General features: G+C 33.2%; 3 protein-coding genes across 3 annotated transcripts; all 3 read right to left on the bottom strand.

The window, feature by feature from the left end:
- Positions 1-17,546: 17,546 nt before the first annotated feature.
- On the bottom strand, positions 17,547-26,050 carry LOC140435547 (uncharacterized). Its single transcript, XM_072524295.1, has 2 exons — positions 25,914-26,050; positions 17,547-17,974 (listed from the first exon to the last, which is right to left on the bottom strand). Exons 1-2 carry the CDS (start codon positions 25,956-25,958, stop codon positions 17,636-17,638), a joined length of 384 nt encoding a protein of 127 aa, XP_072380396.1. The 5' UTR covers positions 25,959-26,050; the 3' UTR covers positions 17,547-17,635.
- Positions 26,051-30,976: 4,926 nt separating this feature from the next.
- On the bottom strand, positions 30,977-40,121 carry LOC140435548 (uncharacterized). Its single transcript, XM_072524296.1, has 2 exons — positions 40,054-40,121; positions 30,977-31,400 (listed from the first exon to the last, which is right to left on the bottom strand). Exons 1-2 carry the CDS (start codon positions 40,099-40,101, stop codon positions 31,050-31,052), a joined length of 399 nt encoding a protein of 132 aa, XP_072380397.1. The 5' UTR covers positions 40,102-40,121; the 3' UTR covers positions 30,977-31,049.
- Positions 40,122-47,456: 7,335 nt separating this feature from the next.
- On the bottom strand, positions 47,457-57,406 carry LOC140435549 (uncharacterized). The gene is made up of 2 exons (XM_072524297.1): positions 57,321-57,406; positions 47,457-47,853 (listed from the first exon to the last, which is right to left on the bottom strand). Exons 1-2 carry the CDS (start codon positions 57,366-57,368, stop codon positions 47,506-47,508), a joined length of 396 nt encoding a protein of 131 aa, XP_072380398.1. The 5' UTR covers positions 57,369-57,406; the 3' UTR covers positions 47,457-47,505.
- Between the last annotated feature and the right edge of the window lie 12,085 nt (positions 57,407-69,491).

Genomic DNA, 69,491 nt, shown 5'->3' on the forward strand with positions numbered 1-69,491 from the left:
GGACTATTCCTAACCGGTCTGTTTCTGATTAGAGTCTGCTTAGTATGACCCTTTCTACAATTTTGATGACTGCTGAAAGCTGTTTCGAGCCGCAGCGAGCAAGGTCATGATTGCCAATATGATTTCCAACATCCGAAACGGATAGGAACCAGAAGAAGAAGCTGAAAGCAAGCTTATCGGTCAGTAGTTTGGCGGAAACGTGTGGTTTTTCCTGGCTTTGGAATCATAATAACGTGGGCTTCCTTCCATCGGTTTGGAAAGAGTCTGTATCTGAGTATTGCATTTGTGATGTTTGTTAAAAATACAATTGCTTTCACTAGCAGATATATTAGAGCTTTATTTGAAATTTCATCTAGATCAGGTGCTTTTTTCGGTGAACTATTTTTTATTATTTCGTTATTTCTTGTGGAGATGTGGGTGTGATTATCTCGTCTGCTTCTTCGGGCATTTCTTATACACTTTCTCTCGAGAGTCCTCCTCATCACCTCGATTTTTTCTTCAATGGTTTAGATGATAACATTTTCTCAATATATTGGGGGGATGTATGGGCACCATGGTATCGTCATTGTTTGCTAGATAGTTGTTTAGTAGTCTTCCATTTCTATTCGTAGCTCTATCATTCCAGTTTGAGGATCTTGCGTTTAGGTCTCGTATTATTATGGACGCATCTTCTATATTCAGGATATTCATATTTAGCTTTTGACAGAGACTCTTGTCTTGTCATTAATTTTTATTACTGCCATAAGAGACGTCAATTTAATATCAGTTAAAAGCTTTAAATGTTATTTATTTTTGCAGGTAATGTAATTTTAATTTAATACTCTACAACTAATAATAAAGTTGTTCCTTTTGCAGAAAAATGCAATAAAGTTTTATTAATGAAACTTTGCTCATCAAAGAACGAAATATTAGGTATTTTTGCTTATAATTTGAGTAAAAGTGGTAACATTAAAATAGCATTACTATAACCTTAATCGAGAGCGAGAAAAATAAAATCGCTATATTGACAATTGATTTGCAAAATATTTCCAATCATACAAAAATACAGATCACAGCAGCTTTTCAAAAAGTAAAAAGAGCTCTAACAAAAAGGAGTACTGCAAGAAAAGTGTAGATCTCGTTAGATGAAGATACTTTAAAAGTTTATATGGATGAAGATGAAAATATGCATTTTAACGAATTTTTATTGGAACTGCAAAGTGCTCATACTGAAGAATCTCAAATGTCCACAACTAGGGTTTCAATGGAAGCTTTAGAATAAATCTTAGAGAGGGTAACTACATCAAATAGGAAACAAAGATCTAAAACCTGTAGTAAAAGATCAATATCAGAAACATTCGTAATAGAAAAATTCACACGTAAAAGTGTAAACGTTTTACAATGAATGGAAACGTTTGAATGTGAATGTACTATATTAACAATCGATAAAAACACCGATAAAATCGAAATTTTTTAGGAAGATTATTTTTAGAAGGATTATGTACCGATTGGTACACTTTAATGCTTGTAAAATATACAATAAATTCTGATTGGAAAGAATGGAAAAAAAAGTTTTGTCACACATATGCAGACAAAGGGTGGACTTCAGTAAGGTATGCCATTGAGTTGAGATACATAAATGGTTCTTTATTAGAATATACTCTTATTTACAAAAAACCCGCTTCAACCTAATAAGGTTATTAGCGGAACGGTAACAATTAATTAAAGTCGTTTAAAAACAAAAGCAGGTTATCTATAGTATTTTCTGAATTTAAAATGTCTATAAGATTGTTTTGTAAATGGTATTTAATTCTGTGACGATTGAACTTTTCGCACTTTTCCACTAGCACATATTTTACACTAAGGGGTGAACTGCACTCGTCACAAATTGGACATTCTTTTTTCTTGAACAAATGTTCATGAGAAAACTGGGTATGTCTAAGTCGTAAACGGGAAATAATTATTTGCTTTCGTCTGGATACGATTTGATGGTGTGGATTTCCATTTATTATTCCAGTTGTCGAACAGGTGATTTATGAAGTAGCTTTTTAGATCCATACTTACAGATTGGGGTGATATGGGGATACTGTTGTCGTTTATAGCTTCTTTGGCATTTGTGTCTGCTGCTTCATTACCTGCTATTCCAACATGTAAAACGATCCAGAGAAACTTGATGCTTGTATCTTTAGTATGTATTTATTTATTTCTTATTAGTAAAGCTAATGGATGATGCGTGTATATTTTCGTGATTATTTGTAGTGATGACTAGTATAGTAGAATCTGTCACGATTAATATTTTGTTTATTTTATTTGCATTTTCGTGTAGTATCGCTTGGAAAATTGCATAGAGTTCTCCTGTTAATATAGTTGCAGTATCTGGGATTCTATATTTAAGAATCTCTGTGATGTTAATTATTGCTACTCCGACTCCATTTTCAGTTTTAGATGCGTCCGTGTAATCGGAATGGGAGTTAATTAGATCTCTGAAGAGTTGTATCATCAGATTAGGGTTGGTGCAATTTTTTTGGAATTGTAATAGACTGCAATTGACTGTTGGAATTTTTATAACCCAAGGTGAAGATGAAGATATGTTTTTGTATTGATCATCATCATCATCATCATCATCATCCAGCCCCATTTTCACATCCATTGTTGGATATAGGCCTCCTCCAAACGTCTTCAGTTCTCTCTATCTCTAGCTGCTGCAATCCAGTTTGTTTCTATTCTCTTTAGGTCGTCGGTCCATCGGGTGGGTGGTCTGCCTCGACTTCGCTTATCGGCTCTTGGTCTCCACTCCAATAATCTCTTCGTCCATCTTCCGTCTTCCATTCTAGCAACATGTCCAGCCCACCTCCACTTGATTCGCAGTGTAATATCGTCTACGCCAGTTCGTCGGCGTATCTGCTCATTTCTCACGCGATCTTTCAAGGTCAGGCCCAGCATTGATCTCTCCATTCGCCTTTGTGTTACCCTCCGTTTTTCGGCAGTAGCTTTCGTTAAAGTTAGGGTCTCCGCTCCGTAGGTCACGACTGGTAAGATGCATTGGTTAAATGCCTTCCTTTTGAGGTGAATTGGGGTATTTGTTTTAAAAATGTCTCTCATCCTTCCATATGCCGCCCATCCCAACGTGATTCGTCTATTTAGCTCGCAGGTTTGGTTGTCTCTGGTTATTCTAATTTCATGACCCAAGTATGTGTATTTATCGATTAATTCTACCTTGTTGTTATTGATCTGTATCTCTTCGCTGGGAACCATATTGGTCATCATCATATTTTGTATTGATACAGGGGTGGAAATTGCTTTCAGTTAAGTAGGTTTATTGCATGATAAATTCTGCGGGAATATGGGTGATTGAACTTTAAAGAGTCGTTAGCCATGGATATGTCTAAAATGTTGTTTATTGGAATTATTTTATTTAGAGTTATGCTAGAAGTGTAATAGAGGGTTAATAGCTGCCTACGAGCTCTAGCGTGGGTTCACTTATTTCAGCTGGTATGCTATTTATCGGAGTTGTACTGTACGCTCTAAGTATAATCCTTAGGGAGGTGTTATGTAACATATCCAAACGTTTTAATGTTGTTGTGAAAGAGAGACTTTTGATACAAATAAACAAGTTGTTAGACACAAAAATTATTATTAATTTAATAGCTGTTAAACTTCTAAATTATATAGCTGGCAGAATTGAAAGAGACACTTTACAAGAAACTGAAGATATATTTAATGCAAAATTAGTAGTGTAGACATCGGTAGTATATACAAACCCGACACATTGCTGTATACGACTATAATAACTAAAGTATATTTAAAAATAAGTTTTAGTAAGTATTATTGATTTGCAAATAACTGCTATTATTTTAAATAAAAACGATCTTACGCAACAAATAAAATGTCAGAGCCATCCTGAGAAAAAGTACAGGAAATTGGCAGCACCCACTTAGTCTAAGACCCCCATGAAAATAGTGTTTTTTTAAATTCTATTGTGTTTTGTAAAAACATGATTTACTTATACATCATAAATCCAATGATAATGCATTTATGATTATGCTTTTATAAGAAGAATTGCATAAATTCTATAAAATAATTTGGTATCTACTGTATATTTTATCTAATAAATATAACACAAAAATACTTACAAATGATATACACGATAGAGCTATACCAAATACTAAAATAACGTTAACCGACATTTCTTTTTTATATAAATATAAATTTTGATGCTTTTAAAAAACAACATTAGGTTTATATAGCTATCACATATCATTGTCAATCTTATATTAGATGTAATTAATATGTCATTATCACCTATTTTATTTTGAAAGTATTATATCCGAATCATTTGCATAGATTTAAGTGATAGTTGTGACGTCAGTGTAAAAAAATTGTTAATTTAGAATAGTAGAGTCATAAATATTTTTTAATATGGTTTTGAAACTGTCGTCTTATGGCATTTTTATGTTATCTGTTGGGTATTTTTAATGAAAATCAACCACAATTTTAATTGAAAATATGTTTATTTTGACTTTTCGATTTTCACTTCGGAAATCGTTCTTAACCTGCGGGTAGTGGCGCTATAGTTTCTTACAAGTTTAGTTGCCCCGGTTTCGTAGACCAGGTGGCTCTAAAAAATAGAAATAGACGATTTTTCCTTTTTATTTTGTAGAAATTTTGAATAAATAAATATATTAAGAGGTTTAAATAAAAAAGATAATTTAAACTTTATTAAACTAAACAGAACAATGATTTGAATAATTATTAAAAAAATGTCATGTGTATTATTATATTGTTCTTATTTTAATTTATTAAAAAGCACGATAATTTATATAAGTTTATTAACCACTAATAATACATAATTTATTTTATACGAACGCTACAATTAAAATCGCGGGCGCGGGTATTCAGCTATTAACTAACTGTTCCCTTCCATGAAAGCTTCTGTTTTATATGCCATTACCGTTAAGCTAGAAACATCGACAGCCCTCTCGACTAGCGGTAAACTGGTATTTTCACATCGGCTCGTCCAGAAGATAAATCCGGGTCATCGTCTCGACTGGTTCAGGTAAATTTCTGCCAGCTAATCGAAGGGTCTCGTAAAATCTAAAACATACGTGAATAAACAAGATGTTTACATGTTTTTAATATGACTCATATTTTTACGTAACAGTATTAATTTTTTCTCATAAAATAAATATAAACAAACATAACACAAGAAATATACTTAAAAAATGTTAAACGAATATAAATGCAACAAATAGCTACAAAAAACAAAACGATATACTTATATTGTAGTTCCCTACAGTTCTGACATCATCATCAATCAGCCAATCGCGTCCACTGCTGAACATAGGCCTCCCTCAGTTATTTCCAGTGTTCTCTACACTGGGCCGCTTGTAGCCAGTTTCCCGCTACACGTTTTATATCATCGGTCCATCTAGTCGGTGGTCGTCATCGACTTCTTTTATAGTTTCTGGGCCTCCATTCCATTATAGGTCTTTATGTATCTCTACAGTTCTGACATACACCTGCGATATGCTCTAAACACATAAATGCATTGCATTTGTAGCAGGAAAAACGAGTTTTTCTATTCTTTCTCCAGCCGCAGTATATGCTCCTTTCAGCAGGTAGTGGCATTTCTTGATTTTCCAATGCATTACTTGGGGTTACTTCCTTAAGTCCAAGATTACTAAGAGCTTCTCTCCTTTTCAAATGTGGATGAATCAATGCGTTTGCTAAATTTCTTAACAAATGTCGTCGCCGTATATTTGGGTCTCCGTTGTTTGCCTTATATATCACCTGAGTATTGATTCTTGCAACATTTAATAATGTGTAGAATATCAACGTGGGCCATCTTCTGCAATTCAGGGAGCAACTTATCTACAACGTCGAGACCCACGTTAGTATTATTATAAGTAGTGACTATTACTGGTTTAGATTTATTACCACTGTTTATATCAATATCATCATGATGGTGCACGCTTCCTATTAAAATCATATTTTTGCGTTGCTTTGGGATATAAGAAACGATTGTGATATCCTCTGTAAAATCAAACATGCTTGTATGGATTGGATGTTTAGTGAGGTTTGAAAATTCGACTGGTAGTTCTGTTTTATTTTTTCTTAGCGTTCCAATTGTAGTTATTTTGTAATCCCGAAGCAACTTTTCTACAAGTGAAACTGATGTAAACCAGTTATCCATAGTCAAGTTAACGCGTGAACCAGAAATGTATTTGTACAATCTTAAAACTACATTACTAGGTTTGTTAGAAAATATATATGGGCCATCAAGTTAGGATCCCACGTAGACTTCCATTTTTTTTTTAAGTGTAAAATAATTTTGAATCACAAACTGCAAATATCTTCAGTCCTTATTTATTAGGTTTTGTGGGAATGTACTGACGGAACGAGCATTTTCCTCTAAAAGCAGGGAGCATCTCATCCATGGTAACAAATGATGAATGAATATAACCATTTTCACATTTTTTTACGAAATGGTCAATCACCACACGAATAAATGCCAGCTTGTCAATTTATGATCGCTCGACACGTGTTTCCTTATTATCAAACCTAATGCAATGAAGAAGAAATCGAAACCTTTGTAGAGTCATCGTAAGATACAAAAATTTCTATACCATAACTATCTCTCCTCCAAAAACTTCTGCGCTGCAAGATTACGGTGACCTAGTCCAGATAAATACAAGATTCCTATAAAAGCACGGATTTCCATTTCATTAGTGAGATTAACCTTTGGTTCTCGCGAATAGTTTTTTTGAATGTAAGCTATATATTTATTTGTACGTTCCACAATGATGCCAATTATTGAGCCATCCAAGAACTAGTTCCAAATCCCGACAGCGTCCTTTAAATTTTTAGTACTTTTTGTAGGCCCTGGTAAGTGAATTAATATATTATCCTATCTTGTTCTAATGGTTCTTGGCTTTGGAGGATGCTTCTTCCAGTGAGTTGTACGGTTCTTGTCTAAAACAATAAATATTTAGCATGACTTACTAATACATATTCTAGTTTTTAAATATACCTATATAGAAAAGACGGACAGACTGACGAACCGCCACTGTTTCATCTGCATCTGAAATCTTCTGTTCTTATTGACTGTCGTGATTTATAACTTCTTTAATTTCTCTTCCTCTTCCTCTGATTCACCTTCGCATGCCATTGATTCAATATCACTATTATCTAGTTATACTTCATCTAAAAGTTTCTGCAAGTAAGCTTGACCGTGCTCGTAATCCACCATTGCTAAAATCTAACAATTGTTTCAATTAGAATTAGAGAACTGTACAAATATCTAAGAGCTTACCTCGGAATATTTTTGTAACGGTATTAGTGACGCTGGTCTGAGACACCCGAAAGCTCGTTTACTATAAAAAGAGGTTTAATTCTTTGTAAGTAGGTATATTTAAAAAAAACCCTTAGAAGGGATACATTAAAATAACAAACGTTTTCGGAATAATAATTCCATCATCAGACTAAAAGCCTAAAATAAGTATGAACCATTTAATTAAAGCAAACGTTTACTATATCACACTATTACACTGTAATTGTCACACGACGACTAACCTTCAGTCACAACGGTACATAAAGGTACTGGTACTAAAACGTTCGATTCCTTACAATAACCTGTATAATACCAACATCAGAAAAACGCTCTACCCGGTCTCTCACTCAGTGACGCCACTACCCAAAGGTTAAAATACAAATTAAACAAATTAATTTGCTTTTTTTATACTACCAAGTATTTGCTTCGTTGTAGCAAATGTTGGTTTAGCTTCAGCTGTTGATTCATCTATTGTGTCTTTATTTTGCTGTTTTTGTGTATTAATGTCAAACACATTTGGATATAATGTCAGGTCATTGATTAATTTCGCTATTAAATACACTAACTCAGTTATTTTGACACTCAAGAGAATTCAATTTTTCTTTGAAACTTTGAATCTTGACAATTTCCTTTTGTTTTGTTTACTGTGTAATAAGTAACATTATTTGCGAGCAGAATTGTATTTGTAACAATATGATTCCTGTAATGCATGGCTCGATGTATAACATCTTCCAAATAACACGTTTTGTCATGTTTTTAGAAGACATTATGTACATACAAACCATACAAGCATCTGCTGTTAATAGAATTCTTTCTATTGAAAGACTAGATAATTGAATATTATTCTGAAATAAAAATAATATACTAATTTGAATATTTTACATCTTTAGGCATATAGTCGACTTCCGCTCATCCGCAAAGTGGACACATTATTAATGTGAATAAAAACTTATTACTTATTACGACACGTGATGTCGGCCACTTTTGATCACTTACTACGCGTGATTTTGGATGACTAATTTCATTTTTTGTTTGCTAGACTTGACTGAAATATTACCCCGTATAGTACAGAAACCACTTAAGAAGAATATGTCTACAGTTTTTTTACCTTCTAGCCTTAAAAATCGACCAAATGGAGCAGCAGTTCTGCTCTTCTCCGGGCGCTGCTATAATTTTGTGAGCGCAATAAGTCAAGCCAGGGTTTCTCAACAAATGAGTATAGTGATAGTGGAGCAGGAGCTGGACATCGAATCCCACTATTAAACATATAGATCCTTTTGATGGATTACTATAACTACCGCCAACTGTAAAAACATAGCGCAGAAACCGAAATTTGAACTTGTTTCGGAAGGTACGCCTTATCATGAAATAATTTCATTATTTAGTAGCCTTGTAATTGCGACTTGTGTCAATTTAAGTATTTTGCAATATGTTGAGTATCAATAACAACAACTTGTGTTAAAATATTTAAATAATTTACGCTTGAATAATAAACGTGTCAGGTAAACACGGTGAAGTGTGATTGTGGGGCAAGTGTGACTGTACTATATAAAATTTTCTACAATTTAGGGATGCCAGCGGCATCTTAAAACTACAATTTCCATTTGGATCGTCAACCTTCGAAAGGAGACTGCACCATAAGAAGAAGAACGGCATCTTGTGAGTAGAAATTTAAGTTCTTGAAACAGCGATCTATGCAAATACGCAGTTTGTAGAAAACAAGTAATTTGGTATTTGACGGTTGGTATGTTAGTATGAATTAACTTGTTAATGATAGTGTGCAGACTTTGTTTACAAATTTTAGGTAAGTAAATATTTTATGGTATGCAGGATTGTTAACAACTATATTACGTTGTATGTATTAAAAAAATTGCCAATTTTAATTTTTAACTGAATTATGACTTAGGTCACACTAACACACACTTAGGTCACACACTATTGCCTACTGGGGTAAATGTGACCACGTGTACTGGGGCAACTGTGAACTTGCAAAACTATCTTTTAATTTTTGAAGTTATACTTCTATACGCACGCTCCACGTTGGAAATTTGTATGGGAGTGAATCTGTGAAATCATTACATATGTAAGATAATGAGTAAGAGAGAGACAGAAGATATATTTTCTCTCTCTTCCTCTCTCGAATATAAAAATATTCCTTTTGTATATATAATTTAATATTATATATATTATATAAAGATATATATACATCTAATATTATACATATAATAAAATATTTATTAATATTATTAATGTGATATGTTTTGTATTATTTATTAAATGTTCATAATTATATTATATATATACAAGGATTTCCACAGTTTTCACTGTATTCCTTCACTCAACCGTTTTCCTGTTTAGCGAGTCCCCTTCCTGTAGGTTTCTTCTACTCATTGCTTCGTTCACTTCATCTCTGAAAGATCTTCGGGGTCTGCCTCTCTTTCTTTTTCCTATCGGGCTTCACTCTGTTATTCTATTTATCCACCGATTTTGGTCTGCTCTTCTGACATGTCCGTACCAGGTTAACCTCTTCTGTTCGATGTAGTCTATTATGTCGGAGTTTATTCCCATTCTCCTCTTAATCTCCATGTTATTTATTCTATCTCTTCTTGTTACTCTGCAGCTTCTCCTTAGGAATTCTATCTCTGTTGCTCTTATTTTGTTTTTGGTTTTCTTATTTATTGTCCAATTTTCACACCCATAAGTGAGGATACTTCTTGTCATGGTATTATATATTTTTTTCTTTGTTTTTATGCTGATGTTCTTATCCCATAGTACCGAGTTCAATTTTCGTATGCAGTCTCTTGTTTATCCTAGTCTATTTTTTATATTTTCCTCCGTTGTTCCTTTGTTTGATATTATGAAACCTAAATACTTATACTTGTCTGTTCCTTTGGTTTGTTTACCTTCGTCTATTTCCAGCTGTTTTATTTCTGTATTCTCCGTTAGGTATTCAGTTTTCTTTAGGTTTATTTCCATCCCATTCTTTGTATACTCCTGCTCCAGTTTTCTCATCATAAAACTAGTCGTAGTTCTCTTTCTTATCATAAAACTGAGGTCGTTCTCGTCTTGTGCGATCACTAATTGGTCGTCGGCAAAACTTAGCGTATATAGATATTCGTTCCTTACTGGTATACCCATTCCTTCGCACTTTCTTTTCCATGGTTTCAGGGTTTTTTCCAAGAATATTTTGAACAGGGTGGGGGATGTGGAGCAACCCTGTAGTGGTCCCTTTGTCGTCTTAAATGGACTGCATATTCTATTATTTTGTTTTGATAGCTACTTCGTTATTCTTGTAGAGTGCTTTTACTGCGTTTATTATTCTTCGTGGAACTTCGATGTCTTCCATTGCTTCCCATAGCTTGGTTCTAGGTATTGAGTCATATGCCTTCTTAAGATCAACCAAAGCCAGATGGACGGATCTTTTTTTGGCCATTCTTTTTTCTATTAGTTGTTCGACCGTGTAAATGTGATCTAAGCATGCTTTCCCCGTTGTGAAACCTGCCTGGTCTTCTCCGATTTTATCTTGTATATATATTTCTAATTTTTTCTTTGTGGTCTTTCCATACAGTCTGCCTATAGATGATATAATGCTGATTCCTCGATAGTTTTTGCAGTTTTTTCTATTTCCTTTCTTGTATATTGATGTCATATATGCTTGGGTCCATTCTGCCGGTAAGTCTTCTCCATTCAGTGCTCTCTCAAACATTTTATATATCATACGGAATAACTTTTCCGATCCGTTTTTTATCAATTCATTTGGTATTCCGCCGGGACCTTCTACTTTTTTGTTCTTTAGAGTTTTGATCGTTCTTTTTACCTCAGCTAGGCTTAATTCGATTTCGTCATGTGTGTAGATTTCTATTCCGTCTATTTCTGATTCATTGAATTCGGGGCGGTCTTCGGTTAGCAATTTTTTATAGTATTCTTGCCATTCGTTTTCTTTGATTTGACCGATCTTGATTTTCTCTGTCTTATTTCTTTGGAGCGACTTTAAGATGCGCCATGACTTTGAATTTCTCGTTCCTCCTATGTGCTGTTCTATCTCTGTGCATGTTTTTTCCCATATTTCATTTTTTTTATTTGCCACTTTTCTTTTCACTTCTTTATTTTTTTTCCTGTATAGTTCCAAGTCCTCATAGTTTTGTGTGTTCAGGTATTTTATATGGAGTTCTTTTTTCTCTTTTATGCATGTTAGTGTGTCTTCGGTTAATTTCGTAGTTTGGTGGGTGTATTTTTGGTCCACTTCGGACGTTTTCGGAACAACAGTTCCATCATCAGGTTGGAAACTGTTGTTCCGAAAACGTTCGTGTTATTTGATGTAGCCCTTTTAAGGGTTTTTTAAATATACCCATTTACAACGATTTAACCTTTTTTTTGTGATACGTGGTACACAGCCAACTGCAGGAATTATTTTCCTTGTGGATTTTTGCATTCAACTCCTTTCATACATATATGAAAATAAAAATATACATTTTCATCAAAATGTTGATTCAATCCTTCATTGTTAGTAAGTTGTTATTAATTCTGTTTCTCTTTCTGCTATGTCTTACCTATAGAATTACATATGTAATGATTGTGCAGATTGACTCCCAAATAAATTTGTAACGGCGAATGCGTGTATAGAAGTGTAACTTCCACCGGCAGTCCCACTGGACTGCCACACCCGTTTTTTAATTATAGATTGAACATGGTGAGAAACTATACCCTGAAGTCGGATCGAGCAACCAAATATACCCAATATGATTTAAATCACGCAATGTCAAAGATAAAAAGAGGGATTTGTTCGATATAACGGGCACATACCGAGCATATTCCTAAAACAACATTATTCTACCATCTGACTGGTACTCGAGGGGTCAAAAGCAAATCGCAAGGGAGGGCTCCAGCGATTCCACTCCGACTAGATTGGCCCAAGGACTAAAAACTATGGAGCAGTGGGAATTTGGAATATCCAGATTGGAACTACTAGAGATTGTTCGCTAATTTGTTACCAAAAATGACATAAAAACTCCATTTAAGGATAACACTTCTGATGACTGGTTCGGGAGTTTTAAAAGACGTCACCAACTTAGCATAAAAAAACCCAAGCTGTGGAGTAAAAAAATTACTGATCCTTTCGTCATCCAAGAATATTTTGATATTCTCAAAAAACTTTAGTTCAGCTAAAATTAGAGGAGAAGTCGCAACTCATATGGAATATGGACGAAACATCCATTTCTCGCGACCTCAAAAAAAAACCAAAGTCGTGGGAGCTAAAGGTAAACCAAGTTTCAGAACTACTAACGGTCCAGGAAGAGAAAACACCACGGTTCTTTCAGCTGTATCTAGATCAGGGTCGAAGGCACCACCAGTAATCGTATTCAAGGAAAAAAATATTTGGGATTCCTGGCTACCAGATAACAAGAACTCATTTCCGGAAACTGCTTATGCAGCCAGTCAAAATGGATAGATGGAGAGTGACGTATTTTTTAATTATTTAAAAAAAACGTTTATTCTCGCATTAGGAGAAAATAGGCCGGTACTGTTGATATATGATGGTCATAGTACCCACATTAGTATTGAACTAGTTGAATTAGCACGACAGAATGATATCACAATCATCAAACTTCCTCCTCATACCAGCCATCTTCTGTAGCCTTTGGATTTAGCCGTATTTAAGTCTCTAAAAGAAGCTTGGGACCAACAACTCGTAACCTGGCAGAGACATAATACTGACCTTAAAATTCCAAAAAAGAGTTTTCTCTGACGATAGGCATTACATGGAAAAACGTAAGCGTGGAAATTATCAAACACTGGTTTAGAAAAGCTGGTATATATCCACTTAGCCGTCATGTCATACCAGAGGAAAATACCACCTTGAAAGCCTCAAAAATGGAAAGAACAAAAGAGTTTAGAAGACCAAACAATAGTTGTAGCTGAAACCGCAAATACTAATATGGATGCTATTACCGCCGGCAATATTAATCAGTTGGTAAATAAAGATTGTAAAAAACCATACAACCAATATTTCTGATGCAACTTCAGGTAGTAGTTCTTCAAAAATAAGCTTTGAGGAGCTGCTATTAAACACTGTTAAACAAACAAGTAAGCAAAGTCCTTCGGGCTCAAAAAGAAAAAAGTAGCTGCAGGGACAGAAGTTGTAACTTCCGAAGAAGTTCTGAATAAACTTACAGAAGAAAATAGATTGAAGAACATAAAAGAAATATAAAAACAAACAAAAGAAGAAGAACGCAGAAAGAAAAAAAAGCAAAATTTCAAAAACTGACGAGGATTAAGAAACGAGAAGAAACTTTTAGTAGCTCAGAATCGGAAGAATATTTGGTAGAATATGTTGACTCTGAAGATATTTTAGATCCTGAAATATTTGAAGAAAACGAGAAAATAATTGAGAAAGAAGTGCCAACAGTTGGAGAGTTGGGAAAGACCCAAATCGCGCTGGGTATTTGGATTGTTGTAGAGTACACATCTAAAAAACATATTAAACATTTTATTGGAAGAATTGATAACAAGATTGAAAATGAATGGAAAATTTGCTTTTTAAGATATAAAAGGAGTAGTAACACCTTTTATTGGCCTGATATAGAAGACATGGATGTGATAGTTGAAGACGATATCGAATAAACTTTACGAGAACCCATTAAAGACAGAAGGGATCATTTTATTTTTGACCTAAATTTTGTCGGGTTGAACCTTTAAATCTTAAAGAGTTTGTAACTTGCTTAAAAATAAATTAATTAAAATTTCTCAAACACTAAAAAATTCGTTTTTTCTTGCAATTTTAATTTATTTACACTTGCCCCAAAAATAACACACGCTGTTGTAAGCTGAAGTCCATTGTCACACTTACCCCAAATTGACGGGAAAGTGAGAACCATGGATACTTAAAAAAATTAAGATAATTTACACATCTGATGTTACGAACGTGTCCAAATTTAAGTATATGTAGTAAAGTCCGTAAGCATTCTAGGAAAAAAATATCATGACTTAAAACATCTCCTAAATCATGCAAAATATGTCATAAAAATCATCTATAAGTTCACCTTATAATTATTTTAAAAATACGAAAAGTAAAACGTAAAATGAAAAATAAATCAGCTGAAGCCAAAGGTAAGAAGCTTTAATGAATTTAATATTAATTTGATATCATGGCCTATACAGATAAATTATAAGCGGGTGTGGGATAATACTAAACTTTGTTGCATTGGTGTTGGGCTAGTTAAAGCATGCAGAGCATGATGCTGCTAGAAAACGCATTGAGGCCGTCGACGTCCCAAAATATTTTCTAGCCATATGATAAAAAAAGAACTTTACCCTACTATTAAAAAAAGAAAATACTGAAAAATATTTAGAACGAATACTGGAATAGTAAAGATAAGCTTTAAGATAGGTAAAACTGAAAACTTAGTAGAATAAAAACAGGGTATTTGGAATGTTTATTTAAAGATAAAGCTACTAAAAATAAAATGATAACTTTTTGATGGTGAAATATATATTTTTCAGCTGTATCTTGTAAATAGTGCACGTCGCTGCAGTTTTACCATTATCTACTTCAAAGGTGCCTGAATGAAACAATATAGAGAAATCAAAATATCGGGAAAGAAATGAAGGGAAAAATTTACAAAAAAGTCATCAGACCAATAATTACATATGCGGCAGAAACACGACCTGACACAGAGAAGACAAAAAGGATGTTAGAAACAGCAGAGATGAAAACACTTTGAGAAACATGGATAGTAAAATACTATGAGACAGAGCTAGAAGTACAGATATACGAAGTAGATGCAAGGTGGAGAACATCAAGGACTGTGTAAGAAATGAAAGAGTAGAATCATATAAGCCGAATAACAACAAATAGAGTAGTAAAAACGGCGTGAGACGGTAAGAGAGAGTAAACAAGTACTCGACAACAATAATGAATGTAGAAGAATCTCTAGATAACTTGATCAAAATAATTATTAAGGCAGCCGAAAACTCAATCAGTAAACCAGCTCCAACGAAACATACCCCACCACTTCCATGGTGAAACTAGTCTTGTACAAAGTCTATAGAGAAAGTAAAACACTGCCTTTAATAAATACAAAAGAAATAGAGAACTTTTCTTCTAGAATATTAGAGAACTGGAGCCATAACTAGATTTACAATAAAGACAGATAAACGTCAATCCTGGATGGATTATGTTTATAACATAAACAGCTCCACTCCTGTAAGTAACATATAAAGGAAGATAAAACGAATATCGGGAAAAAATTTGAATTTTAAAATCAACTCAATAAATATTCAAGATAAGGTTATCTCCGACAAAGAAATCACAGAAGAAATGGCTAACACTTATAACCATAGATCTAATGATACCCAGTATAACCAGAGCTTTATTACACGTAAGCAACATGAAGAACATAATCTAATTGCCTACGATGAAATAGATAAAAGTCCTATAAACTCCCCTTTTTTGATAAAAGCATACAACAAAGCCCTTGACTTCTTTAAAAATTCGGCAGCGGGACCTGATGATATTCCGGTAAATTTTATAAAAACTTCGTACGCTCACCAGAGCTTACTAAAGTTTTTTAATTTAATATGGACACAAGACAAATTTTCATCAAAATGATCAGAGTCTATTAGTATACAAATTTTAAAACCAAACAATCCAAAAATAATCTAAATTCATATAGACCAATATCTTTAACATGTGCTATGGGTAAATGACTGGAAGAAATTGTAACTAAAAGGATTTTATGGACTCTTCTCCAAACTATTTTCTCTGTAGCAAGCAGCAATTACGGTATCCTAATCAACCTAGAGAAAGCACTTGGCGCAAATTGTTCCTTCACAAATATGCTAAATTACTTAAAGGCTATTAATTTTGTAAATATTTACTAGTTAATAATGTAAAGATTTGCTTTTCTCTAATATCCTTCGAGATCCCATGCAATCAAAGAGGCAGAACCAATAATCTTACAAGCAGAAGTAGAGAAGGCTCTCAACCAACTAAGAAACAAAAACTCCCCAGGTATTGATGGCATACCAGTAGAAACTCTAAAAGTAATGGGCGAGATTAGCGTGGATAATACTGGATATGTGCAACATAATATGGATCAGAGATGAATGGCCTGAATTCCTCATGCAAGCAAAGTCCTACTACATATAATCAACGAACGGGTAAAAAACTTTCTACTCCCAGATAGCCGAAGAACAATGCGGTACCAGAAAAAAAAAACGTGAGAGCATATACTGAACACCAGACGGATAATAGAAACAGCGAGAGAACACAACATACCAATGCTGATCTGTTTCATAAATTACACAAAGGCTTTCGATTCAGTAAAATGGGATCTCCTCTAGAGTATAATGGCAAATATGGAAATACTTAACAACCTAGTTAATCTTATAGGAATTCTGTATGATAAAAACTCAGCTAAAATTAAAATACACGGAATATATTCAGATGCGTTCAAATTAAAGAAAGGAACTAGACAGGGCTGCATATTATCAGCGTTATTGTACATATATTCTGAATATATAATGAGAAAAGTGCTAGACAAATGGGATGGAGGAATCACTATAGGAGGCCAAATACGCAGATGATACACTTATACTAGTTTGAGTCATTTTGCAATGGCCCAAACCGCAATAGCTAAACTGATTAAAATATGTACAGACCGAACAATAACAATAAATATTAAGCTCAGATTGGCCAATGTCATTATTTTACCCAATGCTACATACGTAGCTGAAACATGGAAACTCAAAAAAATCGATAGGAATAAGGTCAAAGCCTTCGAAATGTGGGTCTATAGAAGAATTCTATAGACGTGTCCTGGACAGAACATAGAACCAACCTGTCAATTCTGGAAGAGCTTCATATAAAAGACATGATATTAAAAAGTAAACCTAGTATATCTAATTTATTCGGCCACATAGCTAGAAGAGCGGCCACATAGCTAGAAGACCATGAAATTATTGATAGTAGAAGAAAACGTATAAGGCCGAAGACCAAGAGGAAGATCTTCAGCACGATGGGCCCACCACATGGAAACTATGGTGGGAAAATTCCTATATAAAGTCGTCCATATGTCACAGAATCGCAGCCAATGTAGGCAGCAAACCAATAATATTTAGAGTGTCACCACCCGCTGACAAGGGCTCAAGGAATAAGGAGAATGAATAACCTTTGGTTTGATTCGAATTTGTAAATTAAAAATTCAATAAAATAATATAAAACAGGAAGTGATGCTTTTTAAGAACAAAAAAATCTTTAATATATAACATATTCTACAACGAAATCCTATATTAATATACATAACAATCGGATATATTTTGTAGAAGCTAAATTTTCATTGGCATTATACATTTCGTAATTTTTTCAACATCTTCGCAGGCGCTGATCTTTCCTATCGCCTCGAGACAATCGGTAAACGTTTTTTGTTGATCAGCACTGAGCGAGATATGGTCCTTGGCTCCTTCTAATAATTTATCTACTACGACGTTTCCATCTGCATCAACCGATCCTTTTTTTTCATGTGCACATTTAAAGAAGCAAAACACGTTATGGTCCAAAGTAACGGGACGCTTCGATAATGCTTCGAGAGTAGTTCCTGACGATTTAAGACACTCTTCAAAACCAGGCATTTTCGTCGGATCCATAACAGCGGATAACTGGGAAACCTAAAATAACAGAACTAATTAAGTAAAATGCCCAACTAGTATGAGTTCAATGAGTCAATACTCATTTCCAATATAAATAAACAATACAATAATTTTTATTTTGATTTAGTTGTTCATTGTTTGTTTTACGTTATTTTTAGCTTGTAGCTTTTAATAAAAATAAGTGTAACGTACTGGGGCCTTATGATAGAGCATATATTGTAAGACTTGAAACCGGTAGCCGAAAATTTACTACCATTAAAAAAAAGTACTTAAGATTGTGAGTATTGACTTATTTCCCATATTATTATTATTTCCCAGCTACCAGTATTATGAACTCACATTGGCAACGTTTTCATTATTTTAAAATATATTTTTAAAATTGTCAATTTAACAAAAAATTGTGGTTACAAAGCACTGGCTTTAAGTAAATGAGCCTTTTATTGTAGAAAAATATACCATAATTGCTAGGTATGATCGTCCAAGTTCAGCTTATGGTGCTGCGTATACTCGTATCTTCAATTTTTTTTATTAATTAGTACTTTACCTTCCGGATAGGCCTGAACTGTAGGTACAAATGGAATTATATCACTTATTTTAAGCTTAAAGTTGTTAGTGATAAAACCATTAATATATTGCGATACTGTTACAGTCCCTGGTTGGTTTAAAGAATAAAAAAATGGTAGTAGTTTGAAATCTGGAAAGTAATTTTCTTATCCTGTTTTTTTTTCTGCCCATTGAGTCGATAGACAAACACGTTTTTTTTATAATGTTTAGGCCACCACTTTTTAAATTCAAAAATACTCGATGTTTCCACTATTTTAACAAGAAACTTTTTGTGTCGTGTAGAATTTATCATGATTTCTGTATATTCTTTTGGGTGGTGTAAACACGGTCAAAGTTTTATATGACTCTTTTTATTGCCGCAAAGTTTCTATAGTTTGGCAAAAAGAAACGGTTACGTTGTGGAAAGTACTGGTTTATGGTTTTAAAACTTCCAGTACCTGCTAACGAAGATGTTTGACAGCAATAGGCACTTCAGACTTGATATAATCCATAAGAAATGCAGCAGCTTCATTGGGACCCATTCTGGCGTGACCCTTGTGGTAGGTGTCAGCCTACACTTTTTTTTTGTTTATTGTGAATTCCAAAGACGTTGTAGGTTAGTTGACGTAAGTAAAAAGTCTCCTGTAGAGGAATAACTGGAAATTGAAGATTTTGCATATAATCAAACGTCATACAGACAGTGGCCATTGTCTTGCATATCTTTGCCATTTTTGCCATTTTATTGTAGAAGTTCTTTGCACGTCTTTTATGTACAGATAATTCCGCAACGACCACGCGCTTGGCTATCTCGTTTAAAGATGGACTCTTAATTTTTATTTCTAACTGATCACATTCACAGCAAGTGTCTACCTGTGGACGTCCAAAACATAGAGAAAAATGTTCCTGGAAAATCTTTAAATAAAATTTATACTTTACTGAATTATTATTATTATCAGGAACTTTGGCACAAAACAGCTCATACATAATTCGCAAATTCAATTTTTTGTAGAAGTGATGCTTCTCCTTCCCTGTGTAATGTAAAATATTAGTGGAAAAACTCCTAATATGGGTCTTAGTCTGTTCTATTAAATTTTAAGACTTAGCATTCCCTGAAATATTTTTCCCGTTTATCTAGTGGTGCTTTTCCTTGTACTAGAAGCTTAGAAATTCTTCGAATTCTTTCATAACTCACAGTGTGAATTCCCATGTGAACTCCTTTTTTTGCAAACAATAATTTTGCCACGCGAGCCTGTCACGGAGTATCTAATGTTATATCTTTTATTCTTTGGAATTTCATTTTGACTTCGTCTCTTTTTTACTTCACACTTTCCAATAAGCCCTTGTAATTATGAATCTTGTGCATTCTTGGTAAGCATGCTTCTGAATTTGAAGTATTTCAGCACTTACATACGCATTAACTTTTTCAAAACACTTTAAGTAACAACTATAAAAAATATATAATAATTTTACATTTTAAAAGTATCTTAACCTTAAAACTTACCGACAGTATCCTCCTGGTTTTCGTGCAGGTATCATATTACCTTTATAATTTTCATACTCTTACCCATACAGCCTCGCTTTCTTAATAATTTGTGACTTATAATTGTCTTTTTTACCTCTTTTTTTACTTTTTTTCTAAATTCAGATCATTATTCGTGCCATGTATTGCAGCCATCTTGATCGTTTTAATTACAAATAACAATTCCGCGCCGAAACGTCATCAGTCGATGACTCATGTGGTTTTCGAATGGAATGGGTATTTATATTAAGCTGTAGTTTATTACAGCAAGTCGAGACTGATATCATTTCTGCTTAGAACGGAGCTTTGACGTATAAAAAACGGATTTATAAAGAAATGTCAATATTGCCAAAAATTGACTAATGTTATTTCTGAAAAGACCGATTAAGTTGTTTTCTTATTTGTTTAAATTTAAATTTTAATTTTTTGTATTAGGTGCTCATTCTTTGTTCCATGTTGTTGTTTTTTGGCTTTTAGTTTTTGTTAAAATAAAGACCTAGGTACTGTGGCCTGATGATGAGGCATATATTGTGATCCTCGAAACCGGTAGCCTAGTGAGGTTGTAAGGATTGACTTATCTCCTATACACTAGTATTATGGACTCATATTGGCAACCTTTTCATCATTTAAAAAAATTACCATCAAACGTAGCATACATCGTGGCAAAGGAAATACAAAAAATAAAATATAAATATAACAAGAAACAGACCTTACCCAGACAACCACAAAGAATGCATCCAAAACCTGTAGAAAATCCAAAACAAGAAGAAAACAAAACAATAACTTATAGCACGGTAGCAGCTGGTAAAAGTAACGAACAAAAATATAGTAGTCAAAAAGATCTGAAAATAGAACAAACACTACAGAAAATATTAGAGAAATTAACTAACCTGGACGAGCGTATAACCAGAATAGAATATAGCACCAAAGGAGCTATACCTAAAAGACTTGGTAATGGCGAATAGTTTACAAGCAATAACTACAAGCGATACTAGATATAGAAAAAATAGATATATGCCTCATTTCTAAAACCCATTTTACGAATGAATCATATATTAGATTAAGGGGTTATAAAACTTATCATACTACTCACCCTGATAATGCAGCCAAAGGAGGTAGTGCAGTAATAATCAAAGAAAATATTATGCACTATCAGGAAATGGGATACAGAACTAAAGAATTTCAGGCCACATCAGTAAAAATATTAAATGTAAAAACTATGAGGTAATCGTCACAGCGGTATACAGTCCGCCAAGACATGCTATCAAGAAAAATCAATATGTAGATTTCCTGACCAGTCAAGGACATAGATTTATCCTTGAAGGAGACTTCAATGCAAAACACACGCATTATCATACACGATATCAACGGGAAAGCCAACATACTGGCCTACTGACACAAATTAAATCTCAGACCTTATCGACTTCATTGTAGTCAGAAATATTTCAACAAATTACATGGAGATAGAAGAGGCATTGGATATGAACTCGGACCATTCTCCAATTATTATTACACTCAGTGACACTGTTATCAAAAAAGAAAATCCCCCTAGACTTGTTAACAAAAATACTGACTGGAAAAGTTTCCAAATATACCTTGAAGAGAAGATTAACCTCTCAGTTCCATTAAGAACCGTTGATCAACTAGAGGCAGAAGTCTTCTTCTTAGAGTGCCGTCTCCTTACGGAGGTTGGCAATCATAATGGCTATTTTTATTTTTGAATTTTCTGTTCTAAACAAATCAATCGATCTGCGTTGATACCAATCACGTAGATTCTTCAACCATGAGTTCTGCCTTCGGCCAACAGATCTTCTTCCTTGAATGTTTCTCTGTATTATGAGTCTCAAAATTTTATATTTTGGTCTCCTCATCACGTGACCTAGGTATTCCAGTTTTCTGGTTTGTATAGTTGTGATTAGTTCTGTTTTTTTACCAACTCCCTCCAGTACTTCTTTATTTGTAATTCTATCAGTCGATGATATGTTTAATACTCTGCGGTATAACCAGAGTTCGAAAGTCTCGATTCTTTTTAAATTGTATTTTTTTAATGTCCAAGTCTCAGCTCCATATAATAATATTGAAAATATATAACAGCGTATGGTACGTAGTCTGATCTCCAAATTTATATTTTAGCACGTTAGGAGTGGCTTCATTCGTATAAATGCTGATCTGGCAATCTCTATTCGCCTGTTTATTTCTGCAGTATGATCATTGGTTTCATTGATCAAAGTTCCCAATTACTGATATTTTTCTACTTGTTCTTCTAGAGGCAGAAGTAGAATTATTCAATAAAAATGTACAACAAGCTGCTTTGAACAAAAGCACGAACAGTGTTGAAAGAATAAAAGGAACTAACTACCCGAAAGAAATCAGAGAAATGATAACCGAAAAAAGAAAACTGAGACGTAAGTGGCATCAGTCTAGAGCACCAGTTGATAAAACTAGATTAATGCCACACAAGAATTAAAAAGAGAAATTGAAAAAATTAAAAACAAATCGGATAGCATATACCTAAGTAAACTAAGAAATGATAGCGCTACTGATTACTCAGTGTGGAAGGCTACCAAACGATTAAAAAGGCCAATCTTACAGAATCCACAAATTTGAAATACTAATGGTAGCTGGGCAAGAAGCAATATACAAAATGCCAACAGGTTTGCTGACCACCTAGAAAATACTTTCCAACCAAATGAAGAACAAGAAATAATTAACTGGGAGCTCCCTGAACAAGATGAAATGTAGATTAGCCCTGTAACTCCAAAAGAAGTATATTTGGAAATAAAAGAAAATAAAATCCAAAGAAAGCTCCTGGATTTGATCTAATTACTGGGGAAGTGTTAAAGCAACTTCCAAGGAAAGCTATAATAAAATTAACACCTTTTATAAACGCTTCCTTTAGGTTGAGGTACGTACCAAAAATATGGAAGGTGGCAGAAATTATAATGACACTAAAACCAGGAAAACCTCCACAAGAAACTTCCTTATATAGGCCTATTTCACTGTTACTTGTCATGTCTAAATTATACGAAAAATTACTCTTGAAGAGACTAAAACCGATTATAGAGGAAAAGAATCTAATTCCTAATCATCAGTTTGGGTTTAGAGCAAGCCACTCAACGATAGATCAGGTGCATAGAATAACAGGTATAGTAGAAAAAGCTCTAGAAGAAGGAAAAGTCTGTTCCCCAATTTTCCTCGATGTAGCGCAGGCATTTGACAAAGTGTGGCATGACGGATTATATCATAAAATGAGATACTACTTACCAAAACAATATTTTGAACTACTAGAATCATATATATCCGACAGATACTTTCGAGTTAAATATGAGGAAGCATACTCAGAATTAAGAGAAGTTAAAGCTGAAGTTCTACAAGAAAGTGTCCTGGGGCCAGTGCTATACCTGCTCTATACCAGCGATATTCCATCATTAGAACCTAACACGATTGCGACATTTGCAGACGACACATGCATTCTAGCAGTCGGACAAAACCACGAGGATGCAGCAACCACACTACAGAACTCTGTTGAACAAATTAACATCTGAATCAGGTGATGGCGTATCAAATTAAATGCAACAAAATCTGTTCATGTCAATTTTTCTAACCAAAGAGATCAACATATCCCAGTTAGTATAAATAGAAACCAAATACAGACAGAAAAGATTAATTTTCACGTTGAGAACGCCTATGAATAACTGTTCTGATGAGCTTTATTAAAGCGAAATACGTTTCAACAGATACATAGACGATTTGTACGTAAAATGAAATCTTGACTGTCTTTTTAATTTTATTTTTATTCGGATCTACTCTGTATGAGTACAAGAAACCAATTCGCTAACGATTTCTGCTTAGTTGAGGAGACATGTCGTGGAATGCAAATTTTAGATTCCCCATGTCTCTTTTAACATCTTTATCAACGTCTGGCTATGTCTTGCAATTTTTAGAAGGCTCCAGATTAAGGCAGTTATCTGAATTGTGTTTCGAAACTATTTTACGGATTTAATATCAGATGTCGCTATTGAGTCCGTTTCGAAGCCATTTTATCGTTGCTTCCCAAAGACAGAAAAGAATAATGTTTACGTTGAGAACGCCTATGAATAACTGTTCTGATGAGCTTTATTAAAGCGAAATACGTATCAACAGATACATAGACGATTTGTACGTGAAATGAAATCTTGACTGTCTTTTTAATTTTATTTTTAGAAACCAAATACCTTATGCAAATACAGCAAAATATTTGGGTATGACATTGGATTCCAAGCTTTGTTGGAAAGCACATATTAAGAAAAAAAAGAGGAATTAGAAATTAAGTTCCGAAAGATGTACTGGTTGATGGGAAAAAAATTCACTCTGTCTACTTACAAATTATTGTATAAGCACGTCCTTAAACCGATATGGACGTATGGGATACAGCTATGGGGCTGTACAAAAGAAAGTAACATCCAAATTATACAACGATATCAGAATAAATTACAAAGGAACATCGTTAACTCTCCATGGTACTTTAGAAACTGTGATCTTCATCGCGACCTCCAGATGAATACGGTTATCCAGATAAGTGAAGCATAGACACGGTAGAAGAACAAGAAACGAAAATAAAAGCTATAAAAATAAAATATCTTGCTGAAAGGATTGCTGGAAAGACCAAAATATATTGATACAGAAATGAAAAGATTCGAATACAGATAAATTAAGAACTTCTACTAGAAAATTGAGAGGAAACAGCTGTGGTGAGAAAAAAGGTAGACAAAAGAAAAATAGATAGAAAGAATAAACGTAATTGGAGAAAAGAAAGACTATATTCACACTAAGAAGAAGATGAAGAAGCAGCAGATGAAGGAAACTATGGGTATTTTATGCATTAGTACTTACTAGAATGAAGGAAAGAAGAGCTATTTATACATTAGCCTAAAAGATACTAGAGAAAGACGGAAATAAAAAGTTAAATGTAAAGGCTACACTGGTAATTGCAATGGTTGGAGTTTTATATGATCCAAGCCGGGAAACTCTGGAGATATGTAGCATCATAATTTGATCGTACTGATATACAGTCCATCTAATTTACATACCGTTTCACGTCATTATCTACGTCAGAGATCGAATTTGACATAGTTGCCAAAGTATAAAAAATTCCTGAATCCATTTTAAATCAAATAGGTCACATAAATATTCCAAAAGTGGATTATACAACAAAATAAATTATTATTTAATGTAAATAAATAGAAACAAAACAAGAGTTAAAAAATAATCTTGTTAAAAACAATTTGAGCCGCTTGTTTAAAAAAAAAACATAGTTTAATTAATAGTAAATAATAAAAACAAAACTAAAGTGTCAACACCGCAACTGTCAAATAAGTGTTACCAATTTATGCCAACATTTCACTTTCGTTCGATTACAGTTACAGTGTGTTCCGAACAAATGTTCTTCATAAAAACGCTTTATAATGCATTTATACAAATTAAATGAAACACATTATTGTATATATTATTATTTCTTTAAGATAACATTAATAGAAATCTTTAAATATTATTTCTACGCGTATATAATAAAATATATCTAGTGGCTGAAATGCCAGTGTGCTCGGCAAAGTGATTCTAAAAAAGAACACACCTACCGCCTAAATATTTCGTGTTGGTATCATGTGACGTCACGGGCTATGACACCGATGACGTGCAACGATATGTAAATTAGATGAAGTTGTAATGTTCAAAAAACATTTTATTACAGATGAATATAGATGAAAAATTTTTAAATACAATTAACAATTGTATGATCAAAATCGAAATATTTTTATGTTTTATTAAGGTTGACCGCTGATAATGATGACCATTGATTGTGCATAACAAAGTAAATAATAGTGCTATTGTTGATTATTATAATATAGGACCACTTACGCATATTGTGAGAGTTATCGCTAATAAGAAAATTGTTTTCGCCATCGTGCAATTTACTAAATTTATTTTTGATACTTATAAAAAGCAAAACATGTTTATATACATTCTATATTTTTGCAATTGATTTCATTAAAAATAATTATTTCGTCGTTTGCATCCGTAATGTTTATTTCAAGTGATATAATTTATATAATTTTCAATTTTATTATAATATTTATCTAATTAAATTCGTTATTTTTTCATTGGATAGATGTGTTATGTAAACAAGGCAGATCTTTTGTATCGAATAATATTGTTAATGATAATTTGTCACTTAATTAAACAAGTTTATTATTTTTTAATTTTTTTCTCTCCGTGTATTGCAAACGGAGTTTTACCCTCCAATTTTACTACTATGTTTACTGACATGCGCTGTTTGTGATTATTCCAGTCAATTTTCCTGTCTTTGATGAATTTGTTACTCTGAGAGACATTATACTGTGTGCTTTTCCAATTACTTTTGGTGTATTACAGTCTAACCACTGTTTTATATATGTTCTGGTTTTTTTCTTTGTTCGTAAAAACCCATGTCTCCAAATAGAGTCGTTTAGGATTCCAGATATTCTCTTCGCTTTATTTATATACATTATAACTTTTTGTTTTATATTCGTTTGCAATAGCGAGATAATTTTATTGGTAGGTGGTCTAACATCATATATTTAACCGTCACTGGAAAACTTTCGATCAATTCGACACAAGTCCTTACCTTACTTACAGGGACCCATTTCTTTCTCATACAACTCCCTTCCTCTCATAGAGCCTTCCAAACCTTCACAGGCATTCCATCAGGTCCTACTGCCTTACCATTCCTTATCCTATTTAATGATTCGACAACCTCATCTCTCGCTATCCCCGGTATTACATTCTCATTTTAGATCCCGCATTATCTGTCTCTCCTCTGATGTTGTTTATTTAGCAACTTTCTAAAGAACTCATTTGCTTTATTTTAACATCCGCTATTAATACTCTTCCATCCGCACTCTTAATCTGCCGCACTTTGGCCAAGTCCTTTGATGATTTGTCCCTTGCTTTTGCAATGCTGTATAACCTTTTCATTCCGTAAGGTGTTTCCAACTCTTCTTACAGCTCTGCAGAGGATCTTTCCTTAGCAGTAGCTGCAGCGCGTTTTGCTTTGCTCCTTGGTGCCTTGTATATATCCATATCTTCCTCTCTTCTAGACCTCTCATACCTATTTCAAGCCTCTTTCTACTCCTGACCTTTTGTTGTACTCCATCGTTCCACCACCAAGTTTCTATGTCTTCACGAGGCCCTTTACCAGATGATTTTCCTAGCACTTCCTCTCCCACTTGCGCCATACCTTTACTGTTGGCTTCCCACCAGTCATTTACCACATTTTTTTCCTCAAACTCTTCCAGAATTCTACTCTTAAAGACTTTTTCCAAATTATTATCCTTTAACTTTTTTACCACTTTACTTTCTGATGTCCTATTTGCTTTCCTTTTTGCCTCATCTTTATCTCCATATTCACTATTACCGGTAGGTGTTGACTAACTACACACTTACCCTTCAACATTTTACAGTTGGTAATCTCGTTTAGCTGACTTCTTCTACAAAATATTCATATCGCTATCTAACCGCAGTCACACATCACTGCTATAAGTTGTTATACTTTTTTAATAATATACATGAACATATATATATATATATATATATATATATATATATATATATATTTATATATATATATATATATATATATACTTTTTACTACTACTACTATCGGTTTACAGAGTTCTCCGACGCCTTACGACTCCTAATCGTCATTCTTCTCTATTTAACCATAGGCCTGGAGGGATTTCTCTTTCCTCTAGTTCTTTTTCAATTCTCTCTCTCCAGCTTCTTTTCGGCCTTCCTCTTTTTCTTCTTCCTTGTGGTGCCCACATCAAAATCTGTTTCGGAATCCTGTCATCTGGCATTCTCTGTACATGGCCGTACCATATTAACTGTTTTGTTTTTATGTCATCAACTATTGTATGCTTGACTCCCATAATTTCTCGTATTCTCTCATTTGGTATCCGATCTCTTCTTGATTTACCTGCTGCTCTTCTCCATAAGCCCATTTCTGTTGCTAGTAACAGTTTCTCTGTTCTTTGTTTCATTTTCCAAACTTTACTGCTATATGTGATTACACTTTTAAGTATGGTGTTGTATATGAGTTGTTTCCTCGATTAAGATATCGTTTGGTCCCACAGAATGCCGTTCATCATGGATATGGCTTTTCTACCCTGTATGTTTCTGTCTTTTATAGCAACATCAAGTGTTCCATCTTGAGTTATCTTCATACCCAGGTACTTGTATTCATCACAGTGTCTAATTTCTACTCCATCGTCTAATATAATGGACTGCTTTGTCCCTCCAATACACATGGTTTCAGTTTTCTTGATGTTTACTTCGAGACCCTATTTGTTATATTCTTCCATTAGCTTCCGAGTCATGTAACTCAAGTCGTTATGATCCTGAGCAATCAGTATTTGGTCATCAGCGAAACATAAGGTGTACAGTGTAGTCTCGTCATTGCGAGGAATTCCCATGCCATTAAATTTTCTTTTCTACAGCTTGAGTGCTTGTTCCAGATAAATTTTGAAAAGGGTAGGCGAAATACAGCAACCCTACTTTAGTCCTTTCGTGACCTTAAATCCCTCAGATATCCTTGATCCAATTTTAATTTTTGCAGTCGTTCCATTATACAGACTTTGGACTGCTTTGATAAGACCATACTTAATGTTGGTTTGCTGTAGGGTTAACCATAGTTTACTGAGGGGTACACAGTCATATGCTTTTTGTAAGTCTACGTACATCAGGTGAACTTCTTTATTGACGGCTGTTTTTTCTCAATAACTTGCTTAATAGAGTACAACTGGTTACATCAAGTCAAATCAGTTAATAAAACAAGTACGGTACAACCTAGAGAGTTTAAACCATGAGAGTGTAAAGCTACTGTATAAAAAACGATGAGACCCAAAATTAGAAATGGGTAGTTTTGAAAATACCGAAGAACACTACGAACACATCAAAAGGTCGATTCATTTAGCAGCAGAAGAAGCACTGGTGAAATGTGACGAAAACCATAAAGGAATAAAACCGTACTGGTGGGATGAAGAAATAGAAAAGGAAATTAGAGATAAACGTCGGAAATACCAAACATTATTAAAAACAAAAACAGAAAACGATAAAACAATAGTACAAAGAAGCACAAGCCAAAGTAAGAAAAAAGATAACTCAAAAAAAGAACGAATCATGGAAACAGAACTGCCAAAACAGAACAGAACACCTACATAGGAGGTAGAAGAAGCACAGAGAGTTGGAGATTAATTAAAAGTATGAGAAATAATAAGAAACAAGACGTTATATCACCAATAACAGCAGAAAAATGGGAAGAATATTTCAAAAAATTATTAACATAACAAAGACCAGAATTTACTAACATGGAAGACAATACGATAGGTATACGTATAAATTCATCACCATTACAAAAAAGTAAATGAGAGATGGAAGAAATAACCAAATCCCTGAAAAATGGAAAATCCCCTGGTCCTGGTGACATCCCTGCAGAATTAGTGAAAGCCAGCACAGACAAACTCCAGGAACAATTAAGAAAACTACTTTCAAGACTGCTTGAATGGGGCCGAATTACCAAAAGAATGAAAATTATCTATCATGTCAACTATCCACAAAAAGGGCAGCAAGGATCAGTGTGAAAATTATAGAGGAATTGCGGTAAACAGCATAATAAGTAGGATGTATGGGAAACTTATTAAGAACAAAATAGAAAATTACTATAGAGATTACGAATCAGAGGAGCAAGCTGGTTTTTGAGCTGGGCGATCCACAGTAGACCACTTGTACTATATATACTTTTTACCTAACTTTATTTCTTGTTTATATTTCATGTAAAGCATGGTACTGAAGTAAGTACCATGCTTTGATGTTCTCTCTACCATGCCGACACACATGTAATCGGTTTTGTTGATGTTTTTCTCTAAGCCCCACTGTTTGTATTCTTCCAACAATTTTCTTATTATATATTCAGGACCTCCATAATACCATTCAAGTACTATTTAGTCATCTGTTAAGCATAATGTGTACAACATTGTATTAGTGAGGGGCCGTATTTTTACATTTTCGTTTCCAAATATCTAAAGATTTTTCTAGATAGATTATAAAGATCGTTGCTGACAAAAAGCATCCTTGCTTCATTTTTTTTTATCGTAAAACCTTTTGAAAGAAACTATAAAGTGGCAAGGACATCGCCAGCGCTTGCCACCAGCTGTGTCTCCCTCTTGGTACGCGCTGGAGATGGAAAATTATAAAACGCTGTGAACACAGAGACTGAGTTCGATCCGAAGTATTGATCTGGTAAGACCTTTTACCCCGGGTTTCTGAGAACTGATCAGAACCCACAATTTTTCCCGTACCAGCGAACGAGGATTGATCAATTGATTCCTTTCCTTGTCCAGGTTGAATGTTGATCAACCGATTCCAGCCAACTTCTTGCCTAGGCTGAGTATTTATCAGCCGTTTTCACGGTTTTTAGGTATTGACCAAAGAACGTTCTTTACCTTGCCGATCAGAATGTCGCTTATATTTATTTTTCACCGGTATTGACGTCAGACTGCAGCCGGTCAATTTTATATACAGGAATTCGTCTTTTTTTTATTGTACATATTATATAGAAGAAAATTTTATTTTTGTCATTTATTTGAATATATTTTTATTGAAATTAAACTTGCATTTCACTAGTCTGGCGTATAATAGAGCTACTCGTCACAAGACTCTTCTGAAGACAGTTTCTGGACAGCTTTTATAAGGGTGGTATTTATATTTATTTCGTAAAGTAATTCCCAATGTTTTGCTGTGATCCACATATACAAGATAAGTATCCTGGGTTCTTCCCATTATTTTATACATTATTTTTGAGATGGCGAATAAATAATCTCTTGTGGATCATCCCGCCCTAAATCCTGATTGTTATTCTGCTTATTAGATTACAAACAAAACACGTATTTTATTGCATATTATTTAATTTATTTTAATATAATAAAAACATTGCCTATGAATTATATATACCAATAAACATTAAGCTTTAGCATAATCTTTAAGACAATCATGCATTTTTATAATATCATCGCAGTTAGTTACTTTTCCAAGAGCTGTTAAACAAGTTGAAATTGGCTTTATTTGATCTGCTGGCACTTCAATACCGTGATAAAGCTTCATAATTCTAAATATTTCTTCTGGCTTGTAAGTGCCCGTAGCATCAATAGCTCCTTCTTTTTTCATTGCGCAGAAGAAAAAACACTTGCTTTCGTGGGTCATTTTGTCTGGTTTCGGTGTAAGATCTTCCGATGTGGCTCCTGAAAGTTTGATACATTCTTCGAAGTATGGAAGTTTGTTTAGAGCTGGACTTTCAGCTGCAGTATTTAAAATCTACAAAAGAAAACATATTGTATTTGTAACGAGATTACTAAAATATTTTAAATTAAATATTAAAGCCCCAAAGCAAAATACAAAAAATTATAGTAACAAAGTTAAGACTTTGAAAAAGTCTTAACCCCTCTCCCTCGTGGAGGAGGAAAAAGTAAAAGGTTTAAGAGAAAGTACTAGGATAAAAGTGGTAAACTTTTTTGCATTTTTTTGGTATCTTAAAATTGATATTTTTGGCAATATTTATGAGTTTGTATGATTTTTAGAGGTTCAGTGGCATTTTCGTCTCTGACGACTGGATTATTAATGATTTAGTACAATTTGTCCTATATAAAAGTATGGGCGAAATGTATTACTAGAAATAAAGTTTTTATAATTACGGATATAGAAATAAAAGATAACGTAGTAGAAATTGTAAGAACGAATGATAGAATAAAGACAATATAATTTGTACTTTCAGAGTTATAATACAAACTTTTAAAGCTAAATATCTCAATAACTGTTCGATTTAGGTAGAGGACGTAACAAAATTTAAAGAACAATTTAAGTTCTTTCTACTAACGTCATAATATATGTTATATAGGGTAATCCAAATTTAAGAAAGTTGAGAAATTTTTTAGTTCGCGGTATGCGGCATAAAACTTTTCCACCCAGATGTCCTGCGCGGAATACTGAAGATCTGAAACTAATACAAGCCAATACCAAAAATACCAAGATAGTTTTATATATTGGTAATGTATGCCAGTCAAATTGGACGTTAAGTCAAAACAATATACTTGAAAGAACATTGGAAAGATCGGAAATAAAAGAGATATTGTAGTTGACAAAAATTGTGACCCTCAGATTGCGCTCATTTAGGACATATCTACCGAATATAATCACATAGACATATAAAACATTGATAGGAAGACAAGGTGGCAAACGAATAAGATCAAAAAATGTAACTGACACTAAGGTTCAGGTCTTATTTATAAATTTTCTTTTTTTTTCTAAGTTAATGGCACTGGCAAAGCCAAAAGGCCAGTCATGTTTTCTCATAGTTTTATCATCCATTTCTATTGTTTACATTATATAGATATTAATATTATATACATGTAAAATTAGGATAAAAGGAATAATATTGTTTAATATTATTCATTTATTGGTTTGATTTTTTTTTGTTTTTTTTATATACATATTGTTTTTTTGTTTTTTTATTTTTTTGTTTTTTTTTTGTTTGTTTTTTTTTCGTTTTGGGCTTACAAATTTATTCATGTGTCGCAATACTGCTTACAAAGTAATTAGTAGATTTTACATACTGATATATGATGTTGTAGATACTATTATCCTCTAATGTCAATAGATTTGAAACATTTATTGGAAATTTCATTTTGTACGATATTAAAGTTTGATAAAACTGATCAATTTCTATTTTTTTTAACGGGCATTCTAAAATAATATATTGTAAATCGGCAATTTCATCATTATCTAAGACATTATCAGACATTTATTATTATCTAACAAACCTATTTTATGTTTATAAGCTGGAAATAGTGCATGATTGCAGCGCATTCCACTTACGTGTATTCTTAAACCATGGTTTGTCCCTTATTTTTGGTTGTATATTCTTAAAAAACTATCCTTTGTCTCCACATTTATATTTTATCTGCCACTTTTCCTTAAGTTCCTTTCGAAAAATTGGAATAAAATCAGACTCTGGTATTTTTAATCTAACTATTCTTCCATTTTTCGCACCATATTTTGCTAAATAGTCCACTTCTTCATTTTCTTCTATACCTGAATGGGCTTTTATCCATGATAAATAAATTTGTTTTTCTCTACTTGATACATTTTGATACAATTCCAAAATATCAAGAAGAATGTAATTTAAATTAGGATTCAAACACAGATTATTAAGTTTGTCTACCGAACTTTTAGAGTCTTTTTAGAGATTTATCCTCTTCTTGTTCTAAACACAGATTAATTGCTAATTTTATGGCAATAAGCTCAGCACTGAAATTTGACATCATATCTGATAGTTTGTATATTAGCTTAATATTTTTGGAAGGATAATAAACTGCACAGCCAACTCCATGTTCCGATTTAGATCCATCAGTATAAACTTTTTCATAACCTTTCCATTTTACTATACAATCTCGATAATATTCTTTTTGTATAATAATATTGTTTTGACACAAATAGCGAGCATTAATATGGGTCTTAACTGGAGAAAGAAACATTTCATAAGAATAATTCCATAAAGGGATTCCATTGGATTTATAAAGTTCTTCATATCTGTGTACATTGGTAATAAAACTTTCAACTAATAATGGTATTTTTTTCTTATCCCAATATTTAGATGTTAAAACCAAACCAGCTAAACTAGATATTTTAACCAATAACTTGGATTTCTGACTTCTTAACTTTAACACGAATTTGTCAGATAGAAATTTTCTCAGAAGATTTCAGACTACTTATCCTTGTAGACTGCGTTCAGATGAATTATTAAGGATTGCCAAATCTAATGCAATGAATTTGTTTGATTCCGAAGATGATGAACCATTTCAATCCTCTGATGATGATGAATATGCCCCATGTCCCAACAATGCAGTTGAAGAGTCAAACGCAGAATTGGAGCACACAATTGAATATGAAGAATATATAGATGACGATGATAAAACAAAATCAGCGGCAGGCGAAGAGAATGTGACGTGGACTAGCAAAGATGAAACTATATGGAAAAATGCTTCTTTCCATAAAACGCAAGCTGTCCGACGTAATATTTTACGCCAAACTTCTGGTGCAGCGAACTTTAGCAGAACATTTATGATAAAACAAATTTTTAAATCCCTAATTACTCCTGAAATGTGCGATATTATTCTAAGAAAAAGTAACAGAAAAAGTCAACAAAACAGAACACTACCATACATTGCTGACATTAAATAAAAATACAGGAAGTAAGTTTCAAGCCCATCGCTGAAGAAGAATTAAGATACAGATATTAACAAAAGATACGCAAAAGTTGCAAAATCTGTTCAAAGCCGGTGTATGATAAACATTTAATAACCATACGAATATGAAAAAATTGTAGAAATATTTAAGTTGTGTATTAAAATTTTATTATTTACAATAAAAAAATTAATTTGTTTGATTACAATGCAATCTATAGCTAGGTACACCTGTACCTTTTCAGTAATTCCCGTCACTAAAAAACAATATGCATAAACGATTAAAACGTGTATATAAATAATGACATACCAAAAGAAGAACTACAAATACAGAAAAAATATGACAAGTCGCCAACGAAAAAATAAATAAAGGTAAAATTGTTAAAATCAAATACATTAATAATAGATGGAAAACACACAAATGGTATAAATACAGTAAGCAACTAAAGGAAAACCAGGGAAACAAAAAAAATAACAGAAGATGAAAATACAAAGATAAAAGCACAAATGATGACAAATATAACAAAGAAAAATGAATCAACCAAGGTTAAAAATAGAAAAAGAGCGAGAACAAAAGATAAACCCGAAATACACACAAGGGAGGACATATTCATAAAGCATGGAATACGAAACTCGCAAATTGGAGCAAGTAAGCAAAGAAATAAATAAGTACAAGTAAATATATAAGTAAAGTAAGTAAATAAGGACAAGTTAGACATTATTCAGATCAACCTTAGTAGGAGACTAAGAACTAATGGTATACTGTGGGAACAAAAAGGTAAATAATAAACATGAAAAGTGAGGGGCAGTACTGCTAGCCCAAAAGGGAAGAAAGGCTCAAATAGAGTGGGAACGAGTACTAGAATACATTATTTGGGCGAGACTGAAGAGACAAGATACTATATCACTATAATAGTAAATATATATGCTCCTACAAATAAAAATGGGATGAGATTGAAGATCTTTATGAACAACTACAAACAACGTTTAATAAGATTAATAATAAATAAAAAAGAAATATGAAAATAATAATCTGAGACTTGAATGCTGAAATAGGCAATGATAATACAGAACATGAACAAGTGATGGTAAAGGACGGAATAGGGGATCGAAACGACAATGGAAATGGATTACTCGAATTTTTCGAACAAAATAAACTTATAAATGCTCGAAATATCTTTAAATACAAGCGGATACATAAGCAAACATGGAAATCGCCAGGAGGAAGGTATAAGACCCAAATAGACCACATAATAATTAAAAAAATAAATTCACTGAGAAACTGGCAATTAACCGACCTCTATCACAACAAACTGGAGAGTCAGTCGCAGTAACATGGAAGCGTTTTAAAGAAGTAATCATAAATACAGCAAAAGAAACAATCAGATTAAAAAGAAGAGAAAACGAAACATGAAAAACTAAAGATACTCTACAACCGATAGAAGAAAGGAAAAAAATCAAAGAAGAAATCTTATAAACGAAAGAATCGGAAAAAGAGAGGGCACTTGAAAGGAAAAAAATGTAAAACACGTAGGAATAAAAAAATAAACAAGATAAAACAAACTATATAAATGAGATATTAAATATATAAGAAACACAATATACGATCATACGAAACCTAACACAAAAAGCAGAAAAAAATATACGAGAATAAAGGATAAATAAGGAAACAGAATAAAAAGTGAGAAAGAAATAATAGAAAATGGAAGGAATACTTCGAGGAAATATATATGCTTAACATGAAATAATACAAGTCATAGAAGACGAAGACGACTCACCAGAGCTAGAAGTGAATATTGGAGAAATTATTAGGGAAGAAATTGGAAACACACCAAAACATCTAAAAAATGGCAAAGCCGCAGAAATCGACAATCTACTCATTTATCTAATAAAAGCAAATACTGAGCAATCAATAGAAATGTTACATAAACTTTTATTATAAATTAATACAGAAGTGGAAGGAGGGATTGATAATAAAAATACCTATAAACCAGACCTGAGTAGAAGCAATAATTGACGTGGAATAACACTTCTAAGTGCCACATCCAAAATGTTAACCAAAATTATATTGGAATGATTGAAGCCGCAACTAGATAAAAAAACTAGGAAGCTATCAAGCAGGCTTCCGTGCCAAACGCTCCACATTGAGCACGTTTGTATCCTTAGAATCATCTTGAAAGAAACAAATGAATGAAGTAAAGATATAGATGTGAGTTTTATCGACTTAGAAAAGGCCTTCAATCGTGAAAATAGGGTACAAACGTGGAAAATTCTAGATGATAAAGGATGCCACTGAAAATCGTAAACTTTATTAAACTCTTCTACAAGGATACAAAGCCAAACTAGAACACTCAGGTAAAATAAGAGAAGAAATACCCGTAGAAATTGGGTTGAGTACTACCTTATTCCTTATTATGATAGATTGGGTAATGAGAAAACTAACTGAAGATTGAACATCTTCTTCTTTTGGTGCGTATCCTCTGTGGATGTTGGCAATCACGTTGGTCCATACAACTTTGTTGAAAGATGCTCTAAATAGATGTATGGTAGTCATTCCTGCCCACTGTCTGATGTTCTTCAACCACGATGTCCTTTTGCGCAATTGAAATCTTTTGCCTTCTATCTTGCCTTTTAAAATTAGTTGAATTAGTTGACACTTCTTATTACGCATCACATGCCCTAAGCATGTCATCTTTCTGATTTTCATGATACGCATAATTTTCAGATCTTTATTCTTACGCTGGATCACGGTGTTGTTTGTAACATGATGGATATAGGAAATTCTGAGCATGCGGCGGTAGCACCACATTTCGAAGGCTTTTAATCATTTGGATGTTGCTTCCGTCAAGGTCCAGGCTTCGACTCCATATAAAAGGATAGAAAATACACTCCGCATTATCAGCAATCAAAACCGTATTGTCCGCATATCTTAAATTGTTTACGATTTCACCATTGATTTTTATACCTTCTCTTAAACCATCAATAGCTTCCCTGAATAGCATTTCCGAGTAAGTATTGAACAACGTCAGTGATAAAATGCAGCCCTGACGTACTCCCCGTTTTATCGTGAATTCTTGTGAGGTTTCGTTGTCTACTCGTACAGTTGCCCTTTGCTGTAAGTATAAATTTTTAATTAGGCGTAAATATTTGTCATCAATACTAGATTCTTTTAGTATCTGAAATAATTTTTGAAGTTGAACCTTGTCAAATGCTTTTTCAAAGTATATAAAACATGCGTAGACTTCGCAATTTACGTCTCGAGCTCTTTCTATCAATACTTGTATGGAAAATAGGACCTCTCGCGTTCCCAGTTCGCTTCTAAACCTAAACTGAACACTGCTAATGTTTTCTTCAAGTTTTTTATATATGCAAGAATGCATAACAGAAAAAAGGATTTTGAGTGCATGGCTCATTAAGCTTATAATTCTATAATCAGAGCACCTGGTGGCATGTACCTTTTTGCGGAGAGGGATGAAGGTGGAAACTAGCCAATCTGTAGGAAATTCTGTAGTTTCATAGATATTGTTCAGTAGACTCGTTAGGATTTTTAGTTGGTTGTTTTCAAATAGTTTCAATATTTCAGCTTGTAGGTTATCAGGTCCAGGTGCTTTGTTGGTTTTTAGTCTTTTTATTGCATATGTTACTTCACTGAGCGTTATTTCTGGTCCTGAACATCCAGAAACACTGACTTCTGTGTCTTGCTCTTCCTTGAATTATTCTTGCATGTATTGCCTCCATCTCTCAAGTATTCTCTCATTTTCGTAGAGCAGATTGCTGTGCTCGTCTAGTATTAAGTTATGACTTCGTGATCCGTTTTTTCCCGTTAAGTTTTCGATCTTTTTATGTAGGCATTGATCTTGATCGAACATGCAGCAGATCAAAAAGTTAGAAGATCTTAAATTTGCGAATGAAATCTGCCTGCTAATTGAATATCGAAGTTATATACAAACAAATATGATTGAACTCCGAAAAAACACAGAGAAAAGAAAACATTTAAAAAATAATAAACACCTAAATAATAAAATAACGAAAAACGGTAAGGAAGTAGAAGAGTTCACATATTTGGGATAAATAATGAAAAGGAACAGTGGAATATAAAATGAATATGCAGACGTATATAATGAAGGCTCAATAAGCATTCTATGCTTTAAATAAAACTTGCCAAACAAAGGAATTATCGGAAACAATAAAAATTAAAATCTTTAATAGTTACATCCAGACTATACTACTTTACGAAGCGAAAACATGGAAACAGAACGAAACTGCAACTAAAAAACTAAAAACTTTTGTTAACAAATCTTTAAAAAAAAATCTTAAAAATATACTGGCACAACAGAATAACTAATACAAAACTATGGGAAAAATCAAAGCAAACAAGAATATCTACCAAAAGTCAATAAAAAAAATACCAGCCAGAGACGACAAGAAAGAGAAGAGTACCAAACAACAGCTGGAAAAGAACTACAACGAAAGAACATGAAAAAATTGGACTAAGATGGGGTACAGTCAAAAATATATAGCAAGAAATAGAAAGGAATGGAAGAAACTAGCACACAATTTAACCAGAGAATAAACGTGCGCTATCCCAACTAGTCAGCAATCTTACATTTTTGGCCAATAAACGCATAAGCGCCCAATACTCTACAAGGAGGAATGAAACTAGAGTTAGAAAGAATAAGAAAAAAAAGTCGAGAATGGTACTCACGAAAGCCAATACAAAAGAAATGGAAACTTAAACCAATAAAAAGATGGAATGTCAGCGTATATGAAGACTTACAAAAAAGTAATATTGAGAATTGGAACAAAAAGCATTGGACAGAAGTAAATGGAGGGAAGTGGTTAAAAAATGTTTGCAAAGATTATAAGAAATATTAAATGTATTTAATATAATTCAAAAAAAATATTGACAGTAATTGTAATGGTCAACGTAAACTTTTCAGGCCTATTGAATTTTATAAATATTAAATAAAAATTTATGTTATATAAATATAATCTATTAATTGAACCAAAGCTATTTCCTCTTAACTTGTAAGACAGTGATGGTAAAAATTAATTAAAAAATTTAAATTTAATTAAACTTTACCTGTTTAAAATATAGTTATTTATTGTACAAGACGATAAAATTGTACTTTATCTTCGAGAGCGTTTTTTAGCGTCGAGACGTCAGTCGAGAAGCTAATTATGCTCCAGAAGATAATGCGATTTTATCGTCGTGTGCAATACAACATTATTTTCTATAGCAAGACTTCAAGTTCAGGTGAAAAATAGAATTTCTAAGAAAATTGTAATTTTTAGCACAAAAATCGCAATTGTGTTGCTCCGTTGCTAGGGATATGAATTACTCTGTCAACAAATGTCAAACAAATGTTACGTTTTGGTTTTTGCGGAGAATATTGTTGTACAAACGAGTACAAGTTGTGACCAAAAATAGATATTTCTAATAATGTTAATTGTAAAATTTCAGTTGTTCTTAATCCTTAATGTGTTTAAATTTGTAAATTTTATTGAATAAAAAAAAGTTAAAACATTTTATCTACTCTTGCTGTTAAAGTGTCACTTTATCTACCCTTGCGGTTAAAGTGATACTTTATCTACCCAAAACAGTTGTTATAGCAACACTTTAACATTAGCTATGGAAAAAATAAAATAATTCTCTCGTAAAATATTAACATTGTATGAGTAAACAAGTCTGCCAAACTAAAAAAATATTATCGATATCAGGTACTTACAATACAAGCGAGAACAAAAATTTTAACCACAAGATGTATATTCTCCATTTTACTAACAAAATAATTTAATATTTTTACATGCCAAATTTATACAAAATAGATAATTCGATACCATTGATTATTTCGTCATTAAATTGTACTTTGAAGGCAAAATTAATTGTCCCCAATTTGTGGCAAATTATCAGAGTAATTTACATGTTTTTAATTTTTTTTTTGATACATCAGTTCGATAAACCATATCCATTTCACAAAATTACTGCGAGCAAACAACATTAATTGAAAACATTATTTCCTAATTGTATATAAATAAAGTATGAGAATAGTAGGTACAGTCATGGATGGCATACAACGAAAGCAGCTCAAATGGTACGGACATGTCCAATGAATGAAAGACAGTACCTGTATGAACACCTACAGGAATTCAGAAGAGACGACTACCTTAGAAAACATGGATGGAAGGAATAAGAAACTCAATGAGCTCGAAAGAACTGAAAGAACAATGGAACAACCGAATTGAATGAAAAATGGACGTCGGAAGACGTTTTATAGGGAGTATATCATATTATAGGTACATTATTATTATATTATATTTATATATATATATATATATATATATATATATATATGTATTATATAAAGAAATTACAGCAGGGCTGCCACAAAGAAGTGTCTTTACCTTTTGTATACGTGTTATATTATTGTTCTAGAAAATAATACAATTGCAACATTTACCGATGATACTGCTATCATAGCAATATGCAAAACCAGCGAGGAAGCGACAGAAAAATTACACAGATGTTAATCAAATATATACTCCAGTGAAATAAGCAAAAAATAGACCATGTTCGTGACACTCTATAATCCAGGTCGCTGACAACTTTTTTAGTTATTGTAGACCTTATAGGAAGAATACCTACTTGTTTCCTGCCTTGAATTTGGAGCCGTTTTTTAATTATTAACAATTTAATGCAAAAAACGCGATTTTTTCTATGATTATTAATGATACTAGGTATTAAAAAAATAGATTTTTGGAAGAAAATTATTTTTTCACGAATTGTTTAAACAAACTAGACCATTTATTAATTAATTAATATATAAACAAATTACATATTTGTAATGTACGTAGAAATTACATACAAATTTAAAAAAGAGTGATCAAAATCCATTGAGTAGATCCGGAGATATAGAAAATTTTATTAGTTTAAAATTATTTGTTCGGTATTTAAACGCCATGGATTTGTGAGTTCTTCCTAGTCACTATTTGAACTACATTTTCGACAATTCGTAGAGGGTCCTGTAAAGGTATAATGTTTGAGCAAATTTTTTAACAAAAAATACCAATCCCATTCTTTAACATGGCGTCAATGAGGTTCCTTAATTATTATAATCAAATTAGCTGTGAATTAACAAAAAATCATGGCTAACTTTGGCCCAAATTAACCTAGGCCAATTTTTTTTATTTGAAAGTTCGGGTGAAACTACTAGCTTTTCGAATGTAAAAAAAGATTTTTTCTAGGGACAATGTTTTTAAAGTTATTCTAAATGTTTATAAACTACATAATTTCAAAAATTTGACATCAGGATTTTTGACTATAATAAAGCATTCTTTTATTTTTTTTTTAATGCATATTGATAGTATAAGTCTTTTGCTTTCATTTGTCACCCACAGAATTACCCTATCTTTATTATTTTCTATCTTATGTTATTGTAAAAAAAAGGTCTCTGAGATAAAAAATACAATAACTTTTAAACTAATTAATATATCGGTCCCAAATTTTGAGGGGTTGTTAAGTACCCCAATACCCAACTTTGGGTGAAACTCTAAAGTTTAAAGTTTAAGTTTACTAAAAGTTTTTAACAAATACCAATTGTCATTTATTTTGCAGTTTGCGAAGCAACAAATTGACTTTTCAACTTTCAAAAATCGGCATTTTGAAGCTTTATCAATATTCTAAAAAATAAAATTTTGTAATTCTATGTCAAGTATTTAGCTTTCTAATGGAGTGCAAAAAATAGAAAAAATCGCGTTTTTTTGCATTAAATTGTTAATCATTAAAAAACGGCTCCGAATTTTAGGCAGGAAACAGATAGGTTTTCTTCTTATAGGTCTACAATAACTAAAAAAGTTGTCAGCTACCTGGATTATTGAGTGTCACGAGAAAATCCTTATTACCCTGGACTAGTATGACTGGACAAGCAAGTGACGAGACAAACTTCATATATTATGTAAACTTTACTAACAAAAACGTTTAAAATAAATATTCCAATAACTATAAATAATCAAATTCCATATTCAAATACTGCAAAATATTTGGGTATTACTCTTTAATAAGCCCTAATAATGTTATTCAACATTATTTATGAGAGGGTGTATATTTCTTACTACCTGTCGGCGAGAATCCAGAAGCTATCGACAAAGACAGCCTGTACTGACCGAGAGAGAGTAACATTTAGCAGAACTTTGAGATTTTTTAAAAAGTTTATACCAAATAGCTGCTTTGTGTTACACTTTATGTTAAAAATAAAAACAGATTCGGAAAGTGGGTTAAATTCTGTAGTGCCCTATTTCAAAAAAAAATTTTTACGTTTATTTCAACCAAAAATATTTGAAAAAAATATTGTTTAAACAATTTATTAATTTACAACCAAATAGTGCACTAAAACTTTTTAAGACCTTTCATATAAAAAAAGAATCATCTCAATATCTGCCATAGTTTTGGCGTTATTTGATATAAACTTTTACATTGGATTTTAGCTATGCCCAGAATCGCGAGGAACGGCCTTAAACATTTGACGTTCAGGTTATAGCAAAGTATTTCAAAATCAAATTACTGCTTCTCTCATACAAAGGGATATTTTACATATTTTTAAAGAAACTAATATTGATTAAACAGCCAGTACTGCCTTTCTACAGCTTAGCATATATAGAAACAAACTGACCTAACTGAGCAAATATTCAAATTAAGTCAAATTTTTGTAGTTTGAACAGCTAAATATTTCTTATTGATTAATGAGTCACTTTTAGATAAAATTTTTGTGAAGTGTACCAGATGGTAATATTCGAGTTGAAGTATAAGTTGAACAAACAATTAAGTACAAGTTAATTAAAATAAATTAAATTAAACTCTTTTAAAAGTGTGTTGATTCTAAAATATTTGCTGCAAATTTGGTGATCAGTAAAGAATGTAATACAAAACTCGAGCTTTCCCAGTAAATGAGTTGCCAAACTAGAATTACGCTAGTTTTTGTACTTTTGTACGTAGATCGATTTCATAAAACGACTTTAGGCAAAAGTTCAGCGATTTCATCTTGTTCAACTAACTTAACTTACACTCACAGGCGTAGAGAGTGTAGTCAGAATCCAAAACGACTTTTCCAGATCCTTCCATTGTAAAAATGGACTGAGACAGGGAGACGGACTGTCGTGTCTCTTATTTAACCTTGCACTAGAAAAAGTAATTCGAGAGTGCCATATTAATACGAATGGCACCATCTTTAATAAATCTGTACAAGTGGTCGGATATGCAGATGATATAGACATTATTGCTAGGTCCACAGAATCTCTGATCGAAGCATTTTGATCACTAAAGGCGTCTACACTTAGAATGGGTTTAAAAATAAACGCACAGAAAACCAAGTATATGTATTGTACTAGATCAGGCAACCAGATACCTAGACTATTAATTGATGATCTGGAACTGAAAGGTGTGAACAGCTTCGTCTACCTGGGCTCGCTGCTGACCAAAGACAACAATGTCAGCGAAGAAATTAAAAGAAGAATAGTGCTTGCCAATAAGTGCTATTATGGCTTGAGGAAACATATGGCCCCAAAACTACCCAGAAAAATTAAAGTTACCATACATAAAACACTAATAAGGCCAGTGTTAACATATGGGTTTGAAACGTGGTCACTTACACAGAACGACCAAGAATGGCTTAAACGTTTCGAGAGAAAAATTCTAAGGAAAATATATGGTGGAATCCAAGAACAAGGTTTGTGGCATAGGCGCTACAACTTTGAGTTATATAGAAGTTTTGGGGAACCTGACGTTGTAAAATGTATTAAATTAGCACGCCTTCGATGGATAGAACATATAATTAGGCGAGATGAAGATGCAACGATCAGAAAAATTTTCGACCGAAGAGGACTAGTGTGAAGATGAGCCAGAGGAAGGCCAAAACTTAGGTATCAAGATAATAGAGAGGATGATCTAAAATCCATTGTAGTAAAAGCATGGAGAAGAGTTGCCAGAGACAGGGGCGAATGGAAGATTGTTCTGAAGAAGGCTTTGGCTCATAACGAGTTGTAATGCCACTGATGATGATGACTGGTGTTATTCCCAAAAACCTCCTAGAGAGCATAAAACAGCTGGATCTAAAGGAACATCACTATAAGGCCATGCAGAAAGCTGTACTCCTCGCGACGTCTAGATGTGTACGAAAATTTTTGGGAGATACTCCAACATACCAAGTCACCTAGGCCTCGATAATACGGAAAGAGTCCCACCACAGCTCAATCCTTTTGACACCGTAAGTATCTGGGATGAGTGAATTTTCCCCTTAGACGGAGTGTGAGCCGTATGGCTAAATCTGGAATAATAATTTATTCATCCTGAAAGACCATTTACATGATAGGACAAATCGAGTAAAAGATATAAATATTTGTAAAGCTTCACAATTTTAGAATTAAAAGATAAAAAGTACATAGAATTAATTATTTACGTTACCTAGATATTCACTTATACTGTAAAAACAATTACCAATACTGTTTAGAAGGTGATTGAAAAGTCTTAAACCCATATAATACTGGGATTTTTCAAGTCCTGCTGTATTATGTTTTGGTATTCTGATGAAGTCATATTATTATATTATATTTATATATATATATATATATATATATATATATATATATATATATATAATATATAAAATCATATATATACATATATATATATATATATATATATATATATATATATATATATATATATATATGTATAATAACATGACTGGATATTAGTGACTGTCGATATAAACACAATTTATTAGGGTTGCAGTCAGAAAATTGGCCGGGATGTTAATGAAACACTCTTTTGACTTTTTGTCTAGCTTTCGGGATGGTTTTATTCATTTTTCAAGATACTGTAATAAGAAAACTATGTAAATATTTATAAAATATCAAAATTCTTCAGTGCAACTTACTAGTCGTTGAGATTATTTATAAAAGCATTGACACTCAACATTAATAACACACACATAAAATATAAAATAATGAACAAAATAAATTCTAAAATTTTTAAAATTTAAGTAAAGATAGTAAAACTTAGTTTATGGCATCTTTTACTGGTGTGTTTTAACTCTGACACATAAAGAACATATAGTAAAAACCCTATGATTAAAAAGTAATCAGGTGTACTTAATATTATATTTCTTTTTAAGAAATACTAGAGGCCCATCTTGGGTGATTTTACTTTTTAATTTTTAAACCTGTCTTAATGGTATGCAACAATTTATACATACAAGTGTAATTTATGTACAGGTAAATATTTATTTTATTTTGGATGTTTTTCCAGTAAGTAACAATAAATGTTGATCAGTTTATCTATGTCAGACTTTTTATTGATGCAAGATGTACTAGATTTTATGGAACACTTTTCCAAGAAAGTACGATTTGACTGGTTCTTTTCCTTTGCCAAAATAGAGGAATCCTCTAAATTAAATTCATGTTTCAACGTTAATGCATGTTCTGTCAGTGCACATTCATTTATTTTTTTGGTTTTTATATCACTACGATGTGAAATCACCCTACTATGAAAATTACGAGATGATTCTCTTATGTATATTTTGTTACAATTGGTACACGGTATAGAATGAACAACATTCGATGGCTCCTATATTGTGAAAGGATCTTTTGTTTTTTGTATAACTTCGATACCGTTTTCACATTTTTGGTTGTAATTTTTAAACCATTAACATTTTTGAAGATGTTCGTTAGCTTCGGTGTCAGAACTGGAGGGTAGGGTAGGCAACCATAAGTTATTTTAGATGGTATCACTGATGTATTGTGCGTCAATGTCAATTGTCGGACCGCATTGTTATGAAAATTTTGGTTGTCAGAAAATTGCGAAGGAAAAGGAGAATCGAAAATGAGTTTATTTAACAACCCTATAGGATAGGAGTTTTCTTGTAATATAGATCTCAACTTTTTTAGTCCCTTGTCTCTGAACTCGATGTGTGACAAGTTGATAACCCTAGTTTTCAGAGCCAAATTTGTTTTCATCTTAGATGGATGTTGAGAATGAAAGTTTATAAACTTATAAACTGATGCTTTTTATTATTTTGACTCGGAAATCGGAAAAAAGTGTAACTACTTATACTCATACTGTATATTTATAATATACTGTTAAGTTATAAAATCTTAGGTCTGCTTGCCATTATGCTAAATTCACTACTGTGCTTGATTGGGAAAGTATGTAGTATTTATTTTCATATTTTTACATTTAATATTTTTCTTTTACTGTACTATAATGTGATCTAATACAATGGCATATTCTAAGACTTTCGTTATTTCGTAAAATCGCATTCTTAAACTGGCTAGCTCATTTATTCTGTTTTATGTTCGGAGAATTTGACTTTTTCTTTTGTTATTTTGTGTCGCCAATACACACAAAACGTGTAAAGTATCGTATTACCGTGACAATTAACTTAAATTATCGCCATTCAAAATCGAAATACAAGTGATTTATTGGTATACGCGCCCCGATTCAGTAATAAAAATTTGAGCATATTCTAATTTCTTGTACTAAAAATGGTGAAATATTAACTAAACGTGAGGTTATAGTTAACTGGTGAAAACAATTTTTTAAACAAATTATTATTCATTTGTAAACAGATTTTATATGCCATAGGGTCTTACGAATCTGCGGCTTAGACTAGAATATGCTGGTGTCTGATCGGCCTATGTTGGAGCAGTACATCAAGGGATAAGGGCTTGCGGTTTGGTGATACTCCTCCATAGATCCCTACCGGAAAGGCGTGGCGCCTAATATACTGCATACTAATTGAAAGAAGATAGTTGCAGACACAAACCTACATTTTTCATAATAAATCGACTTGTATCTAATATTTTTAGTACTAAAATCAGTACTGAAATTAGCGTAATGGCAAGTAGACCTTACGATGATAACAAATTTGGCCGATAAAAGCGCTTTAAACGTGACGTATATCCCCTCCCGTCAGCTGTACAGAAGTAATAGATTAGTATTTACAAATCGAATGGAACGTGGATAAAGGAATTTCCATTTATGCATTTTCTAAAATTGGCGTGATTGTTACCTTTTATTTCTCTGATTTTTTCTTTGTTTGTTAAAAATAACTTCGGGGGTGAATAAGAAACAACTAAAAAAACTTTATGCTTTATTGAAAATAACTCTTAAGTGAATATAAAAATATTTAAATTTCAATTAAATCATGAAAACACTTCGCATGCTTTACTGCATCATCGCATATTAATATTTTTCCAGCTGATTCCAGACATTTTGTAAACTTGTTTTTGATCTCTGGATTATCTAAACCATGTTTTTCCAAGGTGGTCCATACTAAGTTAACGTCTACGTTACCATCTTTATCTAGGGCTCCTGCCTTAACATACGAGCATTTTAGTACGCATAGAGCTTCGTGACTGTTGTCGTTTATTTGTTCTTTTAATTGTTCAAAGGTCATTCCTGCTTCTTCAAGACAAGGAACTATAGACATAGTGGGTTCCAAATTCAATTTATCTGATTTAGCTTGACTGGATATCTAAAACACAGAAATATAACTATATTTAAGAAAGATCTGTAAAAGTATATAATTCGTCACCAAAAAAATGTTGATCATGTAGGATACTATATACTATAATAGAAGTAAAAAGTACTTGTTAGGGACTTCCTAGTTTGTGGGGAGTTGCACTATATTAGACTTCAGAAGGGCTGCTCCAGCGCTTAGTTTATGGGCAAAGCGGGTTTTGTGTGTTAAAAACATAGACCCTAATCGGCCGATTAGGGTCTATGTTTTTATTTTTTATTTTTTCTTTTACAATAAATTTAAACAGGGGTGGCAAAACCCATATGCCCATGTAAATACAATGTTATATAGTGTGCAATTAAATCGTTACATTACAATAGTTACATATTAAGGACTAACTAACTAAATAAATATACAAAAACATAGGTAATAGCAAGTGTTTAGTACAAATTAAATGTTCAACTATGAAGCAAATGGTCATCCACTTTATTTTTGAAAATATTAACAGATGAAACATCTATGATCTCAGCCGGAAGGCTATTTCATATCGAGAACACTCGATTACAGAGAAAAAATTGTCTAGTTGTTGTTAAAAAAGTTTCCTTTTTAAACTTAAGTTTGTGGCTACAAAGACGATTGTCATTGTCTAGTATAAACAGATCCCCCCGATTTCCAAAGTTGTATTTTACTATCTGAAACGTAATAATTAAATCGCCTCGAAGTCGACGTTGTTCAAATGTAGTGAGATTGGCCATATTCAGTTTTTCTGTATACGTAGGTCTTGAGCGACCAAAAGACATCCTAGTGCACTGCCGCTGTACGTTTTCGAGAATATTACGATCGCACACTCATACCGGACACCAAACAGTTCCGCAATATTCCAGAACTGGACGAATGTACAGTTTATGCAGATGAACTCAGCTCAAAGATGACACTTTCGCAAACGTTTTATTTAGTAGATATAATTTACTGATAGCTTTTTTAGAAATATACAAAATATGTTCCGACCAACTTAGATTGTTATTAATTATAACACCTAGATCAATATGTAATTTCATTGTTTTTAGCACGCGCCCATTAATAGAGTAGGTAAGATACGAATTATTTTTACCCATGTGAAGAACTACACATTTGTCCACACTAAGAGGCAACATCCAAATAGAGCACCATTCCGATATGCAATCAAGGTCATCTTGTAATAACTGGAAATTTACGGAGGGATCGGAAAATACCTTCGTGCCATCTGCATAGAAAGCTTTGCTGCATTTAATATGAAATTGTAGATCACTTAAGTATGCTATGAATAAAAGTGGCCCAAAACTGATCCTTATGGTACCCCATTTAAAACTGTTCTCTCAACTGAGAAAGAGTCCCCAACTCTAACACAAAACTTTATATCTGTTAATTACGCGTCGATCCATCTCAGTAATTGACCACGGATACCAAGGTGTTCCAATTTATGTAACAGTCTTCGCTTTGGAACTCGATCAAAAGCTTTAGCAAAATCGAGGTAAATAATGTCTACCGGGGCTTTTCTGTCTAATGCTCTTGACTGTTCATTGACACACCAAAGAAGATTTGTCATTGTCATCTTATATTCATCATATATTCAGGGCCCTAACAAACTTAAAGTGAATATTCAGAACCAACAAGGGATTACATAATATAGGGATACTTTCTACGCTTAGGTGCCTTTCATAGCGACTTTAGTATAACACAAGACAGGCAACGGCTAGGAGGTAAATATATAACATAAGGATAGACAGAGGGAACAAAGCTAGATTTATATATTCACATTACACATTCCATCCTAAATTTTTCTTTTAGTCGTTTTTAAATGTCTCCAAAAAATTTGGTTAAGCCTAATATTACGACGAGAGATATATAAAATGGAAGATTAACTCTGAGGTCATGACATCTATGAAGATAGACTTTCACAGTAGCATGATTAACAAGGCATCTAACAAACATTCAATATACTCTTCTATTGGGATGACTTCTTGCAGCAAAAGGCGCAGTAGGTAAAACAGGGTGAATTTTTATATAAATGTTGTTACTTCTGTTACAGAAAGCATTTCATTCAATTTTCCAGTTGTCTTTTAATTCTTGTTTACGCGGTGAGACTAAATCACTTCTATTGAGCCAACTAATTTCTAATCCTGTTGAAGTCGCTTCTTTAGCAAAATAATCTGCTTTGGTGTTACCCGAGATACCAGCATATCCCTTTACCCAAATGAATGAGACTGAATTATTTCGTTTTAAGCAGGTTTAGTTGATTTTCCAAAATTTTAATGATAATACTGTTTTTGTATATATGCGCATACGAATTATCGAAAGCAGATAAAGCAGATTTTGAATCCGACAGGATTACTATTTGTTAATCAGACATTTTCTTCACAATAGTCCATTCCATATCTTGCAAACAGTTCTGCGGAATAATTGGAACATTGTTAATTTAATTTAAATATAATGTGTTCTTGATTGTTTTGGATATATACCGCACAACCAACTCCCAAAATGGATTTTGACCCATCTGTGAAAATCCTATATGGCTTATTAAAAATTTGGCAAGTTGAATGGCGTTGTTATCATCAAAAGTAGGGAAATAAACTTTGGTTTGGGGATAAAGAATATTGAAATTAGATTGGAAGAAATAAGTTTCAGCTGAGATTTTTAAATAGGAAGAAACATTGGAAAATGCTATAGCTAAAGTTGAAGAATGTTTGTTATGCCACCATTTCTCAACTAAGTTAAACACAGATATATCGGATATTTTTTGCAATAGATAGGTTTGGTTATTACCTTGACATTTAAAGATAAACTGTTCAGCTAAAAAAAGAGTCTTAAATGTAACAGATGTTCCATATATTCGGCTAATATTTGCAGTAGCTGTTGATTTAAGTGCACCTAAAACCAAAAGCAGGGCTTTGTGCTGGATTCGGTCTAATTTTTTAAGTCTAGTATTTGTAGCATACCCATATAAAAAGCAACCATAGTCAAGAATTGACCTAATATATACCCTACAAAACATTACATTAACCTGAGGATCAGCGCCCCATAGGCTTTTTTCGCAATTAATTAAATAGTTATTAATATGTTCTTCACATGTTAATTTGGTATCGAGTGTGACGCCGAGATAAGTATAGTGTTTTTGGACAGGTATACTTAGATTATCAATTCTAATACTGGATAAATTCGGTAAGCGACGACGAGCAAACAACACCACAGAGGATTTACTCGAAGTAAGTTCCAACCCTTGTAACGGCGTATTGTAAAATATTACAATTATTATTACCCATACCATGTAGATCCAATCTGAATCTTCAACATAATAATTCATATTTTTCGACAGGAATTTGTTATAAACAATGTTTGTGCTTATAAAAAAATACTTGTAACTAATTATCTAATAAAAATATACGCTTTTTTCAAATCAAGTTTTAATTCTTAAAAAAAAACAAACCAAAAAAACTTTGAAAGCTTAAAATTAGTTTATTAAAAGTCGAGATATTGCAAATTTATTATAAAAAAAATAACAAATTATTGAGTTATAAGACATTTTTGCATATACAGTTGCCTCCATCTATCTATCGATATTTTTTACTACCAAAAATAAGATATTTTAACCAAATAATGCTTTAAAAATAATGTTCAGATTAATTTTGAATTTGGTCCCGCTAATAAACTTGCTTTTTTGTCCTTAAAAGTAGAAAAAAGTTTAATTTGTCTTGCTTAACATTTATCGTCTAATAATTTTAACTGAACTAAAATACAAGTGTTTACTTTAAATTCTAAATTGACTAATTTACTATGAGTAATGCGATTTTTAAAATACCGGCAAGTGCTTGCTTATCTTTAAAAAGGGACTGGACTTTTTCTTATTTTTAAATAGACATGACACTGTCTGTTATTTCTGCTACAGTAAGTTGAACGACAACTTACTGTGCCTCCAGTAAGTTGTCGTTTCATCGTTTTCGTGGTCTTCCTACTTATCGTCTTCTCTGCCGCGTATGTATGTATTGGTCTGTTGACTGTTTTGTAAATTCTGCCTTTCATTTCTTTCCCTATATTTTTATTTTTCCATATTGTTTCATTCAGGCAGCATGCGGCTCTGTTTTTCTTTATTTACTTGATCTTCCACTTCAGTTTCGAGCTTTCCGTAGCTCGAATGACTCGTATCACTTGTTCTATTATCTAACCTTCTAGCTCCAATTTACATCTTAGTAAATTTGATGTAACCATGCATATTGTCTTTTTTGGGAAAATTAACATGTTACATTTTCTGGCGGTTATATTAAATTGGTGCAGCATATGTTTTTTAAATCGTCTTTACTTTGAGAGAGTAGTGTTACGTCGTCTGCATAGTAGATTATTTATAGTTGTTTTTATTCCATTTGGTATTCTTTGTTAGTTCTTACTTTTTTTATTATTTCATTCATAATCAGGTTGAACAATAGAGGACTCAGGAAATCTCCCTGTCTTATCCCATTGCCAGCTTCAATAGGGTTTGTTAAGTCTTCTTCTACTTTTACTTTTATCATGTTGTTTTGGTAAATATTTTCGATCGTTTTAATTATTTCTATTATTCCTTTTCTCTTGCGTACGAAAAGTGGATATCGTCCTTTAATTTGACCTGGTCAAATGCCTTTTTAAAGTTCACGAAACATAGATAGGCCAGTTTGTTGTATTCTAATGATTTCTCTTGCACTTGCCTCGTAATAAATAGAGCGTCGATGTACGATCTTCCCGAACTAAAACCTTGTTGTTCTTCTGCTAGTGTTATAATTTCATTCAGTTTATTTGTTATCACTTTGGTTATTAATTTTAGTGTTGTGTTTAATAAATCTATTTCTCTGTAATTCTCTGAGTCCGATTTGTCTCCCTTTTTGAAGAGAGGTATTAGGATGCTTCATCCCCATTCTTGAGGAATTCTGTTTTGTTCTAATATTTTTTGGATTAGTTTTAATAGTTTTTTGGTCAGAGTTGGTCCTCCGTACTTTAGGAGTTCGTTCGGTATTCTGTCCTCTCCTGGTCATTTTCTATTTTTTAATTTTCTTAAAGCTTCCTTTACCTCTTCTTCCTTAATATTTATTTCTTTGTTTGTCGTCATCTCTGATGTTGTTTAGGTTTATTTATAGATATGCATTGCTTCAATTTGAGCTGTATTAAAACTTCATTGTTTTGAGGTGGTCGTTATAATTGCTGTACTCCTGTGTTGTTTGTTTTTTAAAACTGTCTATCTGTATATGAAGAAAATGTTTAAACCATGAAAAAAATCACTTACAGTTTTTCGGCCATTGGATCAAGAGAGCCCAAGTAGTAGTAGAGAAAGTGTAATAGTCGACAATCATTTAAGTGATATAAAAAACGACTCTGAGACTGAAACTAAAGAGTTTACGACTTTTAAACAAAAGTGTTTTGAATGAAGAATCCAAGACAATTTGTATGAACGTTAATAAAAATGTGCAAAATGAACCTGAAAATAGTTTTTAAGACAGTATTATAAGAAAAGCAGCCTTTTAACAGGAATTCCGTATTCTACCATGCGCGACATTGTGAATAGTGGTGTTGAAAAGAGAAAAACAAGAGCGGATGCTGGAAAATCTAAACATCTTAATATCGTGATTACTAAATGTTTAAGCAATTCAGTGTTCGAAAGAATACGAAAAAATTACAGTACTAACAATTGATAATACAGTGTGGCGCACCGAAAACGAAACAGAGGCATTTACTGGCAGATGATTCCTTTTTTGAAAAAACGCTCGGACCCGTCGATTTTGTTTTCGAGGGGGACACAAAATTGGCATAAAATCACTTTAACATTTGCAGCCCCTTAAGCGGGGGTGGCATCATCCCTAAAATCTTAAATGAAAAGGGGGGTCGAATGATCCATTATTTGAAAGGTCTTTCAACTTCCTTTATAATGATGTAAAATTCATGTATTCAATTCAGTAGTTTTGGAGATTTATTCATTTAAAGTTTAAAGTAGACTTTAATAGGTACATCAAATTAGTTTGTACTTTTTCAGAAGAAATTTGATTAAAAGCATTTTCTTGATAAGTAAATGCTTTTATTTACTACGCCCATGGTTTATTAATAATAAAAATAGCAATTGAAGTTTCCTTTCTGACAAAAAAGTTGTTTCTTGAAGAAAGATAAATAGAGAATGCCACGTACTTATTTTAAATAGGAAATAGTACATTAGTTTGCGATTGATTTGACCAATCTTTGTTGTTAAAATAGCATTTATTACTTTATACATAAATTAACCATGGTATATTCCACGGCAGAAAGGGTTGAAATTATTGAAATATTTTTCGGAAATAATCAGTGCGCTAATAGAACAGTACAAATTTTTAATGAGCGACATGAGAACAATAATGTGCACCGAAAATATGTTCTAGAACTTGTAGCTAAATTTCGGGAAACTGGATCAGCTCATCAATCAAAAACGTAATATTGAAAATCCTATAAGGAACGAAGCAACAGAAGTGGGGGTTTTAGGGCAAGTTATTGTAGATCCTACATTAAGTACCCACAAATTGCAAACTTCGTGTGGTGTTAGTCGACGTACTATCCAACGGATTCTAAAGGCCCATAATTTTCATCCGTATAAAATTCACCTTGTACAAGAACTTAATGAAGACGATTTTGATAAGCGATTAGAATTTTGTGAAGTTATGAGTGAACGAATTACAAACGATGAACAATTTTTATTTAACATTTGCTTTTCCGACGAATGTTCCTTTTTTTTAAATGGCGAAGTAAATCGTCATAAGGTAAAAGAAATAATAAGTTAGACTTACTCACAATCAATTTAATTTAACTAATCGGACGACCGGTTTCGCTTTCTATAATATGCAAAGCATAGAAAGCGAAACCGGTCGTCCGATTAGTTAAATTAAATTGATTGTGAATAAGTCTAACTTATTATTTCTTTTACCTTTTGAAATGGACTCACACAAGCAACACATTCATGATTTAAATCGTCATAATTGTCGATATTGGTCGGACTCTAATCCCAGAATTTACCATGAGGTACACACACAGCAGCCACAAAAATTAAATGTTTGGGCTGGCATTTTTGGCGATCATTTGGTTGGTCCCTTTTTCTTACCTGGAAATTTGACTGGTGAAATGTATTTGGAATTACTGCAAAATGCCATAGATCCTGCGCTAACAGATATAATTGAAAATCAGAATGATGGTCGATACGTTGAGAATATGTTGATGTTCCAACAGGATGGTGCCCCACCACATTACGCATTAAGAGTTCGGCATTATTTAGATCAGACCTTTCCAGGTCAATGGATTGGTAGAAGAGGTGCCGTTGAATGGCCCCCAAGATCGCCAGATTTATCACCTTTGGATTTCTTTTTGTTTACTTAAAAAGCAAAATCTATGCTACTCAGCCAACATCCTTAGAAGATTTACGATAAAGAATTGTGAATGAGTGCCATCAAATTACTCCTCAAATATTGCAAAATGTCGGGCAACGTTTCCAGCAAAATCTTTATTATTGCATGGAAAGTAATGGTGGTCATTTTCAACATTTACTCGGCTGACAGGTCAGTTCATTCTTTATTTTTTAACAACTTTGCTGCTATGTATTGATCTCCTCTTACGTATGTATGTGATGATGTATTTAAACTTTAAATCAATAAATCTCCAAAACTACTGAATTGAAGTACATGAATTTTAGATCATTGTAAAGGGAGTTGAAAGACCTTTTAAATGATGGATCATTCGACCCCCCTTTCCAATTAAGATTTTAGGGATGGTGCCACCCCCGCTTACGGTGCTGCAAATGTTAATGTGATTTTATGCCAATTTTGTTTCCCCCTCGATAACAAAATCGACGGGTCCAAGCGTTTTTTTTAAAAAGGAATCATCTGCCAGTAAATGCATCTGTTTCGTTTTCGGTGCGCCACCCTGTATATACCAGCTTGTTGCGATAAAAAGAACGTGTCATAAAACCACTTTACGCAGACGGCTGAAAAAAGCTTGGATTTAAATAAAAAATCGTTAATAAACGAGTGGCTATTATGGAAAATAAGAAGATAGTACATTGGGATTTATATTATTTAGAAAAAACTCAACAATATTCTGACCAAAAATGAACAACTTATTATTTAGATTAGACATGATATGATACGCATGCTACCGCTAGCAAGAGTTGGACTGATGGTTTACTTAGGAGCCAGCTGAAAGGCGTACCTCCCAATAAAGGTTTTTGAATGATTATTGTGCACTGTGGATCTTTAAATGGTTAGGTGTCAATATTTCATGGACAATGCCAGCTATCACTTAGGTCTTAAAAAAACTTGTAAAAAGAAATAATTCCTTAAAATGCTTTGTACTAAAACTTATGACAAACAATATATACTGGACACAATTGTAACAGAACATGGCCATACTGTTTTGGGGTTACTACCTTATTTTTCTATATAACTAGTTTGGGGACAAGTAAAAAACGAATTCTGAGGAAAAATATTATTCCAAAATTTGACGCAAAAGTAATTGATTTAATTCGAAATGAACTATCAAAGATCACAAGTGCCGATTGGAAAAAAGCAGTAAACCATGAGGGTAATGTAGAAAATGAATACAGAACACTAGCACAATTAACTTCAAACAGTGGACAATTTATTATTGATCTTTTGGATAGTGAACGTACGCTAATGTGGTGACTATTTCAGTTAAAACCATTCCGTTTTTAGTTATAAATTGTTAACTTTTGTATAAAATAATATTATTTTCTTATACAAGTATTTAAAGTTTCTAAAAGGTATATGACGGGTAGCTGATGACAATTATGAGAATACGTACAGCTAATTTTGCTTTGGTTTTTTTTTTTATAAACAATCGTAAAAAGTGAAAAAATATAGTTTTTGCCACGGCCTCTCTTGCCCGGGCTTTAGGATTTTGCTAACTTTTTTGGTTGGCTTTCAACTTTTCGTTGTGTATTGTGGTTTTCTTTGGTGGCCGAAACCGTTTTTTAAGTATTTAAAATTTTTTTAAGTCTGTCTGAAAAATAAAATCCTGTGGAAAAATAAAATTACACAGTGTTATGAGTATCTTTATTAATAGATCTTCGAACTGAACTTCTAATTGCCTGGATATTATCCCTTCTTAAGTCCCGTGTTGTGACTTGTTCACCTAAACCGAAAGTTAACAAGCAAGTATTGAAATAAAACTAAACCATTTGAAATTGTCCAATATAATAAATATAGTAATATAGTAAAATATATTAATGTAGTACCAGTTCTTTTTAAAATATTTCGCCAAAAGTGGAATTCCCACAATCGATCTAAGCCCAATTGTTATCAGTATTTTAGATTCAGTACACATTATCGTCGTGATTTTGGAGTAATTACGGAATATGTTTCTGAATCACTTGCAGATAACTTAAAATATCCAAATAAGTTAAAAAGTATATTTCTACAGACTGTTTGTGTATGTACATATTAATAAATACTTACATATCCCACAAGTACCAAAACACTAACTATTATATATTTACTTCCCATTTTTGTTTAGTACCTTTTTAAAATAACTTGCATTGTCGAAAAAATTAAATTTATATAGATTTATATGATTTGCAGTTGCTAATGATATTTTAATGAATACTATTAAAAGCGCAGTTTGGTGTGTTTTTGTGCGCAATGTGTGCAATTTCTGTATAATTTTAAAGAGAAATAATAAAAATAATTCTATGTTATTTCGGAATATTATTGTGTTTATGCACTGTGTTTATGTATTGTATTATGTACTTCTTTTATTCCTATGCTTTATTTAGAAACTATGAAACTTTTTTAAGGAGCCTAGAAGCCAAGGGGTACAAGTGACTAAATATTGATAATGAGAAAAAGAAGGTTTAAGTTTAACTCTCTTTTAAAATTATAAGTAATTGTGCTATACACATAAAACACTTTTTAAAATAACTTAGGAGTGTTACATAAGCTGTAGAATAAGTTTAAAGCTACGGTTTGTTAGAACCGTGCGCAACGCACGGCATACACGTACAGCAGAATCTGTTGTACTCGACTCACAGCAGTTTTGGGTAAATTGGTTTGTTAGACTAATTCGCGTACATACATTCTGTCGGGCTTAAAATAAGTTTAGAAGTTAGATTCACGTTTGTTCTCTAAGGTTGTACGTTTAGAAAAATGAATTCTCGCAAACTTAACGCAATAATTTTATTACTCCAAGAAGAGGAGAAAGAAGAAGAATTGATAATGTCAAATCTTAATAAAAGAAATAAAAATATAAACAAAATTTTTTCATGTCGTAATACAGAAGGTGCTTTTAAATTAACAGTCGAAAGAACTTTGTACCAAAACGAGGAAAAATTTCGTGAATATTTTAGACTTTCCAAAGATTTATTTGGAACTCTTACAATTTATAATGGATTACTAAAAAACCCTACAACAGAAGCCATCACCTAATTATTACAATATTAACTATATAAAAATACAATTAAAATTTCAGTATAGATGTGTACGCTGTGAGCTTAGCTGAACGTTTAGCTTAGCGGAGCGCACACCATCGACGTATACCTCTATCGCTCTGCAGCCCGCTCAACTAAGCAGAACCTAACAAACCGTTATCATAAAGAACCATTCCTTTGATTTTGACAAACGTGCGCGGCGTTCGACTGACTGTGAGTTATGCGTCGCTCACTGTTCTAACAAACCATAGCTTAAGATCTTGTCTTTTTGCCCTTATTTTACAATCCTTGATAAGGTGATAAGAGTGATGACTTGTACCCCTTGGCTTCCAAAAAAAGAACCAGATATTGACTGAACCCTATGGGTTTGTTTGGTATATGAAAATTTGGATTGAGTAAAAAATGCAACTGTGGTGAAAATAATGTAATTTAATACAAAATCATTAACAGAATGAGTTGCAAAATTGTTTAAATCAGTTTAATACTACCATTCCTGAAGTATAACTAATTAGTTTCTGACTGGCTATCAAAAATGTTTCCTGGCTGTTCGGCATCTGGAGGAACAATAGCATTCTGGTTAACTTGGACAAGAACATTGTTAGGCCCATTAGCGTATTGTAAGGTGTTGAAGAAGTCGTGGTAGATAGGGGGAACGTATGGCAAAAGTGACCGTAAGTTGTCAAATTTAAGTTTCTTGATTTTTGGCTTGTCTCCTATTGCTGCTAATAACGGGAGTTCGTTGAGAGGTCAACCAGCTCTTGAGGACTTCCTGTTCAGCTGGTAAAACGTAGAACGGTTGACGCTTTCTGTGTAAAACAGTGTGTATGGATATGCATTCTCAAAATGCATACGCTGCATTTTACTGATACCTGGTACAGTTTTTCTGAAGTAAGGTTCTAGAGAATCTAAAGTCACAAAGCCATCATCCTCCATTTGCGTCACCATCAACTTCCTACTAGATTTCACTATGATGTCGGCCCACATACTTGGTATATAATCATGCTGATGGTTTCTGTTCTTCGCATTTTCGATCAATATTGGTCACATTCCATGAATAAATGTCCCAGTATCAGAAACCTGTGGTCAACAGTATCAATTTGTGTCTTTTGGACTACATAATGCCAGAACTTTGCAATATAATGACTTTTGTTTTGGCCACCACAATTGTCATCATCATCATCATCACTGGCTCGACAACCCTTTTTGGGTCTTGGCCTGTTCCAGGATTCTTCTCCATTCTGATCTGTTTCGTGCTTTTTTTCTCCAGTTTTTTATTTTTAAGGTTGTTATATCATTTTCTATTTGTTCTAAGTATCTCAGTTTCGGTCTTCTTCTTGTTCTTTTTCCTACTGGCATCTGTTTGAATATTTTGTTTGGTATTTCGCCTTCTTCCATTCTTTCTACATGTCCTATCCAACGCAGCCGTCCTATTTTAATGAATGTTATAATATCCGGATCCTGGTATATTTTGTATAGTTCAGAGTTGTATCGCCTTCGCCATATTCCGTTTTCTTTTGTGCCCTTATATATGTGTCGCAAGATTTTTCTTTCGAAGGTGGCTAACAACGTTTCCTCTCTTTTAGTGAGTGTCCAGGTTTCTGAGCCATATGTGAGTACCGGTCTTATTAGGGTTTTATATATTTGGCATTTTGTCTTTCCTGCCACGTTATCTGATCTTAGGTGTCTAACTAAGCCATGGTAACATTTATTTGCAATAAATATTCGCCTCTTCACTTCCTCCGTAACGTTATTATCAGACGTGACTAGGGATCCCAAGTATATAAAGTATTTTACCCCCTCTATGTTGTATTCTCCTATTGTTATATTTTGTGGCTGCCTTATTTCTGCGTTTTTACTTACCTGCATATATTTTGTTTTGGTCTGATTACCACAATTGTCACTGTACAGTATTATGCGCTTACCTGTTAATGGCAGTGTCTGGATGTATTTCCAAAGGCAGGAAGCAATTTCGTTGTAACCACGATTACCTTGGCCTTCAAGACACAAAACATCTGTGTCTGTCCAATGCAAACATTGTGCACACAAAAATTATAAGTTCAAAGTTGACGGCTATAGTATGCTTTCTTAAACTAGAAGTTGGAAGCGTCTTTTGTAAATCAAAGCATACAACTACTGTAGTTGGGTCATCTTTGAAATTCGATGCATCATCATCCTTTGCATTTTTTGCAGCTTTGCGCAAGTGTACTTAGTGCCTTGCGCAAGTGTACTTAGTGCCTTGCGCAAGTGTAATTATTTTTCAAATTTTGCTGTTGCAACTCTTTCTGGATCAACACCATTATTAATAATATTCTGTAGTGTGTCACATTTGTCATATTTATTGGTGTGAGGTCTCTTGAGTGAAAGGTTAAAATTAGTACGGAAAATATACCTATAGTAACTCTCCTTCGCAGGATTTACGTTTCTTTCCATACACAGTTCTACATACAAAGTGTAGATTTTTTTCACTGTCAGTTCCACGCTCAAATACTTGATATTTGGAGATATAATCCTAGAATAGTGGCGACTGTACTCATGAAGCGACTTTAAGTACTCTTTGATTAAGTAAATGGTTTCATCTGTTGTTTTATTTGATGGAGCTTTACGACCTCTTTGGTCCTTGTGAGAAACCGAGTTTGTGCTGGTCATTTTTTTAATTATAACACTAGTAATTCGTTTATTACTGACATCAAGGGTTTTCATAAAAAAAGCTTTACATACTTTATACCCTTCTAATATATAAGTACAGCTTATTTTGTTTACATAGCTCGCATTAGGTTTTTTCCTTGTGGGATCTTCAAGGCTAATGCAAGAATATAAAAAAGAAGTTTGAAGGTCCCAACTTCCAAGTCCCCAATAACTGTCAAAAATAGATTGGCATTTGTCATTAGGGATATTTGTATTACAACCGTATCTAAAGTTATGGTTAAACTCTTCCATACGCTTTGCTCGATGCACTATTCCTTTTTGGTCAGTATAAAGGTGACCTTGGGCCTGCGTAGCGCAAGCGGTAGGATGCTTGCCTCGCAAGCCGGTGGTCCGGAGTTCGAATCCTACCGCCGGCAAGAACATCTAGACATTTTAAAAATGTCTACAGGCCCCAGGTCGACTCAGCCTGAATAAAAATGAGTACCTTGGGTAAAAGCAGGGGTAATAATAGACGGTTGAAGCGTAGCACTGGCCATGTTACCTTCCTTGTATACCGTAGGCCCTAGATATAGCAGACTACCCTGCTATACTCCCAAAGCCGCGACAGCGGTATAAAACGGGAGACCATTATTATATATTATTATAAAGGTGACCTTTATTTCTTATTTGCTTTCTTATTCTCCTTTTTACGTACCCGTGCCCAATTGTCTGACCTTCTCAGCCTCTTCTTACCAGGGTGTTTGTTATGTTCCTTCCAAGGTGCTGGTTTAGGTAGTTCAGGTTCTACTACGGATTTACTGTCACTGTCACTAGATTGAGGCTGGTATATAGATTTTGCATCTGAGTCAGGTACTGGTGGGGGGTTGCTGTTATGGATATACCTAGGAGCATCAATAATGTTCCTCAATATTTTGTTTTGAAATCTCTGGATAATATGTAGATTATTAGCTTTGGTATAGCCCCAGAGTTGGCACCCATCTACCCATACTGGCTTCAATACTTGCTTGTAAATGGATAATTTATTTTAAATGGATAATGTTAATTTTTTTCCAATCAGTCAATACAATTTCTTATATCCAATATCATAGTCATAGTCATAGTCATAGTCACACTTTATTGATCCTTTAAGACATTCAAAATAAATGTATAGGATACGTCACTACAGAATTTAGTAGACAAAACATAAAATATATAAAATAACATTTTTACAAGTAAAATATGAAGCTACTGCAGTTTGTCCTCAAGATATTCATTTATAGAGTAATATGCTTTTCTTAAGAGTAAATCTTTAACATTTTTTTTAAATTTAGAGATAAGTGGTATTTCTTTCACAGTTTTTGGCAAATGATTGTATAAGGTCAGTCCCATATATCTGAAGCAATTTTATAATTTGGATGTTCTGTGTTTAGGAACTCGTAAAGATTCAGCACTTCTTGTATTGTAATAGTGATTGTCTGAATTTACTGGAAATGTATTGATTTCCTCTTTGACATAAAGTAAACATTTATAGATATATAGGCAGTAGAAAGTTAAAATTTGATGTTTAATAAAAACTGGTTTACAAGACTGTTGATAATCCAAATTAAAAATTTTACGGATAATTTTTTTTTTTGGTTAATGAACACTTTGTTACTATCTACTGAGTTCCCCTCACAGAATTACATTATAGCACATGTGGCTGTAAGCAAGGCTATAATAAACGTTTATTAATGCCGAGATGGGTAGTGTGTTTTTAATTCTAGATATGAATTCACTTGCTCTGACCATTTGAGATTACAATCAATGAATACACCCAAAAACTTTGCGTCTTGTCAATGTTTCATATTAGTCTGTCGGTATTACACCAGCGTATAAAGCAGTCAACAACAGTCTTCATTGTCATTTTTAATTCCTCAAGTGTACGTGCAGAGACTATTAACGAGGTATCATCAGCAAACATTGATATTATAAGTGCCCTTATGTGATCTGGTAGGTCATTAATAAAAATTAGGAATAATAATGGTCCCAGCACGGATCCCTGTGGTACTCCTTTATTTGTCGTGTATGGTTCTGAGCTTGATTCTTTCATCTTAACAACACTCTTCCTGTCACTTAAGAAATTCATTATTCATTCTAGAAATATCACTCTAAAACCAACGTTATATAATTTATTGCGAATAAATGTTATGTCTAAGCAGTCAAAAGCTCGTGATAGATCAAAAAATAGTCCTGCCACGTGGTTTCTACTATCTAATTCATCATAAATACGCTCAAACAAGCTGCATGCAGCCATGTTGACTTTTTTGATCTAAAGCCGTGTTGGGTTGGAGTTAATAAATTGTATTCTTCTATAAAATTTAACATCCAATTGAAATTGGATGCAAACAGCACAAAACAGAAATACATGGAAAAGTCTGAGGGAGACCTATATCCAGCAGTGGATAGATCCGGGTTAAATGATGATGATTATCAATACCAGTACTAGGCTTATTTTTTAGTTGATCGATTGTATTTTTTATTTCAATTGGAGTTACGGGTAGAAAGAAAAATGTTTTGTTACACATTTTTGAGGTAGTACAAGAAGAAGGTAACGATGTGTCAAAAAGAGTTTGAAGATTGTATTCTGTAATTGTAGCAAAATATGAGGCAAACGAATTAGCAATATCACAAGACTTAGTAATAATTTTATTATCATAATGTAGAATAATATCAAGCTACCTTTTTTGTTTTTTGTCATAGACTTTCCAGCGCAGAATCGCGTCTAAGGAAATGAACAATTATTTTGATGATGTTGCATAAGGAACTTGGTTATCATTTATTCTACCTGGGAAATTTTCTATTTTTTTATTTGTAAAGGTAATGTGTGAAGATTTAGTCTCATTTAATTTTATTCGCCATCTTCTGGTCCAGGTACGTATTGTATTTACTGATAGTTGCAACTTATCAGTCGCTTCTTCACTAGTGTCTTTTATCGCTAGTATGGCTATATGATCAGTGAAGATGGCAATAGTGCTTTGTTTTAGGTCTGGAATGTCACACGTATACAATAGGTACAGTACCGAACCTAATACACTCCCGTGTGGTACGCCAGCTTTGATCTTCCTTAAATTGGTGTACACTTCTTCTTGTTTTACTCTGAAATATCCATTCGCAATGTATAATTCTAAAATTTATGAATACTGTTTAGGCATAAACGTTCTTAGTTTATAGCTTAAATCCTCATGCCAGACTTTATCAAATGCCTGTGCTACGTCCAAGCAGATTGTAGAACAGACCTTCGTTTCTTCTAATGTTTTTTCTATTACATTTGTTATTCTGTGAACTTGATCTAAAGTGGAATGTTTATTTCTGAAACGAAATTGATGATTCGGTATAAGATTTTTTCTTTCTATAATTGGTTTTAATGTTTTCAATAGAAGTTTTTCAAATAGTTTAGAGATCAGCAGAAGGAGTGATGTTGGTCGATAGGATGTCACTTTATTAGGAGGTTTACCTGGTTTGGCAATCATAATAACTTCGGCTACTTTTCAGAGTCTGGGAACATATCTCAATCTAAAAGCAGCATTTATTAAGTGTGTCACAATAACTATGGCTTTACTTGGTAGATTTTTTAATAGTTCTCCTGTTATAAGATCATATCATGGAGCTTTCTTAGGATTTATATTCTCTTTTATCTCTGTTGATACTTCTCTAAATGATGTCAATCCATGCCCTATCCACCTTAGACCTCCTATCTTAATATGTTTTACGATATCAGGTTTCTGATACATTCTATAAAGTTCGAAATTATATCGTCTTCTTCACACTCCATCGTCACTCACTGCTTCATAGATTCGCCTTAGTACTTTTCTTTCGAAACATCCTAACATGTTTTCAATATTTTTTTTAGAGTCCAGGTCTCTGAATCATATGTTAGGACTGGGCGTATTATTGTTTTTAGAATTTTATTTTTGTATTTCTCGATATAATTATGGATTTAAGGAGGAGATTGAGCCCGAAATAGCATCTGTTGGCCGTGCAAATTCTGCGGTTTATCTCTTCGGTAGTATTATTTTCACTCTTAAGGAGCGCTTCCAGGTATACAAATTCGTTCACTACTTCGATGACGTCATTTTCTAAAACAAGTGGTCGTAGGATTTGTGGTTGCGTGCTTATTTTTATATACTTCGTTTTGTTGGTTTTTATTATTTAACCCATTTTTGTAGCTTATTCTTTGAATGCTACATACGCCTCTTGTAGAGCGTTTGCCATCCTCCCAACAATATTGATATCATCAGCATAGGCCAAGATTTGCGCTGTTTTATTATGTATTGAACCAGTGGTTGTGATCTGTGACATACGTATTACTTTTTCTAGAGCCAGATTGAACAGTATACAGGAGAGAGGTTCTCCTTGACGCAGCCCGTTATTTGTTTTAAAAGGCTTATTTTACCTAACAATATCATCTAACTGCAACGTAATATATCAATGTTTGGCCGTTTTTCTCCCTTTTTACCCTTTAATTAGGTAGCTTCGATGAATTTCCAACAAACTCTCACGGGTTAAAACACTTTTATAATATAATATAAAAATTTCCTAAAATTAATTTAAAAAGTATTGTATGTTTGTCTATTTTTTAAAATTGAAGTGATTGTTATCTTGTATTTCTCTAATTTTTTTTTATTAGGATTCTCCAGCAGAGCGTAAAAGAACACAAAAATGTTATGCTTTATTGAAAATAGCTCTTAAGTAATTTATACAAATATTTAAATCTCAAATATATTCCTAAAACAATTAGCATGTTTTGTTACATCATCGCAAGTTAAGATTTTTCCAGCTGATTTTATACATTCTGTAAACGTGTTTTTGACCTCTGGATTATCTAGTCCATGCTTTTCCAGAGCTGTCCATAATACGTCAACGTCTATGTTTCCATCTTTATCTAGGGCTTCTGTTTTTACATACGCACATTTTAGTACACACTGAGCGTCGTTATCATTGTTCATTATTTGTTCTTTAAATTGTTCAAAGGTCATTCCTGCTTCTTTAAGACAAGAGGATAAAATTGTAAAGGATTTCAAATTCAGTTTATTTGACTCGGCTTGACTGGATATCTAAAACACAGAGAGACATATGTTTAAGTATGTAAAAGTATTTATTAATCCACAAAAGTGGATGACATAAAATCCTAGAATTGAAGTACGAAATAGTTGTCAAGAACTTCCTAATTAGTGGGGAGTTCAAGTATATAAGATTTGATAGGGATGCTTCTAGTTCTGTGTAAAATTATCCATTATAAAATATACATTTTCCAACAGTATTATCAAATTTTCAAAACAAAAGGTAAATAATTATATAAGTAACTTAGGACAAAAATAGAGAGTTGATACTAGCATTGGTCTAATGGTTTACCTATCCTCAGATGCAGCAACCTTACCACCAATAAGGGAGATGGAAGATTTGGTAGACTATTGTCAGAAGTCACAAGGTAAATCTCATTATCGGCTGCGATTCGAACTCTCACCATATAGGCTGGGGCAGCAGAGATAACAACGCTCGAGGTAAGTCTCTCTATGATTATATTATTAGAAAAGATTTGTATTTATATCTTAAATACAGACACCTAACATACCTTTATTAATGTTTGTAGCCAAAAAGTCATAGATATCACTAGCAACAGCTGAAATATCGAATAAAATTCAGAACTGGCCGGTATCGGAGGATATCTCTATGTCTGACCACCTCTGGCTAAGCTATAATATTAGTCTGGAAAAAAGCTTTATCAAATCTCGCGACCCAAGCGGGACGAATGTAGAACTCTACAACCGACTCTCAGAAGATACTCTGCGAAATGAAAAGGCTTCCACTCCAGGAACTAATATAGATTTGGAAAGGTATACGGTATGTATCAAAAACAAAATAAGCTATGCTTATAAAAAATCCTTTCCGATAAGGATGGTTTAGAAAAGTCGCAAAACCAACTCTTGGTGGTGCATTGAACTGGAACACCTTAGGAAGACAGCAATAACAGTTTTTAATAGAACAAAACGCACCAAAGTTAAAGGGGATTGGAATTCTTGTCAATCAAACCTCTAAGTTTAAGAAAGTCTGTAGACAAAGATGAAGAGCTACTTAGAGAGCCTACTGTGAGGAAATCAAAGATTTCCCGTAGGCCTCCAGGCTACAAAAAGCGCTCTCAAAGGACCTACATCGGCATATTAACGAAGTAAGATGGAAGCAAAACTTCCAACCTTTGCGAAAGTGCTGGGATTCTGATAAAAATACACTTCCCCAATTAAACCAAAGTTTGTCTTTGACAAACCCTTACAAAATCAAAACAATATAGGGAGTTAAACGTGGTAAATTCGTATTTCATATACAGAAATAGCTCCAAAATAGAAGAAGCCTCAGGATGCGGAATATACTCCAGATCACTGAACCTAAGAATAAAGTGGGTTATGGGTAGTAGTTTAGACAGATCAGGCTGGTATCGCCATAGCCGCAAAAGAGATAACTCAAAAAGGTATAGCCAAGAAAGTCGGAGAGGCACAACAAGAACCGCCCGAAGATCTTCTTCTTCTTCTTCAAGTGCCATCTCCGCGGCGGAGGTCGGCAATCATCATAGCTATTCGGACTTTTGAGACGGCTGCTCTGAAAAGTTCATTTGATGTACATCCGTACCACTCTCTCAGGTTGCGCAGCCATGACATTCTACGCCTCCCTATGCTTCTCTTTCCTTGGATCTTTCCCTGCATAATCAGTTGGAGCAAGGTGTATTTCTCTCCACGTGTAATATGTCCGAGATATTCTAATTTTCTTGTTTTTACTGTATTTAAAATTTCCATTTCTTTGTTCATCCTTCCCAGAACCTCTTTGTTTGTGACGTGTTCTGTTCATGATATTTTCAGAATTCTTCTGTACACCCACAGCTCAAACGATTCCAGTTTTTTCATTGATGTCGCATTCAAAGTCCAAGATTCCATTCCATAAAATAAAGTCGAAAAAACATAGCACCTCGCTAACCTAACTCTTAGTTCCAGTTTTAAATCCCTGGTACATAGAACTCTTCTCATTTTGTTGAAATTTGCTCTAGCCTTTTCTATTCTTATTTTGATCTCCTGATTGTAATCATATGTGGAGTTAATCATTGTTCCCAGGTATGCATATTTGTCCACTTGTTCGACGTTGGTTCCGTTTATTAGAAGATTCTCGTTATTTCTTTGAGTTTTCCATATTCTCATAAATTTCGTCTTCTTGACATTCATTGTTAGACCATACTCTTTTCCATACTCTGCTATTCTGGTCACCAGTCTTTGAAGATCTACAATATTTTCGGCTAAGATCACAGTGTCGTCCGCATATCTAATGTTGTTAATGGGAACTCCATTTACCTTTATTCCAGCTGTTTCACCTTCAAGAGCTTTTTTCAAGACCTCTTCGGAGTAGGCATTAAAAAGAATTGGCAACAATACGCATCCCTGTCTTACTCCACATCTAATTTCAATTTCTTCTGACAGCTGTTCGTTAACACGTACTTTTGCTCGCTGTTTATAGTATAAATTTGATATGATCCTGAGGTCGTTGTAGTCAATCTTCTTTGATTTCAGGACATTCATTAATTGTTTATTTCGTACTTTATCGAATGCTTTATTATAGTCAATAAAACATGCGTATATATCTTGATTGACGTCCAGGCATCTTCGTATTAATATATTAAGTGAAAAAAGAGCTTCACGTGTTCCTAGGCCTTTGCGAAAACCAAATTGTATATCATGAACGTCTATGTCCAGTTTGTGATATATTCGGTTATGGATGACTTTAAGTAGTAACTTTAGCATATGAAACATTAAGCTAATGGTGCGGTAATCGCTGCATTCTCTTGCGTTTTTCTTTTTAGGGAGACAAATAAAAATAGATGTTAACCACTCTTTGGGTAATACGCCTGAACTATAAATTTGGTTCAAGAGTGTCACTAAAACATCAATGTGCTTCTCATCCAGAATTTTTAGTATTTCTATAGGAATCATATCAGGTCCAGGGCTTTTCCCACTCTTCATTTTTTTTAATGCGTGTAATATTTCTTCTTTTGTAATATATGGACCTATTTCTTCTGACGTAAGTTCTATGTGCTCCAGATCTCCTCTTTCATCATCAAACAATTCGTCGATATATTCTGCCATCTTTGTATTTTCTCGTCCGTATGTGTTATAGCAGTACCGTGTCTATCCAGAATTGCACAAGTGGAATTTTGTTTTCTTAGTCCTGCCAGTCCTACCCGAAGATCAAAATGACATAATTACCCACACATTACCTAGAAAAATAAGTGTTGATTAGGGATTAGGAAAAGCTCACCAAGAAAATGTCCTGGTCTGGATAAAAAAACAGGGTTCTGAAGTACAAATATACCATATTCAGATAAAGGCTCTTCCCAAACCGATGTAAGGAAACCAAATTAATCACGATATTAAAGCCTGGAAAATGACATATTTCCGCAACACTAAGGCCGATTAGGTTACTTTCAACAGTCAACAAGATAGCATAAAAAATCCAATCCAAACTCCAAACGGATATAGATAGGCTAGAAATAATTCCTGGAGCA

This window comes from Diabrotica undecimpunctata, chromosome 3 (assembly GCF_040954645.1).
Source record: "Diabrotica undecimpunctata isolate CICGRU chromosome 3, icDiaUnde3, whole genome shotgun sequence".
In the NCBI taxonomy this organism is placed as follows: domain Eukaryota; kingdom Metazoa; phylum Arthropoda; class Insecta; order Coleoptera; family Chrysomelidae; genus Diabrotica; species Diabrotica undecimpunctata.

Coding starts and splice junctions, on each gene's coding strand:
- LOC140435547 (XM_072524295.1), bottom strand. CDS start 25,958: ATGGCGAAAACAATTTTCTTATTAGCGATAACTCTCACAATATGC. Junction 17,975..25,913: donor CGATAACTCTCACAATATGC/GTAAGTGGTCCT, acceptor CTGTTATTTTAG/GTTTCCCAGTTATCCGCTGT.
- LOC140435549 (XM_072524297.1), bottom strand. CDS start 57,368: ATGGGAAGTAAATATATAATAGTTAGTGTTTTGGTACTTGTGGGATAT. Junction 47,854..57,320: donor TTTTGGTACTTGTGGGATAT/GTAAGTATTTAT, acceptor TCTGTGTTTTAG/ATATCCAGTCAAGCTAAATC.
- LOC140435548 (XM_072524296.1), bottom strand. CDS start 40,101: ATGGAGAATATACATCTTGTGGTTAAAATTTTTGTTCTCGCTTGTATT. Junction 31,401..40,053: donor TTTTTGTTCTCGCTTGTATT/GTAAGTACCTGA, acceptor TTTCTTTTGTAG/ATTTTAAATACTGCAGCTGA.